Below are 72,089 nucleotides of genomic sequence, written 5' to 3'. Positions count from 1 at the left end.
GGGTGACCTGACTCATGAACTCCTGCCCCTGTCAGGCTTGTGGCAAGGGGACAAGCCTGGGCGGCTGCTGGCCTGCACTGCCCCTTTGGTGAATTAAACAAAGGCGCCCCTTTCTCTGGGTAAATGCAGTGCTGCTGGTGAGTGGCAGGTGGGCTGGATTCCATCTTCAGTCACCCTCCCATACCCCTGTGTGAAGGTCCGGCCAACTACATGGTAGGCCTGGGAGTATTTGTGAGGTCAAGGCCACACCATGCCTGCCCTCACCTGGGGGGCTGGCTCCTGGGGTGCTGGACAAGCAACCAGGGTGAGACCCCCGGCTCCATGGACTCTCTCCAATGCCCGGGCTCCAACAGTCCTTTAAATGAAACAGGCTGCGCTTGGGAGAAACTGGATGTTAAAGTGCGGCTCTGAGGACAGCCTGCCATGGGCTGGAGGAGACATCCCACCCTGAGCCAACTCTGGAGAAAATGAAACAGGCGTTTGATAGTTTCTCCAAGTGCAGGTCTCCCTAGAGCATCGTCCTCCTGCCAAAGACAAGTCAGCTGGACTCTGATGGAGAAATGGAACCAAGAACTGAGCATGGCTGAGAGAGTGCTCTCAGCCCCAGCGTGCCCTAGTCAGCACCCGGCCGGCCAGCCAGCCTTCTCCTCCCTCCCTCTTTTTCCCTCTCTCCCAGGGGACCCTCTCAGGCTGGCCTCCCCGAACACCTGGCCTCCCTCCCGTTCTCCTGGCCCAGGCTACCTTGGACTTGGCCGCCTCCAGAGTCCCTCTCTGGGGGCATTTGCTCACTCCCTTGCATTCCTGTTCTTAGGGGCTGATGTCCTCTCGCTTAACCCTGGAAGCCCTCCTGGGTTCTGGGCACCTGAAACACTACCTTTGTTATTCTTAGGGCTCTAAGGAGGCGATGTTCTCTCCTATATTCCTCTCTTTCTCTCTCAGAAGATGCCTTTCTGGAGGTAGGGGGCTACCTGGGTGTCCTCCACTTTTTTCCCCCTCAACCAGGAGCTTTTTTTTATAGCAAGGCTGGGTCTGTCTCTGCCTGTGAATGAGTTTTTCCATTCCAACATCTGCTGCCTTACATTCGGACAAAGTGGAGGGAGATGAGGCCCTCCCAAGCCCGGCTCTAGGGCCCTCTAGACCCGCCTCTCTGGCACCGTCTACAGCCCAGATGCTCCCCGCTGCGGAAGGCCACCCTGGGGCTGCTACTGGTCTCACAGCCCCGAACAATGGTTTGGGCCTCTTATTTCCTAATGTGTGCGAGTGGGTGCAGCCCCACATCCACACCTGTGTACACCCAGCATGGGCTGTCATGAAAACTCGTAGCTCTCCCTTCAAGGTCAGCTTCTAGAGGAAGTCCAAGGGGCAGCTGGACCAAGGGCCTCCACTCACATGCCCTTGGCAACTCGCTCTTTTTCCTGTTGGTTCCCTACCTCGGGTGTACAGTTCTCACCGTTTCTGGCCCAAGGTTGGATAAAGCCCCATCCCCAAGTCCTTTTTGGTATGAGCGAGGACAGAAATGCTAAAAAGACTGATAGGAAGCAATGGAGAAGCGGGGTTCCCAGGAGGAGGGAGTTTCTCATGCAGGCTGGGGATGGGGCTCTGGCTAGTTGTAATTAGGTTGGAAATTCATGCTTTTTAAGCCAGACCATTCTGTGTGATTCTTGTATTCGCTTTCACGTTCCACAGTGATCTGACATCTGCTCAGTGTGTCCCGCCTTTAACTTTCTCCAGAAAGGTCCTTCTCTGAAGTCACAACTATTTTCTGGCCCCTCAAGTCAGGTAAACCAGGTGCCTTCTTCTCTGCTCTCTGCGACCTCTGATGCCATGAGGTACCTCCTCCCCCTCGTTCTGCCTCCCCCTCTCCTTCTCCACCTTCGAGGGCTCTTGCTTGTCTTCCCCGTGGACATATCCCAAGAATCTGTGCTCCAGAAGCTCTCTCCCATTTCTCTTGATCCACTCAGATGCCCCCATCGCCTCTGTGCCTGACTCCCAGGTTCTGCTTCTTGCCTCCTAAAGGACCTTTAGAGAGCTCCGTGGCACTGCCCTTCAGTATACCCAGCTTTCTGGGAGCCGAACGTGGTTCCAGCCAGCAGCTTTAGCCCCACGTGCCTGAAGCTAAGCCCAGTGTCTTCCTTCTCACACCAGCTCTAGCTTCCCGCCGCACTTGTTCTGCTGAAATACTGATCTTTCTTCCTGGTTTCCAATTCCTCCTCTCCAGAAATCCGATTGGCAAACGACAGAATTTCCTCACCATGTCTGTTCCTCTCCCATTTGCCCCTTCTGTGGTCTTGGGCCTTGCCTAAACATTTCACTCACAGAGATCTTCTTCTCATTGATAGTTTTCCATTCCATTCATCCAACACATGTTGCCGAATTCATCTTTCCGTCATCCAGTCAGGACCACATATTCTGCTGCTTAACAGCTTTGCTAGCGTGGATTCCACTTCTCCCTGAATCTTTTCACGGGGTGTAGGATCATGGAGCCAGTCGGATCTGGGGGAGACTCTGACTCGCCCATGAAGTGAGCACATGGGAAAGGCAAGAGCCCTCAGTAAATATGATTTCCCTGATTCACTCAAGCACAGATAATTTTACTTTTTTGTATCTAGTTATTGGTATATATGTTTTCTCTTCCCCCTCTCTCTTTTGTTTTAATTTCAAAGCAGAACCAACTTGGACATTTTAAAGTAAAATAAAACTATTTAGAAAATTAGAACACATCAACATGTACGATCTCGGTGGCCGCAGGTGTGACCAGGTGTGAATTCATAGCTGACAGCGACTTCATTTCTACTCGGACAGGAGACAGCCTACTGACCATCGGAATCCACCCTCTCTTCCATCGTTATAGTCTATACAGTTGTTTCTAGGTCAATACCATACTGTTTAAAATGGGAGAAAATAAAGGATTAATAGCTCAAGTATAGGAAACCTTACAATCAATAGCCAAACAAACAAATGAACAAACAAACTAAAACACCCTAAAAATCCCGCCTTAAAAATGGGGCAACCCAAGTAGACTTGTTTTTCCAAAGAAGACATACAACTGCCAACAGGTAGGAAAGTTGCTTGGAATTACTAATTATGAAAAAAATGCAAATTAAAACCACAGTGAGACATCCTCTCACACCTGTTAGGATGGCTATTGTCAGAAAACTAAAGGACAACACGTGTTGGTGAGGATGGGGAGGAACTGGAGCCCTGGTACATGGTGGGAATGCAAAATGGTGCAGCCGCTCTGGGAAAAGCTACGGCAGTTCTTTAAGAAATTAGAAGTGGAAGGACCATATGATTCAGCAATTCTACTTCTGGGTATTTATCTAAAATAATTTAAAACAGGACCTCGAAGAGATATCTGCCCTCTCACGTTTATTACAACATTATTCACAGTAGCCAAGATAAGGAGACAACCTAAATGTCCATCAACAGATGAATAGATAAAGACAATGTGGTGTATTCATATAGCGGATTGTTACCCAGCTTTATAAAAGGAAAGGCTTTCTGACACATTGTACACCGCGGGTGAACTTCAAGGGCACCATGCTGAGTGAAATAAGCCAGCCACAGAAGGACAACTACTGCATGATCCCACTTACAGCAGGTGTTGAATATAGTGGGAATCACAGAAGTGGAGAGTACAATGGGGACTGCCAGGGGCTGGAAGGAGGAGAGAATGGGGAGTGGAAGTTCAATGGGTATAAAGTTTCTGCAAAATGAATAACTTCTAGAGATCTGTAGTTAACAATACTGTACTGTACGCTTAAAATGTCATTAAGAGTGTAGATCGCATGGTAAGTGTTCTCACCAAAATAGCAAACAAGAGAAAAGAAAAGAAAAGGAAAAAAAAAAAGAAAAATAAATGAAAAGAAAAGAACGACAGCTCGAGAGTCTCTGTCCTTCCAGAGCACAGGGCACTTCTTGATTTCTAGGGAAATGGATCCATATAAAATGTCTTGTGCCTTGCTCCCGTTCTGGTGAATTCTCCCATCCACTTGGCCTTCTTTCAGTGAGGCGGGCCTGGCCCTATCACCTGGCAGCAGGACCAGCCTGCCGCGCTCATGGGGTGGGAGGCGTGCTGAGCCGGTGGGTGTTCAGCTGAGCCCCCACCCCCGCCTCAAGCCTGAGCATCGAGCATCCAGCGTCCTTCCCCAGCCGGCCTCTGGCAGAGCTGGTACATTGCTTATGGGCCTGCCTGCCCATCCTTCATGAATTTTTATTAAACAAAACTGTAAGCAGATTGATTTTGTCCTCTTTTATTGCATTTTTATTTAATTCCCTTCCATGGTGGAGGCTCCATCATGTTACCGCAGAGTAAATTACTCCAGGGCATCAGGCCAGCGCCGTGGAGAAGGGCAGGGGCTGGCTTCCCAAGAGCACATTTACCGCATAAGAACCTTTATTAGCAGAGACTCATTGATTTCTTTTTCAGGTCACAGCCCCTTCGCCATCCTTTAAATAAGAGAGTCCCACAGAGTTACAGTGGAAGGGAGGCGCTGTGAGGCCAGGGTCACGGGGTGCCGGTTTGTCTCTGGGTCTGAAAGGCCCTGCACCACCCACAGCCTTGCCTCTGACCTACTGTGTGCTGGGTCTGTCATCTGAAAAGCACGGAGAAAGAGTGGTTTGGGTGGAATACGGGGTGATAGATAAGGATGAAATGAGAGATTAAGTCCAGGAACTGGAAATGAACTCTTCCCCTTCTTTGGAGCTTGTGTTTTTACCCTCCAGGAAAATGACTTTGGGATCTCATTTTTAAGGCCTGGAGAGTCGCGGAAGGTTTCGGGGTAAGGCAGTAACAGGATACTGTCTTTGCGGCAGGGGGATTAATCTGGCAGCAGGGTGTAAAATGAATTCGAGGAGAGTTCGGGAGTGGGGTTGGAAGGTAGAAACCAGGACATTTGTTACCAGGCTAGTGCTGCAGTCCAGGCACAAGGCCACACGCACCGAAGCGAGTGATGAGACAGCAGAAATGGCAGGGAGGGGGGTGGGGGGAAACGGATGAAACAAGGAGGGAGGCGAGGGAGGAGACTCAGGTTTTTTGTCCACTGCAGGAGGACGTTGGAGCAGAGAAGCAGGTCCTGGCAGAGAAAATGAAGAGCTGGGCTTTGCGCATGCTCATTTAAAAGGTAAAGAATACATGTGTACTTGTTATTGGAAAGTAAGGCAGACGAATTGCAGACAGGCAGAAACATTTGAAAAATAGAGACAGGCATAAAAAACCCCACGAAAACTATCTTCAATCCTGCTGCCATGGTTTGCCTTGTAACAGTTAGTACATTTCGGTATATTTTCTTCTAGATAGATAAATAAGTGACTTCGGTTACTAAAGGTTCTTCAAAAATGTGATTCTTAATGACTATACATTACCTTATCATCTGGGAGCACCAAAATTGATTTGACTGCTCACCTATTGTTGGACTTCCCCATGATTCATAGTTTCTCCACACTATAAATAATGGTGCGGTGAACATCTTCGTGGATACGTCTTTGTCTGCATCTCTGATAAATTTCTAAAAGAAAATTATTGAGTTAAAGGTTATCATCTTTTTAAAGGCTCTTAATTCACATTGTCAGGTGCTCGCTAGACGTGGACAGAGTGTGTGCGTGTCACAGAACATTCATCACCGCTGGGGTTAGTTTGGTCCTTTTAATCTCTGCCAGTTTCACAGCACAGAAGCAGAGGATACCGCTGTTCCTTAAATTTTTCACTTTTTGGATTACTACTGCTTTTACAATAATTTTGGGTGTGCCCATTGGTCATTTTTTTTATTTCTTCCCTTTTGAGAATTGTGGTTTTTGTTCCTATTTCTATGGGAGAGTTCTTTTTTTTTTTTTAACTTACAGATTTATAACAAGTTTCTATGTTGAGGCCATCAAAGCTTTGTCTGTCATACATGTTAAAGTTTTTTTTTTGTTCTGTCTCATTTCTTTCAAATTTTATATGGTGTTTTTGACAAGTAGGAAATTTGAAGTTTTAGGTAGTTATTGCTATCAATCTTCTCCCTTTTTTCATTTTTGTTACGTGTTGAAAATCGTGCTCAGGTTGAGATCAAGTAAACGTTTACCTAGAGCTCCTCCTAGTTCTTTGTGATTTTATTGATTTTATGTATTTGCTCAGTTGAGGTATCAGACTGTAGTGATCTTGAATGCAGGCTCTGGAGTCCGTTAGCTGGACTTGAATTTGGATCCTGGTTCCCTTACCTACTAGCTTTGTGACTTAACCTCTTTGAAGCTGATTTTTCAAATCTGAAATGGGGCTGATATTTATCTAATTAATTTGTTGGAAGAATTTCAGGAGGTGATGCATACAAATTGTCTGGTTCAGCACCTGACTGACAGCAGGCAGCCAAGGTTAAATGTTGTTACGTTAGATCTCAGTTAAGCACGTGCAATTTTGATCCTCATGAGGGCTGAGACCATGTGCTGTTTGTCTCTGTATTGCACGTTTCACCAAGGACTGGTCTTAAAATACGTTCTCAGTGAATATTTGATGAATGAATGCATGAAATGAAATTAACAGATTGCATTTATTAGCTGTAAAGGCAAATGGATGCCTGCTTCTGAGAATCTACTTTAAGATGTTTAACTCATTTAGAAAGGACCAGAATTATAATGTGTGTCCAGAATGCAGAAGATCACCCCCCAACCCCCTCCAGCAAACAAACATTGTTTTTTTCATAAGCCACAGCTCACCACTCAGAGCTGTGGGTCTGTTCAGTCACCTCTGACCCCTGACTTCTGACCCTGGTCCATGCATACAGGCTATTGCCCCACTTCTTTGAGTCATAGAGAATTTTAAGAGCTGGTAGGGTCCTTTGAGGTCATTTGGTTGTCTAGACTTCCAGCATTTATGTATTGGTTGCCAAACACTTTTTTTTCCTAAAGAATGTTATTTTGGAAGGCCGATGTGTAAAACAGACCAAATATAAATATCCTATGGTTGAAAGATTGGGTCAGAGGTCATACTTCTTCTATTGGGGCGTTTTGCACATGCTGATCCACCCTCCCCGTCCCAATTACCTAGTTATTACCTTTTTAGGGTTTCCTACCTCAACACCACCTCCAGGAAGCCTTCCCTGGTCTTCTTCTGACTAGATCAGTTTCCCATGTATATATTCACACCTCATGTACCTCTGTCTGCTTGGACATGCCTCAGTGGTAGATTTACATCTATTAATGTTCATTTTCTCCTACTAGACTTTGAGCCATAGGGGCAAGGCCATGATGGGTTTGTTCATCTTTCCTGAGCACTGACAGCAAGGCCTAGCACATAGTAGGTGTTCACTTAATGTTTGATGCCTTAATGAAACTGCATGATCCGATCCTTTCTTTTCCAGATGGAACAAATATTTGTCATGTCCACTATGTGCTAAGTGGTCTTCTGGGTAGCCGCAGCACACCTGTGAAAGAGACAGACACGCTCCCTGCCCTCCAGGAGGACACATGTAGTCAGGGTGACTGACAGGCACCTGAGGAAGATTCATTGATCTCACTGGTCAACAATGTGTCAGGCTTCCATGTAAAATTTCACCATGAGATAACTTTCTTTTATTGAAAAATAATTGGCAAATTTCTAGGTCAGCACATTTTGTTGGTGATAAACTTAGCTGTTGAGGGGTTCTTGCACCCGAGCTAATGTGGCTCAGTGGATTGAGTGCCGGCCTGCAAACCAAAGGGTCGCTGGTTTGATTCCCAGTCAGGGCACATGCCTGGGTTGTGGGTCAGGTCTCCAGTAGGGGGTGCATGAGAGGCAACCACACATTGATGCTTCTTGCCCTCCCTTCCTCCTTCCCTTCCCCTCTCTAATAATAAATAAAATAAAATCTTTTAAAAAAAGAGTGGTACTTGGAATCCTGTCTTGGTGGTTCATTCAGGGCAAGAGAGGGTCTCTGAGGCCCAACCTTCTTGTCAGGAACCTTCTTGTCAGGACGTCGCTGAGGTAGCCTCTGATGAATACTGGATGGTGAGCCAGTGCCTCCCGAAGTTGCCCCTGGTGTTACAGGGTGCAGCCAAGAGGGGGGACCCAAATAGGCATTTGAAATGGGGTCCAGAACTCAAGGTGTCCAGGAGATTTTAAGGTGTCTTCACCCCTTCCCCCACAGGTGTGAGTTGGGGGAAGGGGCACACAGAGCAAGAACATGCAGGGCAGCTTTGCAGCTAATCCATGGCATGGTCATTTAGCATACCTATAGCCTTTGGCTGGTCACTTAGATATGCTAAATAGCTATGGCCATGCTCAAGGCCAGGGGGATGGAAAGGGATCTCCCCCCAAGATGTGACTGGGGGGGCAGGTCCCCTGAGTTACAGCGCCTGCGTGGGAGCTGGGAGAAGATTGGCTCCGTGACATGGGGTGACACCTGCCCAGACCCACGATGGCGACCAGAAAAGCTGGAGAAGACAGCAGATTGAGGGCAAGTGTGCCCAAGTGGAGGAGGAGTTGGAAATGGGGCTGCAGAAGAAGATTGGCGGGGGGGATTTAAACCCAGACACGGCAGCCATTGAGGGAGAACCACGCGGCTTTGGACAGAGTGGGGACTCTCCCCTTCCCGCAGCCCTGAGGAAGGAGAACCACGCGGCCTTGACAGAGTGGAGACTCCCGTGGCTCTGGGAGAGAGGACCACATGCCTGTGCCAGAGTGGGGACCCCCACAGCTTTAGTAGGGGGAACCACCACCTGGTTTTAGCAGAGATCCTGACGACTCAGCCGAGGGTGCCGGGAACCCAGGGAGGTCTCCCAGTCGAGATGGAGGACTAACTAAGAACCAGAGGACTGCCTGAGCCATGGACTTCTATTTCCTTTCCTGAGATACAGTACTCTGGACTGGGCAAAGGAGGAAGGAAGGAAAGACTGTGTGTTTGTGGGTGTTTTTAGAGACTTTAGGATTTTTGATAAAGATATTAGGTCACTACTTTAAGTTAGTATAGCATTAAATAAACATTTCCTTTCCTTTTCACAAATCTCTGGCATTGAGAGACGTCTTTCCTAGGGCGGCGGACATAACGGACCCAGGGCCTTCTTTCAATAATAGTATATCGTCCCAGGCCCCCCTTGTTGTGTTCTGTAACACTGGGACCCCGACTGGGCCGGCTTTAATAAATGAATAAAAGCTCATGTTCTTTGTGAGTTCATCAGATCTATTTATGAAAATCAGCTGTCATGGGCCCCTTTTATCCTATGGTGATTTCCAGCAAAGCAGCTGGTCTAAAGAGAGACACTTTAGCGACTGCCCAGAGTACTTGAAAAAAAATCCAAACTCTTCACCATGTGACCTGTGAGGCCTGTGCAGGTCCGATCCCATTTCCATTTTGTTCCTTGCCATAGATGTCAATTTCAGGTCCTGTTGAAAGAGTACCTTGTTGCAAATCAGCAAGGCATTGATTGACCCATGGTACATAAGTGCTAGACCATTGAGGTAGCAGACATGGGTTTAGATGGTGCCCTCCCTGTTTGGATCCTTCCTCTTTCCCATCTCTTCTAGAAGTTGCTGGGCTGGTGTTTGTACCTTGGTGAGCTCTGTTGCCAGCTCTGGCTGGGCCACCTTGAGACTCCCTCTGGTAGGAGCACTGCTGAGGGCTTGAGAGCCCCAGCAGAGCGCTTCCAGCCCTACCTCCTCAGCTGCCAGGCTGCCGGTGCCAGCGAGGAGGCCCCTCCTGCCTCTGCTTGTTTCCCTTGATTGTTATGTAATGTTCGGCAGCAGGAGGTAAATTTCTCTCCAATTTCCAGGCCCGTTACAGCGCATGAACCCCACCATGGGGAGCCACAGTGATTGAGCTCAGCAGCCAGGTCCCATGCTGAGTGTCATAAATCAGGCCTATTACCCGCTCCTCCTGGCAGATGCCACCACCAAAACCTGCCCACTCCGCCCAGGAGACCCAGCCACCTCTGCACACAATAAACCAGGGCTGGCACATCCACTGGGAATTTGGGGTCTCTACATGACAGCCTGGCTGGGGATTATTGGACTCTTATTCTGAAGGGGTGAGGGCTATACAGCCCTAGCTAGTGCATCTGACCCGAGGCCCTCCCTGCAGCCTGAGGCTTGAGAAGCAAAATCAGGACATGCTCACTTGACACCTGGATTTCCTGTTGTGGCCTTTTGTGTGCTTCACTGTACACATAAGAACCTCTGGGGGACTTTTAAAAAGACACATTCCCCAGTTTCCCAGCCCCGTCTCAGAGATCCTGATGAAGTGGGTTCTCCTTGGAAGATGGGACCAGTATGCGTACAACTTTTCCAGCGATTCGGATGCAGGTGGATGATCCTCTGAGAAATGCTGCTTTAAGAACAACTGTCTCCCCAAAGCAATGCCTGTAAAATGAATGCCTATAAATTGAATCCTTCTTTTCCATTTCCTTCCATCATTTCGCTGAAGATGAGTTTCCCTGGGGAGGAAGATGTGGGCTTCAAAAATCAATGGCAATCACACTGAAGAATGAAGCAAATCTTTGACTATGACATATTTAATGGGCAATAATAATGCTAATCGTTGAGGGGAGAGTCCCCCAGTAGGATGTTCTGCAGGTGCGTAAGGTGTTGTGGGTGGAGGTGGGGGGGATCTTGAGTCCTGTTTCTCACTGGCTCTCTCCATATGACTAGGGTGACCTTGCGCTCTGGTTATATAACAGGGTGCAGCCAAGAGGGGGACCCCAAATAGGGATTTGGAATGGGGTCCAGAACTCAGGGTGTCCAGGAAATATTAGGATGTCCTCACTGCCCCCCCCCCCCCCAACCAGGTGTAGGGGGAAGGGGCAAATGGAACAGGGCCATAGAGAGCTATTTTGTTCAGCAACAGCTTTGCAGCTAACCTCTGGTGTGGTCATTTAACATATCTATAACCTTTAACTGGTTGCATAGATATGTTAAATAGCTGTGGCCATGCTCTGAGCCAGGGGAATAGAAGTAACTTCCCCTGCAAGACATAACTGGGGGGGGGCAGGTCCCCCAACTTACAGCGCCTGTGGGGGAGCTTGGAGAAGATTGGCTCCATGACATGGGGCCACACCTGCCCAGACTCACTATGGCAGCCCAGTAAAGCTGGAAGGCTTTGAGAGTACTGGCAGGTGTAACTGAGTGTGGGAGGAGTCGGAAATGGGACTGCAGAGGAGGATTGGTGCGGGGATTTAAACCGAGAGGTGGCAGCCATTTGGGGGGAGGACCACATGGCTGGGACCCTAGCAGCGGAGAGAACGACTCAGTTTTTAGCAGAGTGGGGACTCCCACAGCCCTGCGAGAGGGAAGCACCGTGCGGCTTCAGCAGAGAACCGCCGCTCCGCTTTGGCAGAGTGGCGACCCCCCTCCTTGCAGCCATTGAGTGGGGAGAACCACACGGTTTTGGCAGAGTGGAGGCTCCCGCAGCCATTGTGCAGAAGGACCATGTGGCTGGGGCAGTGGAGAGAGAACTTCAAGGCTTTGCCAGAGTGGGGACCCCTGCAGCTTTAGAAGGGGGAACCACCACCCAGCTTTAGTAGAGATCCTGGAGACACAGCTGATGGTGCTGGGAACCAAGGGAGGCCTACCAGCTGAGACGGATTGCTGGGAAGAACTGGGGGCTGCCTGAGCCATGGACTTCTATTTCTTTTCCTGACATACGGTACCCCAGGCTGGGCAAAGGGGGAAGGAAGGATTGTGTATGTTTGTGGGTGTTTTAAGGGACTTTGGGATTTTGATGAAGACATTAGGTCACTAGTTTAAGTCTGTACAGCATTAAATAAACATTTCCTTTCCTTTTCATGAATCTCTGGCATTGAGAGACATCTTTCCTATAGGTGGCGGACATAACCAACCTGGGGGTTCCTTTCGGTAATAGTATATCGTCCCAGGACACACCCCCACACCCCACACCCCCCTTTGTTCTGGAACAGTTAGACAGGCTCAGTGCCACTCTCTGCAGGTTGTCTATTGCAATTTTTAATAATTGCCTCTTGGACTCTCAGAAGTTCCAGTCGGGATGACAAAGTGATACCCTGTTGATAACCGTGGGGGAAATTCCCCTGGAGACCTTCCATTTTCTTCCAAAGGGGTCTGCCTCATGGGTGTCTCTGAAGGGTTTTGTCACACTGAGCCCGATTCTGGGTTTCACACGAAAGTTCTGACTCCGGGCAGGGATGAAAGGAGAAAGGACCCCTTTGGCCAGGTTCCTCTCCCCGTTTTGGGGATCAGGCGTGGGGGAGGAGGAGAGACTTCTCATCTGCTGGCTAGAATGCAAGGGGCAAGGGCAGCCTTCTTTGGGGGTCCAGTTCCCACTTTGGGTGTCTGACATAAGGCCACATTTTCCTGTCAGATGTTAAAACACTCACTAACGATGAACCTTAATCAGTGTTAGCCGGGGCTAGGTTCGATGCCCGCACTGCCGTGCAATGGCTGTGTGATGTCAAGCCGGTGAACCATCCCAAGCCCCGTTTTTCTCACCTGTAAAGTGGGAATAACAACCTTCCACCTGGCAGGGGCCTTGAGACGATGTCTGTAAAGAGTGAACACTTGCTAGGCAATCAATAAATGGAGACACTTAATATAATCATCATAATAACGTCAGTATCACAAAATAAGGTTAAATATTCTAAAAACTTTTCCAGCATATTTTTGGTAATGTTTTTGTCTTATTGACTTGTCCCTTTCTTCCCTGGGAACTTCTGCCGTGAAGGCTAACCCACGAGTCTTCCCCAGAAAACAAAGCGAAGATTCGGTTAGGAATAAGGATGTCCAGAGAGCAGGCCTAGGAAACCCAGGGCGTGTTAGACACAGCCATAGATTTCTAGGGAAACTCCAGAAACAGTGGGATTTGCTGTTCACCAATTTCAGTGTCACATGTGGATGGTCCAGGCTCCTCAGAGAAGGCCCAGATGCAGCAAGGCGTCTGAGGAAAGCGGCAGCACAAAGTAGGTAGATTAGAAATGGGAGAGGGAGGAATTCAGGGGGCATATGTCCAGGATAGCCACCTCCCCTCTGTGACTTCTGAGAGATCCTATAACGTGCCCCAATTGGGACCCACATGTCCTGAGAGCACATTTGGATGTGAAGAGTCTGGAATCTGAACAAGGAGTCTATGCTGTGCACGACCAGAGGCTGTGGCTGCATGCGGCAGAGTGGGTACCAATGGGAAGCCTTCAAAGAACCAGCTGGGACCAGCCACACCTTTCAGGATGCCAGCATGCCCAGGGGTTGGGCGAGAGCCCCATCACAGTGATGTTAGTCTCCAGCTGTCCTTCGGGAAGGAACATGGCTGTGGGGTGTGCAAAGCATGTTTCTATCTGGTGTAAACTTGACACTTTAACATTTGTCCTGCATGCATGTCCCAAATTTGCCTTGCTCTGCACAACCCGATGATATGCCTAAGCTACCTTACCTTGGCCCCCTACTTCCCTGGTCACCATCCACCACTCTTCCAGAAGGATCCTTTTCCGAGGGAAGTACTGTTCAAATACAAACCAACCAATCTGGGTCCACACCCCCATCCTTTTCCTTTATGGGTCTCTCACATTCCAGGCCACTATCCACCCTCCTTAGTGACCCCAGCACCAGCCACCAGGCATCTAGGGACAGCCCCTGTGCCCAGAGGCCTAAGAAATTATTTAAACTAGCCAATCCTAAACCTCCATGCCCTGCTTCACCCATTCCTTCCTGCACAAAACATAGCCCCTAGCTAGGGCCTGCTTTGCTTGGGGTTTTGCTACCATTTGACGTGGATTTGGGGGAGCCCCAAGGAATCTCTTCACACACTGACTGAAAGGTCCTGGGAGACTCCCCAGAATGATCTGAACCACTGTGTTGTAATAGCATCAAAGGCGTCGATGATGATGATAGTGCAAAAGGACAGCAATAATGACAAGTCAAAGTCGGACCTGCCATGTGCCAAGAACAGCCTTAAGGGTTTTACCTGTGTGTTATCTTGTGATTCTTACAACAACCCCGTGAGGTGAGAACTATTATTGTCCTCACATTGGAGACAAAGACTCCAAGACCAGAGAGATCAACAGGTTCTTTCAAGTTCATTTGGCCGGGAAGTACTAAAGTCAGAGTTCAAGGTTAGGCAGTCAGACTCAAGCAAATTCTGGCTGGTGATGGGGAACAGTGGATCCCTCTCCCTCATCCCCATGGCCAGTTTTAGCTCTATTTGCAAATTTCTTACAGGGTGAACTGAATCAACTATGAGAGTTTGGTCCTTTGAATCCACTGCAACATCTTAAATAAAGATGTTGTAAAATTTCAACACATCTTCATTTTATATTTAGGTAGGAGTCATTATTATATTATCTTTTCAAGTTTACTCTTTAATAATATGTTCTGTGTCCATAAAAAAATTCAAAACTGCATTTTCCCTGCCCCGTGTCAACCCTACTGAGTCCTCATCTCTAGCATCAGGGCTCCAGGAATCTGCATTTTAACGTTTTCTGGATGAATCTGATGTCACCTCTCATGGTCTGGCAACTGGGACTCTTTGCATTAGACAATTGCCAAGGCCCCTGGCAGCTTTAATTCTCCAGGATTTGAGGATGGACTTGAAGCCCCAAGGTTATCACTTTACACCATTCATCTTCCTGTTGGGATTTTCACTAACAAGGAGTTCCTGGGCAGGATTTGCAAAGGAAAAGTGAGGTCAAGCCCTTGCTAAGGGGTGTTTGAAAAACCTTTTAGCCAAGACTTTTCCTTCATTCTTCTCTAAAATCCCACAAAGGTGAGTGACACAGACCCAGATGGTGTGGGGCCCCAGCTCAGGCCCCTGTTAGACAGAGCTGAGGCAGCCCTCCACATACTCTGCACTTTCCTGTTAAGCTGCAGCCTCAGTTTTGCAATGGAATTATTATTTTTATCCTCCTTCTTTCAATTCCTAATGCAAACAGCAATCCTTAGAAAAGCAACATTTATTAAATCAAGAGGATTACAATATCAATGGGAAGTTATCATGCAATAACCTTCTATTGATTTGTGTATTGCTGGTAATGAAATCAACTGGAATATTATTTATTAAACATATTGATTAGCAAAAAATAATTTGCAGGGATGGAAGCCTGACTCTGCAGGGGATCCCACCGAGCTCTGTGTGAACATACAGTTTTTCTATTTCGTTGGGGAAAAGCCATAGTGAGTGTCTGATCTGACACAGAACCAGCTCCAAGATGCAGAGTCCTCACTAATATCCACTGTGCAGTGGCGAGGGTGGGCAGACCTGCAGCCTATGGACTGACTCTTGGCATTTGTACAATCTGCCAGGGAGGGTCCAGGACAAGCTACCATGGTTTCTCCACTGAAAGTCTGAAGAATTCATGTTTGGGTACCAATGATTCTCAGTCCCGCTTATCCCAAGGAGAGAGAGGTGGAGTGGGGAGCTGGGAGGAGTGGCTGGAGGGTAGAGAACAGCATTTTTGTTTAGATTCTCCCAAAAGCAGACCCCGAGACAAGGATTTAGGTGCATTAGTTTAGTTGGGATGTGATCCCAGGAAGCACAGTGAGTGACAAAGGAGAAAAGGAGACAGGGAAGGGAGCAAGCTTATCACTGATGGGTTATTGGTGGGATCTTGCTGCAGATGATTGGGGCTCAGTTCTCTGGAGACCCTCTGAGAGGTGTGTGTGTGTGTGTGTGTGTGTGTGTGTTTGTGCACGTGACAGTCCTTAGAATTGCTCACCAAAGGGCAAAGAAGCTGGCGTGTGTCCCCCTAGCTCCAGCCCTCACTGGCTGAGGGATGCTCCTTGTCTTTTTTATAATTTTTTTGTTTTGTTAATTTTGAGAGAGAGGGGGAGAGAGAGAGAGAGAGAGAGAGAGAGAGAGAGAGAGAGAGAGAGAGAGAGAGAGAGAGGGAAAGAGAGAGAGAGAAAGAGATTTGTTTTTCCACTTACTGCTTCTTGTATGTGGCCTGGCCGGAGACTGAACTCTCAACCTTAGCGTATTGGGACAATGCTCTAACCAACTGAGCTACCCTGTCAGAGCTACTCCTTGTTGGTCTCAGTTCTTTAGTATCTGTAGCATTTTCGGACCGTCCCACACACTGGCGGAGCATGTATCCCAGGCAGGGTGTGGCCTCAGGCAGAAAGACACAGTGCTTGGAGCAGGAGCCTTGCCCCATGCAACTGTAGGGTCTCTGGTAGTGCCAATCCAGGGCAGGCTCTCTGCAGCTGCCTTTGACTTTTAAGTCCCGTCTCCCAGTCTCCCAGGATCTCTGCAACCTGACTTTTCACTCTCCCTTGGAGAGAATCTGCAATTTTCATGGACTGAGCCAGGAAGAGCAGTCATGAAATTAACATGTTGCTGAGCTCTCACTAATTTCAGCTCTTTCATTGGTCCTTACAGTTCTTTGTCGGTGAAATAACTCTTATTCTTATTCTGTAGATGAGGAAACAGAGAACACAAGAACATGCAGAGGAGGAAATGAGAGGTCTGGAATTCAAGTCAGTTTGCTTGACTCCAAAGCACATAATTTTGTTCAGAACAGAGTAGCTCTGAGGATGTGACCTGGGGCTGGATTGCTGGGAATGGTATCTGGGCTTGATTCCTATTAGTTCTGTGGCCTTGAGTGAGGAACCTAAGCTCTCTGATCTTTAGTTTCTTCATTTACTATGGGGGTATCAATAGACCCTGCCTTGTGGGCAATTGGGCAGGTTAAATGACATGATGGAACTTGGTTATTACACAGTGATTGTAGTTAAAATTAACATAAATATCATCACCACTACCTACCCCTGGACTTTGTGGCCTTAAAATAATGGCTACTGTGCCGTGACTGACCTGTGTGTTCTGCTTCATCCCTTGTCCTTCCTCAGCTCTGCTCTGTTTCACAGGGGTCTGATGTGCATCAAATTGCCTCTGTCTGGATCTAGCCAATAGGAGGCACTGGTGGGCGGTAAGAAAGGAGAGGGCAGGGCACCTCTCTCCCTAGATTGCACAGTAGTGGCTGAGTTTCCTTGATGGCTCCTGTTCTCATGGGACACTTGCCACCAGATGACCTTGGTCCCGACTCTGGAAACCCCATCTCCTCCCTCTGTCCCTGAGGGCTGTGGCAGCTTCCTGCTGGGTCAGGCTCTGGGTTTCCTCACTTTTGTTTCTTAGTTCTTTCATCACCAGGATAGCCTGTTCCTGGAATGAATTCCTTCTGTTTTACATACTTAGGTGGCTTGTTTTCCTTTAACACCTTCAACACAATCCTGTCATTTCCATCTTTGACAGCAGTCTCCTGGCTCCACTGCTGAGGCCTTTGTGTTAGATGCTGAGGTTGGTGGGGAGAAATGGGATGCAGTTGATTGAAGAAAAAATATCCATAACAATGATCAATGACCTGCTACATACCCTCTCTCCTCTTTACATCTCATTTCCAGGTTGGCTCCTGACATCTTTACTATATGAAACAGCAGTTGGCATTGCTGTGCCCATTTTATAGATGAGCAAATCCTTCCTAGAAGTGGTGTAGAGGGGATTCCGAGAGACCTTTCCAAATTAAAGCCACTCTACTGCCTCTGAAGTTGGGAAAGGCCTCCCTCTTCACCATCATTCATAAATTTTTAACAACTGGCTCTCTCTTTGGTTCAAGTGTCATAGGTGGTGACCAATGAGATTGGCTGGCAACAAGTTGACACCTCCCAAATTGACCTGTGGGGACAGAGGGAGCAGTGCAGTTCCTGGGAGTGTTGACAGCCCTGGAAGGTCTTTAATGTCACATGTTGAGATATGAATGTTATTTTCCAGGCCACATATTTGTACATGTGGTAAATGCTCATCGATGGACACTGATGTCCTCAGACACCTATGCGACAGGTGGCCTAAGTGGTTAGTTACTGTACTAAGAATATTTGGGGGGCAATTGCTGACAGTGGGTTGTGGCATGGAGACAGAGGCTGCCCATTCCCAGGGCTGTGGTTTGAGAGTGCGGTGGTTGTAGGGCATGGGTCAGATCAGGAGGTGGAGTCTTTGTCCCTCCTCTTCAATTGTGCTGGTCTTGCAAAGAGCATCCTAGGGAAATGATGTTGTGTGACTTCTGAGGTTGGGTCATAAGAAATATACAGCTTCCTCCGGGCTCTCTCTCCCCTGGGGCATGTGTTTGTGTGGTTCTGAACCTCCATGTAAGAAGCCAACTATCCTGAAGTTGCTGTCTGGATAGACCACATAGGAACAGGGAGAGATGCCCAAGGAGCTCCAGCTGTCCCAGGTCCCAGGTGTTTGAGTCCTCCCAGTGCAGACACCTGGCACAATGAATGAGGCTTCAGACGTTCCTAACTCTAAAAGAGATGGTGAGGATTTTTGAAGACTTCTGGCCAAGATGGAGGCATAGTAGACATGCTGTGTCTCCTTGCACAACCAAAATAAGGGCAACAAAAATTTAGAAACAAAAAGACAGCCAGTACTGACAGAAAATTCAACTGTATGGAAGTCAAACAACCAAGGAGTCAAGAAGAAACATTCATCCAGACAGGTAGGAGGGGCGGAGATGGGTGGCCAGGAGGAGAGGGCTCCCAGCAAAGCAGCGGCTGGTGGACCCAGCAAGGTGGCAATTGTGGAGGGGTATGGTGCAGCCCACAAGGCGGCTGGCGGACCAGGTGGTCCCATGTTCGCACATGGATAACTGGAAGCAAGACAGACTGCACAACCCAGGGTCCCAGTGTGGGGAAATGAAGCCTCAAAACACCAATTGAAAACACTTCTGGGGGTTGAGGCGGCAGTGGGAGAAACTCCCAGCCTCACAGGTGAGTTTGTTGGAGAGACCCACAGGGTCCTAGAATGTACACAAACCCACCCACCTGGGAATTAGCACCAGAAGGGCTCAGTTTGCTTGGGGGAAGTGGCAGAAGTGACTGAAATCTGGCAGAGAGTGGAGCAAGTGCCATTGTTCCCTCTCAGGCCCCGCCCCCACATAGAGCGTCACAACCCAGTGACTTGGTTGCCCTGCCCTGGTGAACATCTAAGGCTCCACTCCTCACTATATAACAGGTGCGACAAGATGAAAAAAATGGCCCAAACAAAAGAACAGACCAAAGCTCCAGAAAAAATATAACTAAGCGATGAAGAGATAGCCAAACTATGAGATGCACAGTTCAAAGCACTGTTGATCAGGATGCTCACAGAATTGGTTGAAGTTGGTCACAAATTAGGTGGAAAACATGAAGTCTACACTAAGTGAAATAAAGGAAAATGTATAGGGAACCAATAGTGATGGGAAGGAAACCGGGACTCATATCAATGGTGTGGATCAGAAGGAAGAAAGAAACAACCAAACAGAAAAGAATGAAGAAATAAGAATTCAAAAACATGAGGAGAGGCTTAGGAACCTCCAGGACATCTTTAAACGTTCCAACGTCTGAATTGTAGGGGTACCAGAAGGAGAAGAGGAAGAACAACAAGTGGAAAAATTATTTGAACAAATAATAAAGGAGAACTTCTCCAATCTGGCAAAGGAAATAGACTTCCAGGAAGTCCAGGAAGCTCAGAGAGTCCCAAAGAAGTTGGACCCAAGGAGGAACACACCAAGGCACATAATAATTACATTAGCCAAGATTAAGATGAAGGAGAGACTCCTAGAAGCAACAAGAGAAAAGGAGACAGTTACCTACAAAGGAGTTCCCATCAGACTGTCAGCTGATTTCTCAAAAGAGACCTTGCAGGCAAGAAGGGGCTGGAAAGAAGTATTTCAAGTCATGAAAGGCAAGGACCTACATCCCAGATTGCTCTATCCAGCAAAGCTTTCATTTAGAATGGAAGGGCAGATAAAGTGCTTCTCAGATAAGGTCAAGTTAAAGGAGTTCATCATCACCAAGCCCTTATTTTATGAAATGTTAAGGGGACTTATCTAAGAAAAAGAAGATAAAAATATGTATAGTAAAATGACAGCAAACTCACAATTATTAACAACCACACCTAAAACAAAAACAAAAAAAAACACTAAGCAATCGACTAAAACAGGAACAGAACCACAGAAATGGAGATCACATGGAGGGTTAGCAACAGGGGAGTGGGAAGAGGAGAGGGGGGAAAAGGTACAGAGAATAAGTAGCATAGATGGTAGGTAGAAACTAGACAGGGGGAGGGTAAGAATAGTATGAGAAATGTAGAAGCTAAAGAACTTATGACACATGGACATAAACTAAAGGGGGGGGGACTGTGGGTTGGAGAGGGTATGCAGGGTGGAGGGGAGTGAAGGGGGGAAAATGAGACAACTGTAATAGCATAATCAATAAAATATATTAAAAAAATAAAAGAGATGGTAGGGACTAGCTGGAGTTTAGTGCTGAGCTGAGCCATACTGGAGACTGAGGCAAAATAAAAAAAATTGGTGATGCCAATCTTGTCTTTACTTAAAACTTTGATATTTTGGTCATCATGAAGTTTGTGCATTAATTTTGATTTTTTAAAAATATTGGCTAAAATATGACCTGTCTTCATGATTGAGTTTATTTGGCATCCTCCTTTAAAATTTGTGTCCAAGGTAAATGCCTTCTTCACCTCATCCTAGTTCTAACTTGTATGTAAGTGAAAGCTGCCTAGATGGTCCCAGTCAGCTCAGAAGAAATGTGAGATAATAGTATTGGGCTGATTTGTTCTGCAGCAGTAGCTAACTGATACAGGGAGCACTCAATTTCTATGGTCAGTTTGCCTGGATTTATTTATTTGCTTGCTTGTTTTGCTTATGTTTTTTAATTTATTGAGTCAGAATTAATTCAACCAAAATAACATCATAAGCTACAAATAAACAGAAAAAGAAAGAGGGCAGAGTCAACTGTGATGATGAAATTATGAAGACATGTACTAAAGTATGGGGCATAACATCAAATACCTGTGACCTTTGACCCCAGCTCTGCCATATCTAATATTTCCTTTTTGCCTATGATAACAGAATAAAAGATTAGTTTGTCTGGATTTAAGTACAAGCTTTACTGCCAGTTTTCTGGGTGTCATTAGGTATCACCTAATCTTGCTGATTTTCAGTTTTTCATCTGAACAATGGGCAGAAACTCCTTATGGGATTATTGAGAGAATGAAATAAAATAGTCTGCCTCACGTGTTCAATAAATGTTAGTTATCATTATTTCTGCTTTCGCTTTTGCTGTGGCTAGCTAGAACTCGAAGAGAGAACCTGGGAGTATTCTGCCTAGACAATTGCAGGAAGCAATAGCAGCTTTCCATTAGGATGCAATGCAGCATAGAGGAGGATTGTTCTTCTTGCTTCCTTTCCATTCCAACGTGGCGTATCACTGCTGTATTTTAAACCCAGACATTAAGCAGTTGAAAGTGTTGGATATAGAACTGTCTAAAAGATGAAACAAAGACAAACCAAGCTCTTGGTAAGCATAAGAGCCTTGAGCTGAGAGCCTCTGACTTAAAATAGAGCTGTGTTTTCAGAATTAAAACAGAGCTAGACAGTTGACTAGTTCTTTGTCTTCCCTCTGGCTGGTGTTGCATTTTCGTTGTGAATATGCAAGTGAGTGGGTGGATTTCTGAGTTTGTCAGGCACGTGTATGTGTGACTTGTCTGTGTGCTTGTGTGTGTGTCTGTGTGAGAATGGGTGTGCCTGAGCACATGTGTTTGTGTGTGTGAAGATGAACTCCGAGAAGGAAAGATCCATGTGCCTAACGGAGTCACTGGTGCAGATAAGGCACCCAATATTGTTGAATGAGGGTTTGTGTGTGTGCCTATGTGAGCGCAGATCTGAGCTGTCTTTCTGAGAGTGAGGGTACGAATGTTTGAGCAAGCATGGCGGGATGGGCTGGCCTACATCTGATTGTGTTTAGGGTTTTATAAGTGTAACCTGATTATGTGGGGACAATGGAATTCTCTTGCAGTCCGTGACCCCGAGTACGCTCCCATCCCCTTCTCTGGGGCTCTTCCTGCCTGCAGAGCCGTCCTTCCCAGCAGCCTGGAGCCCGGCCCCCATGTCGGTCGGACCTTTGCTTCAGTGTGTCTTCCGGAGGACACAGATGGCAGGAGCGGGGAATCGGAAGCACTTGGCAATGCAGCAGCAATTCACTCCGCAATCCCTTTGGTATTCATCGCAACAATGCTCGCTCTGATGGGCTCTGCGTGCTGAATGCCGCTGTCAATGTGCAATCCGGCAGGAATTACCGCGCTGTGCGGCCCTCATCACGTCCACTTATTGTCAAGTGTTGCTGAGAATTCTCCCACTCGGGATGAGGGAACCACTTGTTTTAGCAACTGATTTCCGAAACCTCCTCGGGTTGGGACTTCTGCGAAGCTCCCGGTAATGTGTTATTGTTCCTGGTTTGTGTTTTGGACACTAATGTACTCTGCTGAAGTATGTAAATTGCCATAATGTGAGGAAATGAGATATAAAAATAACTCTGGGGCAGCAAATGCCGGAGGAGCTCTGAGATCGGTGTAGCCTTTTCTGGTTCCGCTTTGGGGGCCAGGAGCATCTCTGGCAGACAGTGCTGGGAGACAAGACCTGAGATGCCCTGGGTGAGCAGCTCTCTGCCAGAACGGGCTGACTGCTGCCCAGCCCCCTGCAGCTGCCCAGCTGGACTGCAGAAAGGAAGGGAGGGGCTGATGTTGACTGTCACCTTCTTTCAATGTCATGCATCAGCTCGGTCAACTGAACCAGAGGCTTTGCTGTTGCTGGGGCAATCTGCTGCCCACTCTCAGAGGGCAAATTTACATCCTTCTTGGTCCATTAACTATTTACCTTGTCCCTTCCCCAATATGAGCTGTTGGCTGGGAGCTTACCCCTGCAGACTAGGCTCCCAGGTCAGCTGGTTCAATTGGGTTTGGCCAATAGGATGTACTGCTGGGGACTGGAAGGCAAAAGAAGGGAAGCAGGGCAAGGGGGGACACCTCTGCGACTCAGACAGTGTCTCCAGAAGCAGCTGGTTCCCTCCATGGGCCCAGGCTCCCATGGTCCCAGTTCCCAGCAGATGATCACTTTTTTTTAAGGGAAATTATATTTTATTTTATTTCTTCTTCTTCTTTTTTATTGTTGTTTAAATACAATTTTCTCCATTTCCTCCCTACCACTCCCCCACCCCAGGCATCCCTACCTCCCACCCTGATGCCTTGCCCAGTTCTTGGATTATTCTTGCCTATCCCATCAAGGTGGCCCTGGCCTTTACCGGCACTCTCCAGGGACTGAGCATCCTCCCTCCCAAGCCATGCAGGCTATTGTTGGAAGTCTTGGAGGCTGAAAGACATTCACTTCTCTGTAACTCCATGGACCCTATTCTGTTTCCCATGGGGCAGACCTTTGACTTGCAGAATGAATCCATTACATATACCTTCTGTTTTAACATTTCTCATCTTAGTTTGTTTCATTTCTTTGGTGGATTTGCTCACCATCTAGAGTGCCCTTCTTCCTGCAGGTTGGTGCTCAGAGCTGAACCCACCAAGTTGGGGTGTTCCAGCCACATGTGAAGATGAGAATAGATAGAACTTCTGCCTTTTGAACTTTATGTTTCTATTCATAATAATTAACATTAATATTATAAATGCTGTATTCCAGCCACCAGACAATGGTATGACATGAGATTGAGCCTAAGGTCAGCCCAGGCCCCAACATGTCCTACAAATATTTATTTTTAATTTTAAAGCAGCTGCTGCCAGGCAGCGAAGCCCCTGTCCTGTGCTTTAGCAGATGATTTTGGGGTCCTATTGCAGACTAGGCTAGTGCCTTTATCAAGTGTTACTTCATTAGTCTGACCCTGCATCCCTGTGTGTTGCTAACCCCTGCAGCCTCATTAACTCATTTCTATTCACGCCATCCAGTCTCCATTTTTCATCCAAATCACTGATAAAAAAAGTTGACTTGAAAAGACCAGCTGACGTAGGACTCACCAATAGGCACGGACATTTGTCTAATAGACAAAGATTGGTTATTAAGCTACATATTGTACTACACGATCAGCCATGTCTCCAGTCAAGATTTATCAACCTTCACTTCTCCAAATAGATAAAAATGTTTGGAGAGAAGTTGTCAAAAAGCCTTTTGAAACCAAGATCCTATGGTCCAACACTCACCCTATCTGCATTCTTTCTTTAGCTTGTTGTAACCATGCCCATGGCTATAATTTACCTATGTTGTCCAAATCCTCTTTCTTTCTAGAAAATCTCCCAATTCCTTCTAAGCATGTCAGTTCATCATTTCCAACATGGACTCTCAGTCCTTCCCCCGTAGACGCACTCTTCCTCCTCTGTCCCTAGCTCACAGAAGGGCAAAACTCTCAGTCTAGTGCCAAAGTCTTATCTGGATATTGGGAGGCATCCAATCAGTGGTTAGACCTGCAGATTCTCTCTCAGAATCCCTGCCTTCTCTCTCTTTCAGATACTGTCACTTGCGGCTGGGCTGCCATGCTCATTTGCTGAGGTGACATAAATAGTGTCCTTTTCCCCTCTTCTTCCAACTTTTGCTCTCCTATAAGCCATTCTACAGAGCAGGCAGAGAAGTCTCTCTAAAATACATATTTATTCTCTGGTTACTCTGTTGCTTAGGACTGTTCAATGGCCCCTTAGTGCTTTCTAGATAATGTACCTACTTCTAAGCTAAGGGGTTGTAGAAGAACTCTTATGACTTGGTCTCTGAGTTTTTCTGCAGTCTCATCTTTATCCATTTTACAATTGTATGGAGGCCAGAGAACAATGCAAATCAACCTTTTACTTTTCCAGCTGAGTCTATGATAAGTGTGTACCATAGCCTCCCCTGTATAGGAACGAGAGTCTGTTTTCTTTGTCTTCCCCTCTTTTTTTGCTCCTCTTCTATTATTTCCTCATTTTATTTATCTCTTGCCTCATTTTCACTTACTTCTAGTCATTAAGCCCATTCATTTTATTTGAATTAAAAGGAGTTTGGAGAAGGGTTGAGATGTTGACTTTGATTCTTCTAGGTTCTACTGGTATAAATGAAATGGCCCTTTCCATCTAGCTTTAGAGTGAAGCATTTGTAAGATGCATACTTTTTAAATTTTGCTTTTGTTGACTCTGGTAGTTATGCTAATTGATTCTGTCCTATTCCTTATCCTCAGCAATGACCTTTTATATTTTCTTACCTTAGGAAGGATCAGAGACTCCAAGGGAACTAGCAAATTCCTCGGACAGCAAGAGGATTAAAGGGTTTAAGAAATCCTATTCTCTGTCATACTAAGAAGAAGACAGTGACAATAACTACAGGAAAGCCAAAACATTTGCTGTTATTTTATATTGTATGTAAAGCCTTGTCTCCGATATTCCCACATCTCTACTTTCCAATGCTCAGACTGATGCTAGGGTATGTGGAATAAATTTCCTAAGGACATATGAAGAGAATGCTCTAGACACAAGACTGCTTCCTGAGGCCCACACTTAGTCCAAGAAAATTTGTCACTTCTCAATAGGAATGTGCTCTACCCTCCTACCAGGACCATTAGGAATATGTGGTCTGAAAATGTTTTGCAGGGTATGGGCAGAGCTCTCTCTCAGTGGTACCAGGATGGCCAGAAATGAGCAAGCCAGGTTGGCCCATGTAACAGGATGATGGGTGCTCCCAGCATCCTCATGTCCCTGCCTTTGCAGAGGTTGATGTTGTGGGCACTGTCCATCTGTGACCCCTTCACTGAAGCATTAACTGATTTTTATAGATGAACCTTCCTGAAGTTCCCTCCTGTTTCTGCTCAATTCAAAAGACAGAAGAACAGAGGGTCACAGGTCACACCAGCACAAGGAAGTTCCCATGAAGATCTCCTGAACTGCTCATCACCATATTAATGCTCAACTACCCTACTGAGAAGTGAGCAATATTAGGGCTCATTTAATCCAAAATATAAACAACAGCACCTGCCATAGCCTATATGGAATTTATACGTGTCTGTCTTGTTGAACTTGGAGGAAATGGGATGATTCATGATGGGACCACCTTGTCTCTGATTTACAACCCATGATTTACATGTTGGGTTACCATTGCCATGTGTGGAAGGTCATACTCAACTAGAATGATGCTCACTAAATATCTGGGCATGGGTCTTCTAGTCAGGTTGTGCCTGATCACAGGTTCTAGACTCCTATGACCCAGAGAGGTGACAGAGGTCTTGACAAAAGAGTTTCACCAAGCACAGTGGCCACCATGGAGCTCTGATCTTCTGATTGACTTCACATATTTGGGAGATGGAGACTCTGGGTCATTGTTAAGAGTGTGAGATCTGAAGTGAGAACATTCACTTCTTAGCCCTGTAGCCTTGGGGAAACCACCTAACTTTTCCTAGCTGTGGTTTCCTCATCTATAAAATAGGAATGACAATGGTACCAACATCATAGGGCTCTGAAAAAATTAAATGAGATGCATTAAACATTTAGAACAGGGCCTAGTGTGTGATGGTGCTTGGTTATATGACATTATAGCTTAGTAGTTAAGTGGTTCGTTTTTGGAATTAAGATTACTTATTGCCATAGACCATATGCTTGTGCCTCTCCACCCCTTATCCAAATTCATATGTTAAAATACTAACCCCCAATAAGGTGGCATTAGGAAGTGGGGACTTTGGGATGGGATTAGGTCATGAGGTGCAGCCCACAAAATGGGACTAGTGACCTTATAAGAAGAGGCAGGGGAGAGGTTGCTTTCTCTCTGTCTGCTCTCTGCCCTGTGAGGACACAGTGAGGAGGCAGCTGTCCACAAGCCAGGAAGAGGCCCCTCATCAGAATCTGATCCTGATCTCAGACATACCATTCAGAAACAAATTTCTGTTGCATAAACCACCTAGTCTATGCCGTCTTGTTATAGCACCTTGAACTGACGGAAACACTTGTGTTTAGATCCTGTTCCTGCTACTTAATAGCTGTAAGATTCAGAGAAATAAGCTTTCAGCCTCTTGAGTCTTGATGATTTCATAAATAATCTATAAAATAGTGGATACTAGTGCTCCTTATTCTCAGGGCCTTGGTGAACTTGCATTAAAGGCAGTAATCTAAGTGGAGCACTCAGCATTGCGTGTGGCCTGCTGAGTGGTCATTAAATGTTAGCTATGTGGAGAAGGTCATGACGAGTCTGGATCTGGACTTGGACCCAATCTGAGCCAATCTGGTTTCACAATGTGTCCTGCATCAACGATGAGCAGGCCTCTTGGCTCTCTCCACCTGCATTTTTGATAACAGTCACACTTCTCATCTACAGGATCAAAGATTCTCTTTTCTTTCTTGATGTACTTTTGTAAACATCTATACTCCTGCTCACTTCATTGGGCCTTCCCCATATTACCCCCTTCTGTTGACTGATGACCCTTGGCAGACCCGGGTGGCCACCTGCTCTGACTGCTGGGCAGCAGGACCGTGGCTGACTCAGCAGCCAGCTCCAGGCATGTACACGGTGGACCTGCTCAGGAAACTTGTGCTGAATAGAGGAAATGATGAATGGGGATGTGAAAATCAGAGAGTATTTTTCCTCCTTCCTTCTTTTTCTTAGAGAGTTAATAAGTGATGCCTTTTTAGAGGTATAACAGAATCAACATTTTTTCTTATCAAAGTGTTATTTTCAATGTTAAAAAAATCTCAGTGGGTTGATATATTTTGAAAAATTAGTTGACTTATTTCCTGTGGAGTTTTCTGATTTTCTTTAAAAATCCCTATAAATTACTTATAATGCATGTTATAATCAATTAGTAGTAATAGCTAATATTGAGTGCTTTCTATGTGCTAAGTTTCAGCCTTGGTGCCCTATATACCAATCTCCTTTCATTCTCCCAGTGACTCCAGGATGCAGGTATTACAGTAATTGTTCCAGCTGCCCCAACATACGGAGTCCAAATCTTGGTGGTTTAACACAGTAAAGTTTTATTTCTCACTCTTGCACAATTCCATAGGAGTTGGGTGTCCTTCCTCCATGTTGCAGTTTTACTGTCTGCAATATGTGGCCCCCAAGGTCACCATAGTAGAGGAAGGAACTAGAGACTTTAGTAGAATAGGCTAAGGAGCTAGGCTTCTAAGTGGCTGACATCACTTCTACCAATATTCCATTGATCAGCATTCACTCCATGGCCCAACCCAGATACAAAGGAGGCTAGGAGATGAAGAAGGCCATTGCAGGTTTGGTCACTAGCGCTCTCTGCCACACAACATTTCTATTTTATAAGCAAAGAAATTGAGGTTCTTAATGGAAATAAATTGGTTTTAGTCACACAGATGGTAAGAGGGAGAGCTAGCCATTGGAGTCAGCGCTCCTGACTTCAAAGCCTATGTGCTGTACCAGGGGTCAACAAACTAGGGCTCATGCCCCATCTGACCCACTGCCTGCTTTTGTAAATAAAGTTTTTTTGGAACACAACCACTCACACCCACTTATGGATTGTTTATGGCTGCTTTGGTGTTATAACAGAAGTGTTGAATAATTGAGACAGAGACTATATAGCCAATAAGGCCTAAAATATATACTATCTAGCCCTTTGCAGAAAAAACCTGCCAAACCCTATTCTATGCCATTAAGCCATATATCTCTATCTCTATCTTTATCATCTATATCTACATCTATAACATCTATCATCTATATCTATCTATGAGGTCTGTCCAGAAAAATACTCCAGCCATTGTTAATGTAATGAGAATGGTTTATATGACATTGATGTAACCCAGCAACCAAGGAGAGTGGACTGGAATCCACATGTGTGAACAATGACAACTTCACTGTACTAGTCAGTGGGGGCAGTAGACTCTGTTGAGTGAGCATATGTACTATGGGGCTGTCAAATTCAAAATGAGTGAGCAAGTAGAGCGATGAATGTGCATTAAGTTGTGTTAAGCCTCAACATTCCTCCATGGAAACTATTTGGATGATTCAGAAGGCCACAGCTATGGGCAACTGGTGATTGGCAGCTTCATCACAACAGCACACCTCCTCATGAATCATGTCTTGTGCAGAGTTTTTTAGTGAAACATCAAATCACCCGGGTAACTCAGGGCCCCTACAGCCCAGATTTGGTGCTCTGTGATTCCTGGCTTGTTCCCAAACTGAAATCACTTTTGAAAGGGAAGAGATTTCAAATCATTGATGAGATTCAGGAAAATACGATGGGGCAGCTGATGGCAAGTAGGAGAAGTGTGTAAGGTCCCCAGGTGCCTACTTTTAAGGGGACTGAGGCATCATTGTTCTGTGTACAGTGTTTCTGTATCTTTCTCAGTAAATGTCTCTAGTTTTCCTAGTACATGTCTGGATACTTTCTGGACACACCTCGTATACACACAAGGTTGGGCAAAAGTAAGTTTACAGTTATGAGTACATGCAACACAGAGTTTATTCTTGTATTATTTATAATTGTGTTATTTTCCATATGAACAACTGTAAACCTACTTTTGCTTCACCTTGTATTAGCTCAGTTGGCATCTCACTGACCCAATTGGTAGGAAACTGAGAAGTTGGAGGTTTTGACTTTAGTCTTCATTTGGGGTTGCCCAAAATGAAGGAAAATTTCTGCTTTTTCCTTACCTTGAAATTTTTCTTCTGGAAATAAGGAGTTTCTCAGACACAGGACATTCAGTGCCAAAGCCGAGATAATTCCAGGCAAACTGAATGCATTAGCCCCGAGTGAAGGTGAAGATAATGTGCTCCGAGCTTCCCTAAGATCCAGACACCAGGGACTCTGACTCTTGCCCCCTGGGCCAGCATTTTCTGCCACCTCAGCACCATTTGTACATTTTCAAAAGCACATCTGTGCCCGCAAAGGAGTGACTTCCTGTGTGCATGGGCGGCCCTGGGGAGGCTGGGTCTCCGAGAGCCAGTTTTGGATTATAAGCCTTTGAAGACATCTGCAGGGAGTGGGTAATTCATTCCAGAAAAACTGCTCCCTTTGCCATGTAAACCAGAGACCAAGAATGGAAATGAGATTTCTAATTACACGGGGCATTTTCAGAGCCACCTGCTGGTGCTGGCGGCTGGCTGAGTTTCTTCAATGTGGAGGTGCTGGGGAGGGGCCTGGCCTGGGCCAGGGCACGAGCTGCTACCTTCAAAGTCCTCTTGCAGCCGCATCCAGCTGGGCCTGCTGGGAACTGATGCTAAGAAGGTCTTCTCTGAACTGAGCAGCAGTGTCCTCCCGCTGTTCAGAAAGTCTTGGGTGGGACGAGTCTTACCTTTTGTCTCTTAGTGTTCCTGTGCTCCTGATCTGTGCAGGTCTCCTTGGTACAGGGCTGGCAGAGCCAACCAGGTGCTGAGGACTGGGAACAGAGGGGCTTCTCAAGAAGCACCTGCTCCTGCTCCTTCCTGGCAAATTCAATTATGCTGCACATTCAGACAGATCCAGGTTCAGATCTCAGCTTTCCAGTGTCTCAGGTGGGGTTCCCTAAGAGATGCTGAGATGCGGGTTGGGATACAAAATGTTTATATGGAATCAATGCTTGTGATCTTGAGACAGCAGGATTGGGTAGGAGAAAAAGTCAGCTCGGGTTGCAGGTCCAACATAGGCTGGGGTAACCCGAAGAGAGCATTGCCCATCAGAGTTGTCCCGGGGAAAGTTGAAATGGCTGAGCCTGTATAACTTTGCTTCACTCCATCCTGGGATATGGTATGGGCTTCCCTAGGAAGCCTACAGCCTTGGTGAGGTGGCCCTGTGCAGCTGAGACAGGCAAGGGTGGGCCTGACAGCTGGAGTCTGTCCCTTGACGGTACCCGCTGTGTATAGGCAGTGAGTAATTCACTCAAAGGGCCTCTGGGCAGCACCACATGGCATCTACCAGAGTCTGTATATTAACTCTTTGACCTTAAGAAAGTAATTAACCTTTCTGAGCTCCAGTTTTCCTGAACAGAAGTGGGGCTAATAGTGTATGTGTGTGTGAAATAACTTTGAACATGCATACATGTCTCCACAGTTCATACAACAATTTCATGTTAATTTCTTCATTCCTGCCTCACACAGGGTGATCAATTAGTTATCATCATTCTGACTTTACAGATGTGGAAACTGAGACCCAAAGGGGCTCACGATATTTTTTTTCTCTAATAAACATCTTAGACATGAGGTCAAAGTGCAGATTGAGAGTCTAGGCTCTGAATGACATTGATGCTTCATAGCCCTGGGTGTGCTTTATATTCATTAATATAAAATGAAGCTTTATATTAATGCCAGTTATCTAAAAGTCTGGGTGAATTTAGATGAAAGGGTATGATGTTCTGTCTACCATTAGTGTGTGGTAGGGGAGAAGGGAAGGTTGGCTTCTGGCATCCCTAGGACTTTAGGGAGCCTGATTAAAAAAAAAACCTTTTATACCAGTACACAGGGCATAATTTTACTACCTTTGGGTATAATTCCATTCTTGAAAGTTTTGATAGAATGTCTAGGGAATCATTAGTTATGGGATTCTGTATTTTTAAATCCACACTTTCTACCCTTTAGAAATGTGAGGCTTATTGCTTGCTGGGAGCAGCTGTCAGGGAGAATGTGGAGCTTCTGGGATCAGAGCTCAAGTTCTGGGATCAGAAAGTCTTCTGGGTCATGAAAGGCAAGGACCTACATCCCAGATTGCTCTATCCAGCAAAGCTTTCATTTAGCATGGAAGGGCAGATGAAGTGCTGCTCAGATAAGGTCAAGTTCAAGGAGTTCACCATCACCAAGCCCTTATTTTATGAAATGTTAAAGGGACTTATCTAAGAAAAGAAGATAAAAAAACCCATGTATAGTTAAAGGACAGCAAACTCACAATTACTAACAACCACACCTAAAACAAAACCAAAAGAAACTAAGCAAACAACTAGAACAGGAACAGAACCACAGAAACGGAGATCACATGGAGGGTTAGCAACAGGGGAGTGGGAGGAGGAGAGAATAGGAAAAGGTACAGAGAATAAGTAGCATAGATGGTAGGCACAAAATAGATAGGGGGAGGGCAAGAATAGTATGGGAAATGTAGAAGCTGAAGAACTTATGACACATGGACATGAACTAAAGGGGGAATGTGGGTGGGAGAGGGTGTACAGGGTGGAGGGGAGTGAAGGGGGGAAATGGAACAACTGTAATTGCATAATCAATAAAATATATTTTAAAAAAAGGGAAAGTCTTCTGGGATCAGAGCTCAACTTCTGGGATCAGAAAGTCTTCTGGGATCAGAGCTTCCAGGACTCTGCTGTCCTCGTCACGCCCGGCTTCAGCAAAGAGAGGAATGAGGAAAAGAAGACTCTGAGTCTGCATTCTGAGTGTTTTTCAGCTAGGGCCTTCACCCAAATAAGGCTGGTAATAATTGTAACGGTAACGAGGGTGGTTCTTGAATATGTGCTTTCTGTATGTTAAGCACCATGCCAAACAGACATACAATTTAATTCCCACAACACCTCAAGGCTGTATTTTTATTTTGACAAACGAGTAAGATGCCCAGGGCCCAATGGCAGGCAGGTGACTAAGCTGGGTTTTAAACCCAGGCCGCCTTTGCTCCAATTTTGCATTCACTCACTCATCCATCCTGACTCTTCCAGGCAATGCTTACCAGAGCCTTCCAGATGGGTATCCTTCCTTCCCTTTGCTCAAGGTCACCCAGGCAGGAAGGGAAACACCTGAAGGGGAAACACAGGTGCGCTGATTCCAAATCATGAGCTTCATGGGCTGTAGAGAGGGGGACAGTGTCATGAGTGGGACATGCTACCCCTGAGAAAGCCACCTTTCTGTGGGGCTCTGGTTTACTCCCTAAATGTTGGCAAGAAGAGTATCCTTCTAGAAGCAGAAATAACCTCTGTTTTCCCTTTTTGTTTGAGAAAACAATGTATGTGTGCAGGTAGGTATATACGTGTGTATGTAGGTATTTATGAAAAAACACACTAAAGTAAGAGGAAATTTTGTTTCTCTGTTTTTATAGACGAACAGTATGGATAGTCTTCTGGCAAGTTTGGGTAAGAAGATATGCTTAACAATATTAAAAATGAAAGGGACATAGAGCTATAACTAAAAGAGGATTATAAACAAAAAAAATAATAAGAACAACATTATGTCAATTAATTTGAAAACTTATCTAAAAAAATCTCCCCAGAAAACATGAGAAAGAGATGGTTTTATGGGCATATTTTGCCAAACTTTTAATGAACAGTTATTTCAGAGAATACAGAAAGGTAGAAAGTTCTCCAACTTATTAAATGATGCAAATTGACCTTGACATCAGAATGGAAAGACAGTTGAATAGAAGAGTTATAGGGCAATCTTGCCTATGAACAGAGATGAAAAAACTTAAATAAAACATTACCAAGTCAACCCAGCAAGACAAAAACAGCAGCAACAATGATAAGAATGACAAAGCTACAACATGACCAAGTGCAGTGGACCCCAGGAACTCAAGGATGGCTCAACATTGGAAGATCCATTCATGTAATTTATATAATTAGCAGACTAAAGAAGAAAAACCATAGGCTCATTGAAATAAATGTAGAAAAAGAAGAAAGATCTGGTTTCATACTACACTCCTCCCTTTGAAAACAGCCCCAAACATGCAGAGAACAATAAGGAAACACAAACCGCATCTTCGGTAAAACTAGGAGACATCTGTAATCTTGAGCCATACCAGGTTGACAGAATGTGGACTTGGTTACAGTGAATAACTTAACCAGTGTGGTGGAAAGCCAACCGCAGATACCTGTGAATGGATATACCTGCAGAAAGCCAGCAGGGTTACTATATGCTATTTATAGAAACATACACATGCAGTACATTTTTTCCTGATGAAAATACACACATACATAGTAAAGGCATGAAAACATGGATGAGAAGGCAACGTTCTGGCTTAAGGGAGCTGATGGGTTTGGGGGCATAGAGAGAGGAAATAGCTGTAGTGGTGGATTGGGGGAGTTTCTCATTTCTATCTGGAATGTTTTATTTCTGAAATAATTTTGAGGTGAATATGATAAAATAATATTTGTTAAATCTGAATGGGGGCATGTAGTTTTGTTGCATTATTTCTTGTACTTATTTAAATGTTTGAAACATTTCATAATTAAAAGGCCAACTTAATTCAAGTAACACATATTCACAGAACAAAATTCAATAAGAAAAACACAAAACAGAAGAAAAAGTTCCTGAATTTCCATGAATCACAGATAACTTATATAGCCATATATAGTATGTATACTATTTAACAGAAATACTATATTTTGTGATATGTACATTCAGTGATAAGAAATCAACATATAATTATATATAACTTAGTGGTTAAGAGCTTAGATTCCAGAATCAAATGGTTCAAAATGCATCTCTGTCATTTATTTGATTTGATTCCTCTCTGATCCTCACATTCCCATCTTCAAAGTAGGAGCAATGATAACATTTATTTTTGTAAAATTTTAATATTCCAATGAAACACAGAGTCTGATACATAGTAGTAAGAACTCAGTGTAAGATAGTTATTGTTATATCCATGCCAGCTCATGTCATCTTAGCTACAAAGCATAGTGCAGATATTCTGGAAGAAAGTGCAGCTCTTACCAGTGCCTGGGCAGGGGAGGCTAGATTGAAGGGGTCCTTAATACGGAGAAGCCACAGTTCTGATTAGACTTTGCCAACAGCTTTCAGTGGGGTTCAAGTGCTGAGGCTCGATAAACAAGGTACCTGCTGGTGACCGGCATGGGACACCCACCCACCGTGCCACGATTGATACTGCTCGGAGCAAGCTTGTGTGACCCACTAAGGGAGGCTGCCTTTTCTAGAAGGTGAGAGACAGGCTGGGGATGATCTGAGTCAAACCAACGTCACTCATCTGTCACTCACAGGGTAACATTCTTGAAGGCATTAACACTGCTGCTGGCTTTGCTGGCATGGAAAACCGCCCTGCTTTCCTCAACTGGTGATGTGCTGTAGACTGACCGAGAGTGAGGAGGGGGAAGGGGACCTGGTGTGTGTCCCCTGGAGGTCTCCAGTGCTTTTTTTTCCTGGTAACATTATCGGAATCACTGTTTAGTAGAGACGCTTTTTCTTCTTCTGGCCTTCAGCGCATCGCTGTGTCTATAGTACTTGGAGGCAGTGGCAAATATCATCTTGGGTCCTTGTGCTGTGTCTGGAATGAAGGCAGCTCTTTGGCAAACTCCAGACCTGGCTGTTCAGGTGGGTGAGGAAGGGACGTCACAGGTCATAAAAGAGTCAAGAATTTCACTCTAGAAAGAAGTGCAATCCCTTCTGTTTCAGATACTGCCTGCCCTGGGCATGCTAGGAATACTTCAAAATTTTCTAAACAAAGAAATCATCAATTCATTATTTTAAAATGTGATCATGTTTTTAATTCATATGCTTCATTCATTTTATGTGTATGATTTCAATATACATACCTTCTGAGGCAGCACAAGAAGGCATTCGTAGGTCTGTTTTACTCATGGGAAATGGACACACAGAGCAAGTCCATCATTTGTCCGGCACAGACAACTGGTGGCCAGATTTGAGCCAGAGGCCCGCGTTTGGCCTGGAAACCTTCTCTGGTGTGAACTACCTGACTGCCTCTCTTATTAGGGCACACCTAATAATTTATGAGAATTTTAGTAGCTGAGGACACTACATACATATAGTTCCTTTTAGGAGATACCTTTATTAGGGGCCCACTAACTCTTACTCTACAAACAGTTCAAATGGTTTCTTATTTCCCATCTAAAGATGAGAAGCCCAGTTATGAAAAGGAAGGCTATCTGAATCTCTCTTCTGCCTCACAGCGGCAAAAAATGTGCTATGTCACAAGGTTCGCAGGAGGTACACGCAAGGCATCTTAGTCCAGGTTTCACCAGATCTGTCCAGTTTCTCCTACATCTCCTGCTCCTTCTCGATGTTGTGAAGTGGGAAGAGTCAGGTATGCCTGGGTTGGAATCCCAGCCCTGCCATACCCTTATTTACCACCTCAAACTGGTTATTTATTCTCTTGAGATATCAGTTTACTTCTCTATAAAATGCAGAGAGTGATCTCTTGCTCAGGGATGATGTGAGAATTCAAGATAATAGGTAGATAGAAAGACAAATCCTTCTCTTTCTCACTGTTCCTTAGGTCTTCTCCATATCTTTTGAAAATCTTATATTCTCAGCACAGAATCTTTTCCCTGCTTCTCCTTCTGCTTCCCCCATGAGGACTTCTTAGTTTGATGAATTCTTGGGGAATTCATCCATAAGCAACGAAACTCTCTGATTAGCAACTTGACATTGAGAAAGGACACAGAAAGGACTCCCCTGGGCACATGCTTCTGGAACAGCAGAGTTCTGTTCCGGTCCCTGCTGGGATGAGTGGGGTCCACAAGATGAAGGCCAGAAGGAGATTTCATGGGGTGTGAGAGTGGTTTTGGAAAGGCCTTGGTCGTGCTCAGGTAGAGGGTGAAGAGAGTTGAGGCAGTAGGCAGGAGAAAGGGGCATGGGGTGTGGGGAGATCAGGTAATTTATTTAGGTTTCTCTGGTATGGTGAGTGATATGAAGCTCTCCCTTCCATCTCCTTAGGAAATAAATCTTCAGTTAGATATAAGTTTCTCATGAATATATTGTGCATCTGGATCTTTGACAGGGGACACCTGTTAAAGTGCTAAGTAAGTACGGCCTCAGGGTGTGGAGGGGGTGAAAACCCAGGGCACCCAAAGAAGGCCCACCATGTCTGGCTTTCATCTAAGTGCATGGCACACAGCAAGGGCTCAGTCAGCAGTGGTGTTAGCAGTAGCTGTAGTTACAGTTTCATCCTGGCTTCACTTTCTCTTCTACACTAAGATCTCCAAAAGCTCAGGGGAATGTACCTCCTTTATTCATTCCTGGATTTGTACCATTGGCAGAATGCCTGGTCTGTAGCTGGGTTCCAAAAATATTCATTTGTATGATTAATGAATTCATGTAATCTCTGTGACTGATAGAATTCTCTTCTAGGCTCTATTCTCTTCTTATTCCATATCCTTCCATCTTCAGAAAGCTGATCCATTTTGGGGCGTTAGCTTTTGCTTCACCTAGTGGGTTTCCAATCTGTAACTCCATTCCTGGCTTCTTTGACTTCCAGTCTTACGTTTCTCATGTTAGGTTAAGTGATTTGGAATTGATAATATTTGGCTACTTTTGACTTACAAAAAGAGCAATTTTATGAGCTGCAAGCTAATACTCTGAATTTTCACTCCATGTTGTCACCTTTAACACCATTCACCAACCCTGAGCTTCCTGTCACCATCGCTCTGCCCACTGGGTGCTGTCCTTCTTGACCTTGATTCACAGAGAAAGCATCACTCTATCCAACAGCCTATTTTACCCATGGGATCCAGGAAGGGTAAGTGACTTGCCAAAGGCCACACAGCAGCATGGCAGCAAAGGCAAAATGTAACCTCTGTCTTTAGTCTCCTGTTCGGGTGTTGGGATTCTTCAGGTTCCTGAGCCTTAAATCCCAGAGTCCTTTTCCTCTCACTTTGGGCCAAACTTAATAAGCCACTAGGTGCAGGAATGTCTTCCTTTCAAGTATTTTCTGTATTTATACACAGACTGCCCAATCTGTGGGTGCTATGTTAGTTCACGTCAACCTCGACTCTCTTGTATTACTACGAAACAATTTCATTGGCAAAGTTCCTTCCTGAAGGCATATATGAAATTTTAAAAAGTCAGCCAATAGATTTATACATTTAAGTGGTATTGAGTCCCACAGATAAAAATACTTTCTGAAAGTTAAAATAGTATTACATCATTTGTTTAATAATTTCAGACTTACAGAAAAATGCAAAAATAGTGCAATAAATTCCTATATACTTTCCTTCATATTTCCTCAAATGTTAGCATTTTCATGTTTGCTTAGTTATTTTTTCTCTATACATTTTTATTATTTTTATGAACCATTTTCAGAGTAAAATGTGGATATGATGCTCCTTAAGCTCTAAATACATTAGTTTGCATTAGTTTCCTAAAAACAAGGACAATTTCTTACATTATCACAGAAACATTATAAAAATAAAGAAATTAGGTAGCATTAATACAGTATGATTCAGTAGTTTACACATCCTATTCAAATTTTGCCAACGATCACTCTAATGTCCATAGCAGAAAAAAAATTCTGATCCAGGATCCCAGTGAAGGTACTTATTGAATTTTGCTGTCTTGTCAATTAGCCTCCTTTAGTCTAGAATAGCTCCTCATTCTTCCTTTGCCGTTGGTTGACCTTGATGTTTTTGAAGGGAGGGCATTTATTTTGTAGACTGTCCCTCAATTTATGTTTGTCTAATGTATTCTTGTGGTTCTCATTAGTTTCTTTAACTTTTAAATAAGTTAATATATGTAAATTGCTTAAAGCAGCACCTGGCACATCATCAGCTGTAAAAGAATATTTGTTAAATACATTGTGATCCTTTATTTTCCAGCTGAATGTACACTTGACCAATTCAAGAACGCCAAGTACTTGAAATGGAAGATGTGCCATTTTGGCAATGCCTAAATATTTCCATCTTTGTTTCAATTGCTTCACCTTTCTGAAACCCGTGTTTCTTATAATCAATACCAGCATTTACACTTTCTCCCTTTCGGCACTCACTGTAATGTAATAAAAACAAAGCAAAACACACCATGAACTCATCACAAGGATCTGGCATACGGATGAAGAGGCTAATGCTGCCAAGGCTGAAAGGTTGGACGTAGGCAGGGCCTCCTTACTCCTGGTGCTCAGGGGTTCAAAAGTGGTGTCTGAAAGGGGGTAGCCCTCTCCCCCTCCCCACCTCTACCTGCCTTCCTGCCCAGGTGTTCTTATAGTCCCGAATAGCCCCACCTCTCCTGAATCATTCTCCCTGCCAAATTTGTCTCTTCCCCTTCAGACATTTGCAACATATCCACTCTGTATCACCTGGCCTGGCACTACACAGGAGAAGGACTTTATTCTGAATTAGCTGTTCTCTTCCTCAAGTCCTATCCCCCCAAATGGGCTGGGACTGACTCTTCCCAGGAGGTATAACTGGAGGTAGGTTTAAATTTTGTAATTTGAATTTCCTAGACAGTTTTAATTTCAGGATATTATATTTAAGGATGGGGCATAAATAAAGTTGTTTTCTTCTCATTTTATTAAATATATGCCCCATAGAAAAATCTAGTAGTTATTGAATAATTATTTCCAACTACTTGCCAATTATGACATGAAGTAATTTACATGCATTATTTCATTATTTTTTTCATTATTTTATTTTATTACTTTATTTTATTTCATTATTTCATAATCTTTACAAAACTCTATGTATGCAGTGACTACTGGGTACTGTTATAGTTTCATTTCATGGAGGACAAAGCTGAGGCTCAGAGAGTTAAGAAACTTGACCAGGGCCACACAGCACTGAAGTGTTAGAGTGGAATTTGATTCTAATCAGGATAACTTCAGAGCTTGTGCTGTAGCAACTATGTTATTCTGTCTTGATCATAAAAATTTTTTTGATGAAATTTTTTTTGATGAAAGCAGACGGAAATTGTAGGTTTATTTAGAATGAACATTTGTTAATTACCTGCTGGGTGCTGGGCACTGTTCGACACTTTGATGTGTATTACTTCATAACCTTCAGCACAACCATGGAAGGTAAGCAGGTGCTATCATCTCCATTTCATGAATGAAGAAACTGAGAAACAGAGAGGTCAAGTGACTTACTCAAGGGTACACAACTCAGAGGTGGTAGATGTTTCTGGTACATCAAATTGAGTCCAGTAACACAAAGCTCCTCTTTCGTTGTCTTACAACAATGTTTTTACTCTCAAATCGACTTTAACTCCCCAGTATAATTACTCTTGCATTGAATCCCCATTGCCTCACAGTATCTTTTAGCTTCAGTGTCTCCTAGCAGACCCTCCCGGGACAGGCTTCTGGGAAAGTCAGGGAGTGAAGTAGGAGGCATGTGCCTGCCCTTTCCTCCGTCTGGCCCTTCCCGATGGAAGCCCATGGTTAAGACCACCCACCGGGGCTGCCTGTGGTCTTCCTGGGGAGTAATGGTCTGCTCAGAGGTGATAGAGAGCTCTGTGGCCTGCCCAGTTGAGGTATCGAAGAAAGATCCATCACCCCTGAGTGATGGGTGACCCACAGGTACTGTGCGTGGAACCTAATGACCAGTCACTCAATTACTGGCTCAGTGACATGTTTATAAGGGTGAACTTTAGAGTGCTATTAGGGAGCAGACAGATGAACTATCGCTGTGCCTGCAGGGCAGAGCTCACCCAGCCCAAATGCCTCCGTGGACCCATTACCCAGTAATTAGGGGATTTTTAAGTAGGAAGCAAGGAGTTAAATTATTGCTTAGATTATTGCTTCACTTGTCACAGTGGAAAGTGATGCTTTGGGGAAAGAAGGAAAAAAGGAAGGATGGAAAAATAACACAAAGGGAGAGAAGGAGTAAGAGAGAAAGGGAAGGAGTTGGAAGAGGGGAGGCTCTGGAAAATCAAGGTTTGAGATGAATGCTCCATTCGCTTTTCCAATTGGTGGCTATAACAGAAAGGTGCCAAGGATGACCAACGAGAGATGCAGATGGGTCTGGTGTCTGGGCCACCAGCTGTGGTTCTTCTGAGTCACTGTGTCTGCAGCACCTGCTTGGGCAATGGTAGCTCACAGCAAAGATGGAGAGATTAATACAAGAATAGTTACTGATTATTAATAGTGTACGAGGACTCACCTTTGACTGGAACCTAATCAACAAAACAAACAAGCAAGCAAAATATAACCAGAGACATTGAAATTAAGAACAATCTGACAGTAACCAGGGGGGAAGTGGGAGGGGAAAAAAGGGGGAAGGGTGTTCAGGAGCAATTATAAAGGACACATTGACAAAACCAAGGGGAAGTGGAAGCAAGGGAGGGAGATGAGGATGGCTGGGGTCAGGGGGAAGTGGTAGGGGTGGTAGGGGGTAAATTCAGACAACTGTAATTGAACAATAAAATAATTTAAAAAAAATAGTGTACTAGGAGCTTTGCTAAGCATCATCTATGCATCAACTCATCTAAACCTTTCCTCCATGGACAAAGTGGCTACCACTGTGATCCTCACCCATCAGATGAGGTGATTGGAGCACCTCTAAGTTACTAAGTGATGGAGCCAGGTGACCTACCTAACGCCAAGGCCCAGGCTTTGGAGCTGCTCACTGTGCAGCTCTGTGAGGTCCTCATGATCCTGGATGGCACCAGACCTGCCTCATCTGCACAGGGAGACCGTACTCTGGACTGACCCTGCTTGCTCTAGACTTGCTTCTGCCTACCTCAGTTCCACTTCTTACTTCCTCTCTGGAGCAAAATTGGCCATTGCTATTAATTTTTAAGGGGTGCATGTGTCTGCATGTGCACATGTTAATTACAAAACATATTAAGCGGAGATCAGGTAGACAGGATTGTATAACTGACCTCCGTGCCCCCATCACTCAGCTTAAAAAGCTATTAACTACTGACCAACCGTGTTTCTGCATCTTCCACATACTTCCTCTTCCCTCCTGTGCTCTTTTGAAGCAAACCTCAAGTATTAGATCATTTCACTTCTAAATGCTTCCGTATGTGTCTCCGTAATATAGAAGTTATTTTAAAAAACAATCAAAATGCTTTGATCATATCCCAAATATTAATAATAATTATTTATTATCCAATCTTTCACGTTTCCCAAAATTATTATGTAATTTAAAAAATTCTTTGAATCAGGATACAACTATGCTCTGTGTATTGCAAATGGTTCATGGGTCTTTTAAGTCTCATTTGACTTAATTTTTCCTTGAGAATTGTTGAAAAAACTGGGTTGTTTGTCTTAAAGAATTCTCTACTGTCTACATTTCGTCGATGGTGTTTTAGTGGTATGGTGAAATATGTTTCTTTGCCTTGGTATTTCCTGTAAATTAGTAGTTAAATCTAGAGTTTTGAACAGATTTAAGTTTAGTTTTTTTTGGCAAGAGTGGTTCATATTTCATGGTACTATGTACTTCTATTAAGGGGTCTGGTTGACTGTGTTCTGATGGTAGCAACCACTGATGATCATTGTAATCAATCATAATTTTAATCCCATCATACCTTTTCCATTCATTATCTGAACCACTTTTTAAAGAAAACCTTCTTCTCATCAACTACTTGTCATATATTGTATAAATGAAAGACAAGTGAATGCTTGATCCTTTCCCTTTCCCCCCTAATTTTCAAAATGAGTCAGTTCTCTTGTATTCATTGTAGGACACCCATGAGTCCATTTTTATTTTTACTATCATTTCACATTCATGGATTTTAAAGTATTTGATGGGTTTCAATCCTTTGCAGTTGTTCTCTTATTGAGGTCCAAATTCTCCTGTGTCAGGCCAGTGGGAGCCTCTTTTAAGTTGATTCCTGGGTCCTTATGACATGACCACATGGTCTTCTGCCATCTGGTTTGGCAATATGTTTCAGGCTCGTCTTGTTTATTTTCTCCTTCAAACCTAGACTCAGTGACTCAGCCCTTGTTTTTTCAAGGCCATTGGACACATGTGTTCTATAAGATGTAAAGATTCTTTGAATGGAAAGGCACAGCACAGGGACACTTGGACAGATGAAAAGCAGAACTCTCTGTTACTTATGGCTCTAAATGAGACAGGATGAGAAGCTTGCCATGCAGGGACATGCAGAGGGTGGCACCAGGGACAGGGGCACAGCAAGTGGGAGCTGTAGAAGGTGGCTTATGGACGGCATCTGGGTAGGTTTTGAAGGCTCCTTAGAGAATGACAAATGTGAATAGTTACATGGGCTCCTGGCCTTAGGGGCTGTCACTAGCTAGTTGTTTGGTAACTAGCTTTGGATTCCTCGTTAAGGGAGGTGGTTGGTGTAAAGACTTAGCAAACTACCCATGAAGGGGAATGGAGAGTGTTTAGCCACGATTTCATGACTGAGTCCAAGCAGTACTTGTGAAATATATTACAACATGTGAATTGGATTCAGGGCAGACCCTCAACCTCTGGAGAAATTCAAGTTAGAGTTGAGCTAAAACCCAAGCATACCTCTTGGACCAAATGTGCGGAATTAGAACAGGGCCACCAACTATGTGTCACGTATGTCATGACCATTGTTCCCTTGATTATAGCTGACGTTACTAATCAAACACGGTTTTGTCCTTGCTGAGCCTGGACTTAACACGGAACTTTTCTCAGCTAGCATCCCCGACAAAAAACAAGGTTGGGTTTTATTGTTACTATCTATGTAATCTGAAACCCACCAACCATCCTTCATTAGAAGAGGGAACTCATTAGGGGATGTGTGGGTATCTGGTCTCCTGCACTTTGAATGTATGGGTAACCTACATGATTCCAGATCCCACTCACCGGTGGGGTTAGAGTCCCTTGTCTTGTCAGCATTTCTCAGAGGTGCAAAGGGGCTAAGTCTAAAAGGGCTGGGTCCCCATGCAGGGACTTCCATGGAGCTGGAGAAGGCCATGTTCACAATGTACAAGTAGAAGACCTAATCAGAAGAAATGTACCTCTCATGGTGGAAACATGCACTAATAGACCAGAGGGGGAGAGCTTTTCAGAAGCCAAGGTTTTCCCCATATGGAGAGGCCAAGATGCCTCCACAAGGCATGCTCTGGTGTGGAGCGTGGGCCAGCATCTCAAGGTGGGACAAGGGTTATTTGATCTTTTTGGAAAACACAGCTGCCCAACCTCAACTTCTCCCCACAGCTAGACTACATCTGTGCGTCCTTTCCTGAAGTATTTTATTAATCATTTCATCCATATTTCTTTTTACCTCAGACTTCAAATTTTGATTTCCTCTGGTATTTATGGCAACACCTGTGGTTTCTCAAAGTGCAAGAGGCATGTTTTAGGATGAAGGCATTTTCATAGAGGCTGGCGAGATATCTGAGATCCACCAACAGAGTTGACACACGTGAAATGGAGCCAAAGGGAAACCACACTTTGTGTTCTTGATTTTTTTCTTTCTTGCAGGGAGAGGGAGACTGCCCATCAATTTCAGTTTGTGTCTCTTCTTTTTTTTTTGTCACCCAGACTCAGTCAGTGAATATTTACTGAGCCTCTACCATGGGTCAGACTGTGTACGAGGCGCTGGGGACACTCTGAGGGAACAAAACCAGATGGGGGCCTCACGCTCCTGGAACTCTCTTAGGAGAGAAAGGGATTAACGACAGTATCCTATAACAATGTAAAAGCTTAGAATGTGGGATCTGACACAGTGAGGGAAGACATTCAGAAGTGGATGATGACTGAGTCCAGAGGAGAATCTGAAAGAGTTATGAAACAGAAGGAGTTATGTAGTAGGCAGGGAACTCCAGGCAGGGGGCACACCCTGTGCAAAGGTCAGGCAATGGGAAGAAAGTGATGATCAGCTGAAAATAAGAAAGGTAGAGTGGCCAGAGCCCTGACAGGTAATGAGTTGGAAGGGGTGCCTGAGGACCATCAAGGCAGGACCTTGTGAGCCAATCAGATGTAGATTTACTGAGAAACAAATTTCAGGGCCTCTTGCTTGCGTATCAAGCCAAACAGTACTGAAGTTTACTTACTGCACAAGGAAACTTTTGAAGTCTCCTAAAATTTCACATCTCCTTTATGAAGTAAACTTGATAGAAGATTTCTCAAATTCATCAATAATCCTAACAATTTAGGAGGTATTTCTAATAATGAATCTCTGAAGCTGAAAACAGACAAACAACAAAAAACTCAACCCAGTTCACTCTACCATTCTAAAGTGTAAAAAATTCAGAGTGTCTAAATTCTCTTTGTTTTCTCTGTGTATAAAGAAAATATTATAATCTCATTGTCATCTGAAGAGGAGCCCGCATGGTCTGTAGCCACAAAAAGTTAGGAAGAATTATTATAGAGTTGTATCAGCATGCTAGTTAATAAAAATGTTGTTTTCCAGGATTTTGTGATGTTAGCATTATCTGTCACTTTAAAAAAGTACTTTGTATCCCTGGCTGGCGTAGCTCAGTGGATTGAGTGCGGGCTGCAAACCAAAGCATAGCAGGTTCAATTCCCAGCCAGGACACATGCCTGGGTTGCAGGCCATGGCCCCCAGCAACCACACATTGATGTTTCTCTCTCTTTCTCTTTCTCCCTCCCTTCCCTCTCTAAAAAAATAAATAAATAAATCTTTAAAAAAATAAAAGAAAAAAATGCCACACATATCCATTTAAAAAATGTACTTTGTTGTGATTTATTTTCTTTCTCTAAATAAATATTCAAGTTTGTGCCTAATTTTGAATCCAGAAGTTTCTATTCTTAGCTGACCTGCCCACTATTATTTTTTGATCATTATTATCAACCTTCCACCCAATTGCCAGGATTAATTTGAAGTGTATTTCTTTCCCAGGCCTCTCTACCTCTTAAAATCCTTCTCTGATGTGAGCAGGCTGAATCGGGATCCCTCTCAGGGCAGGGGTAGGGGTTCAGTCATTTGGAAGTAGAGAGATGTGGTGAAGATGGAGGCTGGGATGCGGGGTCCCCTGACCCACCCATTCCTTTTACAGGACCTTCCCCCTGTGTTTGGCAGAGGCCAATAACAGAGATTCCGGGTGGTGTCCAGGAGAGGACCCTGGGTTGCACATCGCAGTTTGAAGGCTGGCTCTCTCACTCACCATGCGGTCAAGTTTCTGAATGTGCAAATCAGACTAAGAGATTCTGTGAGGGGTCTGCGTGAAGAGAGTGATTGACAGAAAGACAGCAGCAGACTGCATTAAAGATAAAAGGTTTCCTTAGGAGCAAGTGAAGTGGAAGTGTCTGTATTGAGGCAAGAAACACACAACAGGAGGCGGTCTGCAAGGTCCTCGTTGGGGCACGCACTTCTACTCCTAGGTCCCCTATTACTCTTACTAAACAGGAACACCATGGTGGAGAGAGCTCGGCTTGTACCCGCAAGTGAGGGGAATGTATTTCTACATAGTCCAAGAGACTCCCCTATCTTGCAAGGTGAGAACATCAGAAAGGTCCTTGCTGTTCTCCCAAATGCCGAGCACAGTCTCACCTCAGGGCACCTGCTTCTGCTCCTCCCTCTGCCAACAACAATGTCTGAGACTTCCACATAGACTACTTCTTCACCTCCTTAGGCCTTTGCTCAGAAACCCCCAGGATGCCCTCCCAGACCACCCCATAGAGGACAGAAGCCTCACTGCACTCCAGAATCCCTCCCTACCCCCTGACCTGCTTTGTCTTTATCATTCTCACGATCATCTGACGCCGTAAGTGGACTTGCTTATTTCTTTGTGCCCATCTTTACCTACGTACACGAACATGAACAAAAGGGCAGAGGCTTCGTTCTTCTCTCTGCTGGACCCCCAGGGTCTGGAACAGTGCCTGCCACACGGCAGGGACTGATAAGTAGCCATGGGATGAATGAGAAATGGAAGACCACTGATCATTCTGACTTCGTGGCAGGACTTTCACTTAATAGGATTTCATGTAATCTTAACAACTTTGAGAAAAAAGTGTTCTTCCCATTTTGTAGATGAGGAAACTATGGCACTAAGAGGGGAGGTGATTTGTACCAAACTGGACAACCAGTAGGTAGCGGAACCCGGCTCCTAACCTAAGTTGCCAGAATCTGTATCTTAAGCTCCTTCCTCAATGCTATGTGTTTTCCCTCCTTTTGGCCAAGATGTTCTTATGAAAACCCAATGAAGGCATTTTCACATGCAGGTATCCCACCAGACATGTACACAGTCACACATATGTGCACACATTTATACACTCACACACATTCACACACACATTCATACACATTGCATGTAATTCCAGAACTTGTGACCACTGATGCCCAATGTTAGCTCCCTCTCCCTGAACCACGAGCAAGAAAGCCTGGTTCTTGCAGACTTGTGATCTGGGCCTTTTCTTCAACTCCTTTGGGTTATTAACTAATTACTGCTTGTGAAGTCCTCGGGAAATACCAAGCGCTTGTTCAATGTTAAATATGGTTACGAGTGAAGCTTTGATTTCAGAGAACAGCTAGGGAGCCCTGAAACAAGCAAATAACAGTTGTGTGGGGAGGCTGGCCGCCGGCGGGCACGCCGCGGTGCGTAATCAAACTCTGCGTGCCTCTCAAAGGTGCTCCAGCCTGCTGCTCGCTGCATCTGTCCTCGCGGTGTGGGGGGAGGGGAGTTTGTACGTTTTGAGAGAAAATGATTTGTTCCTAATTGATTGCTTTTCTGAAACTCCCTGTGTTTCATCTTTCAGTGTCTATTTACCTTTGTTTGGTCCCCTCTCCAACCGAGACTCTGTATTTATAGCAGGTAAGTCTACCTAGTCTCCATCTCAATTTCATTGCTGCCACCCCTAAATGTTTCTGTCACATGACATCTCCCCATCCTGACCTCCCATCTCATTGGAAGGATGTCCCCTGCAAGCTGGCTCTATGGGCAAGCGAGCTGTGTAGTCTCCCAGGGTCACACGCCCAGCTTTCTCCCCTTGATTGATTTAACGCTGTGTTGTTACCATCTTGAAATTCTTAATAATTTTCAAAAGAGACCCCCACTTTCTTTTTGTACTGAGCCCCACTAATTATGTATCCAGCCCTGACCCCCTCCAACTAAATGTTCACTGTGAATTCCTCTGGTTGTATCTGCTGTGGGTGTTGCTCCAAGGCCTCTGACACCTGTTCCTTCAGTCTTTCTCACTCTCCTGACATCTTTCAGTCTGCAATGTGCTCATCCAAAGGAACTGAGCCACATCCCTTCCATCAGTGTAATGACCCTCAGCCATACGTTGGCATTTTTGGGGTTGCAAGGGATAGAAATCCAACCCAAAATAGTGGAGGAAAAAGAAGGAAACTTACCACGTTACATAAATAAATGGGGGAAGAGGCAGAAGAGGAGCTGGAGCTGGCTCCCGGGGCAACTGGACTCGGAGACAAGACTGACGTGTTGAGGTGACCGCTGTTTCATCTTCATCTCCACTCCTGTCCTTGTTAGCATCCTGCTTTCAGGTCAGTTTTTGGGTGTGATGAGAACTTTTCTGTGGGTCCAAAGCCTGCAGCTTATGATCAAAGAGGAAAGGGGCCACTGTTATTGAGTTTGAGTAAATTAAAAATGAGGGCGGTGAAACAGCCTTTTTTGTTTTTCCTTCTCATACATGTCTCCCAAGAACTTGGACTCTTCATGGGGGAGATGGGGTGCTAAACTGAGATTTAATACCTTATGTGTTCTTTGATCGATCTATCCATTCTTCTTCCTCTTCCTCTTTCTCACCAGAGTTAATGTTTACTAGGCATGTGCCCTGTGCCAGGCTCTTTACTAAGTGCTTTGTCTCTCTGAGGCTGGTGCCAGTATTGTCTCTATTGTAGCGGTGACAGCACTCAGGGTCAGAGAGGTTTAGTGATTTGCCTGTGATCACACTGCTCAGAAGGAATGAAAATGAGATGCCAACTCAGAGCAGTCTGACACATTCCCACTTCCTGGCAATGTACAACCCCAGGAGGTAACCCCTTCAGGTGAAAAAATAAAAAAAGAGAGTTTTGTAAAAATGAATGATAGTGCTACTACTTGGAGATCCAACTACTAGCAGTCTTATGTTTCCAGTGTACTATATGTGTACATAAAAATGTAATGTATATAACACTTATAGCATATATTTATATGTACTATACATAGATACTATATATGCTGCATATATGTATGCATATATATTTTTAGTTAATAGATTGTATTTTTGATCTGCCTTTTCCCTCCCTACGTAATTGATCACAGATTCATTTTCAAATCATCCCAGAGTCTCCTAGTCATCATTCTTATGGCTGCTTACATTCCATTTGGTGGGGAAAATTCCATCTGGATTTAGATTGAAATAACCTTGAATGCACAGATTGCTTTGAAGACGATCTCTGTCCTCCTTGTCAGAAAGCTGGAAAAGACCTGAACATCTTTGAAATCAAGATCCAGCTTGGAGAGGGCAGGAGAAAGGGCCTTTCAAAAGCAGGCGTGGCTTGGCGTTTACCCAAGGCTACAGGGCTCCTTTCCCCGTGAAAGTGAGGAAGAGCCAGGTGAGGGGCCCATCTGCATCCCCGGATGCAGCACCTCTAGTCTTCACATGTGATGGAAGCTGGAGGATCCCTGATTGTTAGCGGGAACTTTATGAGTAATAAGACTGCAAGACCTGGTGGGAAAGATACTCCTCTTGTACGGTGGTAGGCTGGTAAGTATTTAACAGTGGGCTTTTCAAATATCCAAGCTCTGATTTATAGTGTTTAGCACGTTCATGATGCAAACACTTTCACTGTGGTAAATTTCAAGCTACTAATTTGATATCATTGAACAAGGAGTTGGGGAGAGGTGACCAGTAGCACACTGTTACATGGTATTCCATCACACAGATACAACAAATGTAAATAACCTGAAAAGCATAGACAATAGACAACAATAACACACAATAAAATAATTAGAAAGTGATGACTTTTAGGTTATCTTTTATGAATATAGTTTATTTGATTGGAAGTTTATATAATTTAGTGTTTAATAATCGCCACGCTTAAAATATAGTTTGCAAAATTCCTGAAAATTTAACAATTTAACTTAATTGTGAAATTATCTAACAGACCCCACTTGGGATGTTCCAGCCTCATAAGCTTCCAAAATGCACCAGCAGCACCCTGCCTTGGGCCTTTGCACATGCTATTTCTCCTACCTGGAACACTCTTGCTTAGCACCTCATCTGGGCGGGGCCTTGTCATGCCTCAGGTCCCAGCTTAGATTTCACCTCCTCTAAAAATCTTCTCCTTCCGTATTCTCTAATAAAAAGCCTCAATTCCCTTCCTGTTGCCTTCTTCTTTGTTCTCATCTCATTATCACATGTTGACACTCACATGCTTAGTTATTTAATCTTTTACTCTTTTTGCAGAATTTTAAGTTCTATATGGTAGGTCCACAACTGTGTTGTCTCCCCAGATCTGGTACAGAGCCTGTTACATAGGAGTCACTTAGACAATATTTGCTGAAAAAATTTTTTTTGAATGAAGACCTGTTATGTGAACCAGAATGCAAATTCAATGCCAATCTTAGCAAGGTATTGGCTGGTGGAGAAGGACTGGGGCAGGGGGTGGGTGGAGGGACTAGCAGCTCCCAGGGAGGGGGTGGAAGGGCACAGAGGCTGGGGCAGCAAGCAGGGCCCAGCCTGCGCCTGGCAGGGGACACTTAGCTCTGCCTGATCCCAGGCAGTGACTTCAAAGCCCTTCACAGGAAGTGAGTCAAGACTTGTTGGTCCCTGGAGGTGTCGCTGGCTCTGGGAAGGCCTCAGCCAGGGTTTGATGAAGCACCTCCTGTGGCAGGTCTGGTGATTAACTGTGGCCAGGCAGTGTGTTCCTGCACATGTAAATCATCGGCAATACTTTGGGGCTTATCTGCTAATGAAAACTCCTTGGCATTTCTGTAAGCATATTATGGTCAATTACAATTAATTCAGTTTGCATCGACTGCCTCTTTCCTTATGCAAAGATTGTGCAAATCGAGTGTGTGAGCCCAGGGCTCTGAGGCCTGTAAAATCCATAATAGTTAGCTTTCAGGGCTGGTGAGGAGAGAATAAAACTGTGGGCTGTTTGAAATTTAAATCAGAGCAAGGCTGGTCAATAGGGGCAGGTTTGCTGCACTCCGATGAGCTGGGCTGGGCATGGGAGGGGACAGGGGGCACTTTCCTGCTGCCCAAGGTTACAGGGTCACAGACTGTCCGCTCTCCCTAGCCATTTCTCCTTCGGGCGTCACCTCTGCATTCCTGGCCGCAGCCTCTCAAAGCCCCAAGGGACCTGATTTCCTGTCTGAAGACTCAGAACCGCGTGATTCATGAGGACATGCTCCTGCTGCTTGAACAGAGCTGAGGTTTTTCTCTGGGTTTCTTTCCCACAGCTCCAAGAGCAAAGTTCAGAAGACAGCAGGTGTGAAATCCAGTCTTGAGAATTCAGTTTCTGGGCCAGCCGATATTGGTTGAATATTAATGATGTGCCAAGGATTGTGCTCCGTGCTTTACGTGTCCTTTCTAAGAATGTCTGTGCATGTCACACGAGCCTAGGAGGTAAATGTTCCCATTTCATACATTTCACGGATGAAGCTTAGGAGGAACAGTGGGGGACTGTCCCTGTTATGCAACTAGGAAAAGTTTGGTTTGAGTGTAGGTTTTTAACCACCTTCTCTGTCACTTGGATGGCTGGGTCCTATAGAAAGTCGCACTTAGGATTTATTGGTTTTGTTATCAAATTGTTCTGCACCCAATGCCCGAAGGACAAAGGGCTGTTATGCCTGTGTCTTTTCTCATTTCCTACAAGGGAAGCTGAGATGCGGGGCTTCCGATGAAAGTCAGGGAGGTTGGCTGGCTGGGTTTTCAGAGAGAGAGAGAGATCACCCTTGTGGAGTTCTACCCATGAGGAGGGTTGGGAACCGCCCTCAGAGGGGCCACTGTCCCTGACGGCCAGCTCAGGTACCTAGAGAACCCCAGAGGCTGCCGGAACAGAGCTGAGTTGCAGTGGGATGTGGCTATGGCTCGTGCCACTGTTGTGGTGTCTTGTTCAAATCTCATTCTCACCACTCAAGTGCATGGCCGCCCAGCTTCCAAATGCCAGTCACTTCATTTCTTTCCCTAAAGGTTTCTCTGGCTGTCAGAGACCACTTGACCCAGCTGTGTGGCAGGCCAGACGTGCCAGGGAGTGAATGCTCCTTAGGCGCAGGCTTCGACCATGAGTGATGGAGTTGGGTGCATCATGCTCCAGTTCCCTGCCCCTCAGGGGAGGTGATTGCGGGGGATGTGTTTCTCAGCAGGTTACACCCAATTGCCCACACAATGACTTGCTTGATAACACACAGTTTAGCGACTACTTTCCGCTCTCTGTCTCCTTCTCCAACTCTTTGGTGGTATTTCCTGGGACCACTTCCTATACAACACAACTGCACTTGAATCCTCACCAGAGTCCGCTTCTGGTGAAACCAAATGGGGATAGTTCTCAGTTTTAGGTGTAAGTCTGTTGCAAAAAATGTGTTACGATTTTTAAATTATTTTTTTAATTATACAAGGAAACTTGAATATATTACAGTTACTAACAAAGTCTTCCCCTAGACTCTCCTCCCCCATTCCTTCCTTACCGAGAAATGTCCAGTCCTTATTTTAGTGTTTTTTTCTTCCAGACACTTTCTATACATTTACATACACATACACTCCACACTCCACATTGACCTGAAATGTACTTTATTTTTTTTACTTCGCAAGAGGTTTCCGAGTTTTTTACCTGCAAGTACACATGGCCCCATTCACCTCTTTTAAATGCTGTATAACATTACACTGTGGAATGCAGCTTAGTTTAGTTAACTCCTCCCCTGTCGGTGGACATTTAGGTTATTCCCATTTCTATGATGGCTTCAACTTCGGGGCTTCCTCCTGAGAGCATGAACTGTCCTCATGAGGGTCAGTTCTCTCCAACCAATGGCTCTGCTCTGCAATCACTCTCCTGTGAATCCCAAAATAGCCACAATGCTGGTTATAAGATGAAGATATTATGAAAACCAGAAAAAATCCTGGGGAATTCCAGACAATGCAGCGTGACTCCTCCAGGTCCCCAGAGGACACAAACCAGACTCTGAAGAGGTGAACTGGGATAGGACGCCGGAGAGGGGAGAAGGAGAAAGCAGACAGAGTGGTGGGGGTGACTGAGGAAGAGGAGTCTTTTTTGGTCCCTGACTCTGGAGGTCCCGTTTGCTAATTTATCACAAGACCACAGAAAAATTGATCCCTCCTGCTCCAACCAGATGTTGCCTTCTTGAGTTCTGGCCTTGCCCCCATAGTTCTTACCACATCAAGGAGGTGAATAGCAATAAAAAAAATCTTTTGCTTTAATAAGATTGAAATCCTCGCTGTTGGATTTTCCTGTATCATCTCAGTCATGAAATCTGGGAAGCATAAATTATTAGGTTGAACCATATGAAAGTGACATTTTTGCAGGCCAGAATTTTTCAGTTTCATGTGGTTCAACTGAATATTTTTAGGATCAATTCAAATTCATCTTTTAGGTGATGGAGTTGGGGGTGACAGTGTGACTGCAACCTCATAACAGACCCTGAGCCAGAGCTACCTCGCTAAGCAAGTTCTTTTATTTCTCTGTGCCTCAGTTTTCTCATCTCTAGCATAAATATAATAATGCAAGTTCACAGGGTTTCTATAGAGAATGCTGACATAATATATGTCAAAGGCTTAAAATCCTGCCTCTCTCACAGTAAAAGCTCACTCAAGTGTAACTACCATTGCCATCAGCATTATTGTGCAGTAAGATGCCAGTACTAAAAGGTAAAGAGACTTACTATTGACTGAGTGGCTGGTGGCTAACAAGCGCTGGATGAACACTTCACATAAGCTTTATTGAAAAAAACACATGCACAATGCTGTGAGGCTATTAATATCCTTCTTTCCAAGCGCTGAAAATGAATCTCAGAATTGTTAAGTAATTTACCAAAGATGGAAAATATGGAGAAGTGTGAGAGTTATTGTATGAGACATGGTGCATGCATATGTTTAATTGGAATTCCAGAAGATGAGAGGAAAGAAAAAGGAGCAGAAGCAACATTCAAAGAGATTAATAGTTAAACACTTTCCAAATATGATGCAAGACACCATCTGTAATTGACCAAGAAGATGAACCCAGAGAAAAACCACACTTGGTTCATCACAGTAAAACTGGTGAAAATAAAAACTAAAGATAAAATAATCTTGTACACAACCAAAAAAAAAAGGGATATTAACTTCAAAGGTGTAAAAATATTTAGAACAGACTAATCAACAGAAATTATGCAAGTCAGAATGCAACGCAACAAGGATTTAAAATATTCAGAAAATAACGGCCAACCTAGAATTCTACACCCAGAAAAATGTCCTGTAAGAGTTAAAGTGAAATAAATACATTGTCACATAAATAAAATCAGAGACAATTTGTACTGGTAGACTTGTACTAGAGGAAAAATGATGAAGGGTATTCTTTAGGCAGAAGGGAATTAATCACTGATGAAACTTATAAAAGAATCAGAGCCGCAGGAGAGGTAAACATGAGTGTACATCTCAATTCATATTGACTGCACAGGAGATGCTAATGATGCTTTGTCACTATAATACTAAAACAAAAGGAGACCAGAGATATCCTTAACACTGAAGTTCCCTTAGAGTCTCCTCCCATCTGGGAAGTGGTAAAAGTATGAACTTTTATACAACTAATAATTCAAGGATGTGTAATCTCTAGGGTAACTGGTAAAAGGAGAAGGAAGGAGTGTGTAGCTAAAAATGTAATTGAGAAAAAATGAAATAATAGAAACATGGTTGATTAACCCCGAAGAAGGCAAGGAAGGAAAAATAAATGAACGTGGGACAAATATGAAAATTGATGACAAATAGTAAAATGTTGGATTTAAGCCAATATCTATCAGTATTATTATTAAATGTATATGGTAAATTCTGCATGTAAAGGTACATTTATTTTTCATAAAACATATACTGTTTATACAGTATTTACTTTAAATATAAAGGCACATAAAATTTGAAAGCAAAAAGGTGCAATTACTAACCAAAAGATAGCAGAAATAATTATCCATAAAGGAGACAAAGCATACTTTAAGAAAAGCATTACCAAAGATAAAGATAGACAGTTTCTAATGATGAAAGGATCAATTTACCAAGTATAACAACTCTAAATTTATACTTAACTAATTAACATAGTTTCAAAACATTTCAAATAGATGAATACACAATCACAATGGGTAACTTGAGTGTAATTTTCTCAGAGGTGAGAGAACAAACATAAAAAAAAATCAGTACGGACAAAGAAAATTTGGTTAATATACTTGACCCAATTTACATAAATTAGCCTAATTTACTTAAGTGATGAAACTTAGCTGACTTAATTGAATACTAATTAAAAATGAACAAAATACTTTCTAACATCACACTTGGACTATTAAGTAAAATTGATTACATTTTCAGATAGAAATCATGTTTCATCAAATTTGAGGCATTGAAATTATTTAGCACATGTCCTCTGACCAGAGTGGAATTGAACCAGAAATAAGCAATGGAAGGAAAATTTGAAATGCTCAAATATTTGGAAAATTAAACAACTAGCTTCTAAATAATCTGAGTCAAGGAATAAATTACAGTGAAAATTAGATATTACTTTGGAATGAATGATAATAAAAATAAGACAGAAAAGTATTTGGAATTTAGCTAAAATTGTTGTAGCAGAAAATTTACAGTCTTTTACCCATAGATAAGAAAAGAAGAAAAGCTAGAAATTCATGATTCTAGTATTTATCTCAATAAATTAGGAAAAAACAAATTAAACCTAAAGAGTATGCAATAGAGAAAATAACAACTATACAGTAGACAGAATTTTAAAAAGTTGACTCTCTAAAAGACAAATAAAATAGACATATTTCTCAGACATGAGTTGCAGAAGGTATGAATTACAATTCCATAGTAGAAAGGAGATACTATTATATAGCATATGAATATAGAGAATATAATGATAACTTTATGCTAATACATTTTAAAAAGTAGATGTATTTTAAAAAGTCAAATTCATTTCAAAAAGTAAAATGTATTTTTAAATACATTTAAAAAATAGAATTATGAAAATTCCAGGAAAAGCATAATTTATCAAACTGACTTAATAAGAAAGGGGCTACCTGAATAGTTACGTGTTGCTAAAGATATTTAAACTGCAAATTTATAATCTTCCAATACATACACATACACATACACACACACACAAAATCTTCAAGTGATAATCAGTGTACCTGTAAAATTTTAAAAACATTTATGGAAGAAATAATACCAATATTATACAAACACTTCCAAAAACATAGATAGAAGAGTAAGGATACTGTGAGATGAGGAACTCTGATAAGAACAGTATGCAAAAGGGAAACTTTGGACCGATTTTTCTATTCAGGTAAAAAATTCTAAAAAGAATATGAGCATATCAAACCAAGTCATGTTGAAAGAGAATAATGCACCTATAATGCACCTAGACAAAGTTGTATTTATTCCAGGAATGCAAGGTTGGTTTAATATTTTAAAAAGTCATATTACTTATCATGTTGATGGCATAAAAGAGAAAATATATTTAATTATCTGAAGATGCAGTAAAAGCATCTGAAAAGGTCAACTCCTAATTCTTTAAAAACTCCCAGCAATGTAAGATAAAAGGGAATTTACAGATCTTATAAACAATAATACAAAAATCCAATGGCAAACATCACATAATATTTAGTAGCAATATGTTGAGAGTTTTCTCCCTGAGTTTTTGTAATGAGCTGAGGATGGCCCCTCTTCTGTGTCTAGTTAAGATTGTATTGGAGGTTCTATCTAATGCAATAAGTCAAATAAAAGAGATGAAAGACATAAAGATTGGGTAGAAAGAAATAAAACTACCACAATTTGTTGATGATGTGAATGCATATGTAGAAAATTCAAAACAATGCACAGGTACATGAAAACAAGTGAATTTTACATGATCACTGAATTAAAAGTGAACATTAAAAAACATTTATATTTCTATTACTATGAGCAAACAAAAAGAAAATAAAAAGAAATAAAGTGCTATAGTTTACAATGATATCAAAACAGTCATATATCTGAAAATGAGAAAAAGTTGTCCAAGATCTGTGCACAAGAAACTGTAAAACAACTTGAGAAGAATGTAAAAAGAAGCAAACAAATTGAGGGGTATGACATGTGTATACGTAGGAAGATTCAATTCTTTTCAAATTACCCATGAGTCTAGTTCGACCCCATTAGAAACACCAGGTTTTGTTTGCACATCTACAGGGTGTGTGTATGTGCAGGTATGCATGCAGAAAGGACTGATTATATTATTTGTTTGGGAATATAAAAGGCCCAGAATTGCCAAGATAATTTTAGAAAGGAGCAAGGTTATAAAACTTATACTCTAGATATCAAGATTTATTTTAAAACTATGGTAACTAAGACAGTGTGGTATTGGCACACAACAAAATGGGTATGGAACAAATTGATATCCAGAAATTGATCCAAATGTCTATGTCCACTTGATTGATGACAGTCGTGACACTGCATTGCAGGGCAGAAAGGATGCCCCTTTAATAGATCAGGCTGGGCCAACTGGATATTTATATGGAAAAAATGGATCTGGAGTTGTATCACACGTACTACACACAAATCAGTTCCAGATGTGCTGTAGTTCTCTACATGTACAAGGTAAAAACAATGAAACTTTGAAAAGATGAACTTGAGAATGTTTTTATGACCTTAGGGCAAGCCAATATTTCCTAAGGAAGATACAACAGGACCCATAATAGGAAAGATTGTTAAACTGATCTTCATTAAACTTAAGAACTTGTGTTTCTCAAAATGGACCATCAAGAGTGTGAAAATGCAAGCAACAAGGTGGAAAGTATTTAAAGTACACATATTCTACAGGGACTCTTAGCCAGAGTATTGAGAGCACTCTACAAATCAGTGAGGGGAAAAAAAACAGCCACAACCAGAAGACCCAATAGGAAATCAGCATTAAACTGATCAAGTCTTCCACAAGGTGAGGATATCCACGTAGCCAATAAGCATATTAAAAGATGTTTAACCTCACTATGCATTAATGAAATACAAGTTAAAATTGCTGTAAGATATCTACAGACTCCCAGCAGAAGGGCTAAAATGAGAAAGATAGACAATATCAAGTGCTGACGAAGATGTGGAATATTTAAAACCCTCGTACTCCTGCTATTTTCAAATAATTTCTCAGTTACAAAGCTGTGTGAGAGAATGCAGACACTAAGGATACATACTGAGTGCTTTCTGTCCTATAAAGTATTAAAACAGGCCAAACTAATTGTTGCTGCAAGATATAAAATGGTTGTTAATTACTATAGAAGCTACATTCTGTTTCTTTATCTGCATAGTGATTACATGGGTTTATGAAAAGTTATTATAATAAGCACATACAAAGGTGCTTGTTATTCTGTATCAAATGTTTATTTAAAATAAAGTTATCTCTAAGTCAAGAACTTCGGACTGTCGAGAGGAGGGAACTCCTCTGCCTTAAAAAGTTGAGATCTTTGCCTGGTAAATGCAGCCCAGGGAACACTCAACAGTGTGTCTGGGAAGGGAGAGCTCTTATCCCCAGACCCTTTGCCAACACTTTTTCTATTATAATAAAACCCATCTGACTCATAAAATTTTGAATGCAACATCCTTGGAAGTTTGACAACTCCTGATTGCCTGGTTCTCCCAAGGCAGCAGCACGGCTTGGGAGTGTGACAGAGAAATGAGGAGGCGAGAGGAGGAGGATTCTGCCTGCGAATCTAGGGCAGCGTTTCTACACCTTGACTGTGCAAGATGCTCCCCTCGAGGGTTTGCTCCAACACAGGTGTGCGGGCCCCACTCCCAAAGTTTCTGATTCAGTAGGTGTTACGGACTGAATGTTTGCATCCCTCCACAATTCGTTTGCTGAAATCCCAAAGTGATGACATTCGGAAATGGGACCTTTGGATGATAATTAGGTCACGAGAGGGGAACCCTCATGAATGGGATGTGTGCTCTTAGAACAAGAGACAGGAGAGCTTTCCCTCCCTCCCTTCTCTCTCTCTGCTCTTCACCATGTCAGGGCACAAGGAGGAGATGGCCATTTGCAAACCAGGAAGAGAGCCCTCATCAGACACCAGATCTGTGGATGCCTTCATCTTGGACTTCCAAGCCTCCAGAACTGTAAGGACTAAATTTCTGTTATTTGAGCCAGCCACTTGACACTATTCTGTTATAGCAGCCAGAACTGACTAAGGTAGTAGATATGGGGTGGTCCCCCCAGTTTTGCATTTGTGATGCTGATTTGAATGCTGTTGGTCTAGACACCTCACTGGGAGAACCGCTGACTTAGCGCACCTATTGGTGAGAGTTTTATAGGGATATCAAGGTGTTTCTGGTGGTAGAAGCTGGAGCACAGTGCTCAGATATCCAGCCACGAGGCCAAATTTTATTGTTTACAGGTTCTCCCAAAAGACTCTCCTTGCCCCAGAGCTAGATTTCATGAGTTAATTAAGGGAGCTTTTATAAAGGAATTCAATTATAGTACGTCAATGCCTTGTTCTTGCACGCGACAAGTCCAAATAGGCAGGGCAGCCTTTCTTAAGTGAACTGCCCTCCCCACACATGATCTCACTGGGGATTTGGCATTTGAATAGTTGAGCTTGTAAACCCAGGACCATCTGAGTATGTGACATCGTCTTTGTCTCTGGTGATGACTGGCACCCGTAGTAAAATGATTGTGACCTGATTTCTATTTGCTTTAGAAAAACTGACTTTAGACTTGGCATCACACCAGGCTTGGGGACAAGGGGCGTGCAGTGGAAATGGCCCCGGGAACAAAGGGGCAGCAGAGACAGCTGCCTGCTCCCTGTTTACTGTGAAGCACATCATGTGTCTCAAGGAGACCAGCTGAACTGTTACATTTTCCATCCCCGAGTGACTCTTGCTTTGCACATGTATTTCCAAGGCTGAGAGTCGTCCCAACCACAGGATTTCCCATCCTGCAGCTGGAGAGTTTTGTATTCAAAAGGGTCTGGGACTTTCCAAGTGTGAGGTGTTATATCTCTGGTAGCACTCATCTCCCCTCTCTTGAAATTGATTTGCTGTGAGCCATCGCTAGCCGAAAAAGACCAGCCACAGTGGCCTCATCTATTTGGCCTGGTCACTGCCAAGACCTTGGGCATCTTGGGTCTGTTTATTTTGGGCAGTGTAGCCACCTAAAGAATTAACTGCTTTTGCCGGGTTCCTACTTCCAACCATAGTCACCAACAGGGGCCCCTTTCCCATAGGCTTGTGCTCTGCTGGCTCTCACTAGTCAAGATCATCCACCTTGGAGGCTGATAGCGGAGCTCTTGGCGCCCTGCCCCATCGGCCTGTCAGTGCACTCTCACTGACTGGCTCCAAACCGCTGGTGCCTGCATCTCTGTGCCCAAGGTCCCTCCCCCCGGAGCCCTGAGAAGTTGCTCTGCCTTTTTTGCACAGCAGATGAGGTGCTCCAGGAAAGAAGAGCCACGATCAAGGACTGTCAGGCATTGGCACATACAGGGAGGGACAACAAACCCCAGAATGTATTTATTAAAAATTGTGTGTTTATTCTTACACGTCTAAATTTCGGTCCATATGAGTACTTAAAGTGCTCTCCATTTGATGCAATACACCTGTCGAGACTTTTTTCCCACTTCTCAGAACAGTTTTTGTACTTCCCTATTTGGATGCCTTTAAGTGCTCCCGCCGTTTTTTGTTTCGCCTCTTCCACATCAGCAAAACTTTTTTCTTTGAGGATTTTTTTCATCCAGGGAAACAACAACAACAAAAAGTTGCTCGGGGTGAGATCAGGTGAACAGGGAAGGTGAGGCATGGAGGTCGAACTGATGAACACTCAGCGAGGTGTGGGCAAGTGTGCTCGTAAGTCACCTACCATGAAATGGGCAAACTCATTCAACGTCTTCAAAAAAAAATCCCCTGAAGTTGAACGCAGCCTCTCACAACAATGCCAGCTAGTGCACTGATACAGATGGGCTCCCAGGACACTCACCTAGCAGGGGGAAGCTTGTACTACATGGGACCCACCCACCAGAAGATAATTCTAGTTTTTTGGGGGGTCCCCCTTTGTAAATGTCCCAGATCATTTGCTCTTAGGGTGGAATAATGTACTCTGTTTCCCAGAATCTTCCATGGTAACTGACTTAAAAACACATTTCTCAGTTTCTTTCCAAGCAATTGTATATTCAACAGCTAAACTTAATGAGTGCGGACTGTTTGCCAGGCACTGTGTTAGACTCAGGATATGAATAATGAGCGAAACTGACATGGCTCCTGTAGTCTAGTGGGAGAAACAGATAATAAATAATCCCAGGTAATTATAATACTATATACTATTTTGTAATATTATATACAAAATATATATAATTCCAAAATTTCTCCAAGTGCTATGAAGACCCAAAGAAGTGTATGATGGCGTCATGGAGGGCCTGCCTACATAATGCAGCGGTGGGGAAGGCCCCGCTGAGGAGGTGACATTGAACTAGAAGCCAGAAGGATGAGAAAGGTCAGTGTATAATGAGCTGGAGAACAGAATGTGCCAAGGCACTGGAGAGGAGAGACCCTCGGCATGGAAGGAGAGCTGACAGAAGAGGGGAGAGCAGTACCCAATTCACTTGGAAAGACCAGTAGGGAGCAGGGATCAGTCATGGGCTTGCAGAGTGCCCACATGTGTGGGCATGTATGTGCGTGTGTGTTTGCACGCAAGTGAGCACCCGCAGTACGTGTGTGTCTTCTGTGTTCACCCCATGGTATGTTAGCAAAGGGAATGTGTTTGATCTTCTCTGTGTATTCATCCTTGGGACTGTGCCTCTTGTATTCATGTTTTCAAATACCGTTTTCTGTATTCATATATTTTTACCATGGTGATGTCTGGGGAGGTGGGTCTGATTATTTACAAGTGTGTTTGTGAAAACACAGGGATGAATGTATCATCGTGCAAGGAAGCCTGAGTGCCAATGTGGATATCTGCGTGTGCATATATTTTGTCTGGTGTTACTGTGTATGTGAACTTGTAACTGCCTGTGTGTGTTTTATGAGTGTGTGCTTGCGTGGGTGTCTGTGTCTCTACATGAAGCTCTGGAAGTAGTCTTGCCTTCAGACCACAAAATCTTGGAATTTTTATAGCCGACATTTGTTAGCAAGATGCAAACTTTCTCTGCAGTTAGTTATGGCTGGTTTTATTTTATATTTTCCATATTCCTGGCCTTTCAAAATCTGAATTCTAAATCCTTTGTGTGAATACGTGTGTGAGTTTAAATATTTCTCTTGGTTTAAGTCAGCTTCAGTAAGGCCAAAATCATTCCCCTGTCTTCGTGAAGTTAATATCTTTATTTAGAAATGAGTTTCAGGCCTGGAGTACAGTGGTTCCCGTAGGCAGCTTTTTGTCTCAGTTAATTTCCAAGCTGTAAGGTGATCCAGCAGCTTGAGTGTCGATGAATCCAACGCTGTGAGCCCCGTGAATATTCTCACAGACTGACGCTGTCAGAGAAACGGAGAGAGTCGCTTCCAAGGAAAGAGACGGGAGCGGCCAGGGTCTGGACTGCCACTTCCTCAGGGAGCAGCCAGGCCGAGTTCTCTGAGTGGACATTCCTTCAGCTCCCCGATCCTGGGAACACACCAGGAAAGATTCCAGCGCCGTCGTGGGACGCAGGCTCTGATGTGCTTCTCGCCTGTGCCGCTTCTGCTGGTGCCCCGCTCGCTTTCCAACTAGAGTTGCAGAATGGACAACGCTTTATAGGGACCATCCACTCTCTTCTGCACTGCAGATTTTTGTCTCATACATGGTCATTTAGCTTCTCTTTCAACACATCTGGAGGAGATTGATTGTATTGGTGGCCCTAATCAATGGCCTCCCTATATCAATGCCCTTTTGCTCTCCACCTTTGCGGTTTCCGGTTTCCTCCCGTTCTGCCCCCGGGCTCGGCCGTGAGACTTGCTTTGGACAACAAGGTGCTAGCAAACCTGATGCGAGCAGGAGAGTGCGAGAGCACGTGTGAATTTTACTTCTGTGTTGTTTTTCTGTGATCACCGTAAGAATAAGCCCGGAAACCAATACAAAAACAATGTTGAGAGAAAGCTGTAGTTGAAAAATAAAAATAAAAAGCACAAAAGAAAATAAATTTAAAAAACACTAAAAGTTTCTCAACCCCTGGTGGTCAGAGAAATGCAGACTAAGATAACAATGAACTACCATTTCACATGTAACAGATTGGGAAGACTCTTTGTCTCCCATATTATATCCTTGTAGACACTTTGGTAAACAATTTGGAAACTTAAGTAAAATTCAATGAGGGCATACCTTATGCAATTCTGGTGTCACACGGTAAAACTCTTCTCAGTGGGAATAAGAGGACATGAACAAGAATGTTCATTGTAGCAGTTTGTACTAATGAATGGAAAAACTGTGATTTATTTATAAAATGAATGCTGAAAGCAATTAAAATGAGTGATCCAGGAAAAAAATAGTAAGCCCACACTGACCTGCTGGAGGATACGAGACCACACGGAGCAGGGAGAGATGAGTCGCCCCAACCAAAGCCATCTTAGACCAGCCATTCTTCGGCAAAGCTGCAGGCTGGGGATAGACCCATGGAGGGAGTGGGCCCAGGAAAGACCAACCCAGCGTGGCCCAGACGAGCAGCACCACCCAGCCAGCCCACAGACTCATGAGAAAAAATACATCCTGGCTGTTTTAAGCCACTCGGTTTAGAGATGGTTTATTACACAGCAATAGCTAACTGATGCAACCTCCAATGGCAGGGTGCTTATTTCCACTGGAGGAAGTCCATTCCTTGTTGTTACATAACGTATTTGATGATAACAGTTACAACCATATGATGGCAGCAGCCTCAAGCCTAGGTTCCCCACTTCCTCTCTTGTCCACCTCTAACCCATTTGCTACATAGCAGAAATGGTCCTCTTTAAAGAAATTTAACTATTCATACTTATGAAAAACGTTCCATAGTTTTTCATTACACTTGGATTAAAATCCAGACTCCTTTCTTCACTGTTCAGTACCTGTTCATCTCTCAACCTCGTCCTGACCCACTCTTGCCTTTACTCATTATACCCGTGTCTTTACTCACTATATATACTCCTGTCATATCAGCTCTAAGTTTCTTGATAGTACTAAGATTTCTCTCACTTAATGGTTCTGAAAAGAAACAGAACCAATAAGATATATATATATTAGGAACTGAGTCATGCAATTATGGAGGCCAAGAAGCCTCACAATCAACCATCTGCAAGCTGGAGAACCAGGGAAGCCAGTGGTGTATTTAGTCCAAGTCTGAAGGCCTGAGAACCAGCAGCACCAAGGTCTGAGGGCGGAGGATGGATGTCCCACTTTAAGCAGAGAACAAATCCGTTATTTTTGTTCCATCCAGGCCTTGACGGATTGGGTGATGCCCATCTGCACTGGTGAAGATGACCTTCTTCAATTCTAATCTTTTATGGAAACACTGTCACAGACTCACCCAAGGATTAATGTTTTACCAGCCGTTTGGGCATCCCGTAGCTTAGTCAAGTTGACACACACAATTCACCATTTCATTCTCGCCTGCCTAGGAATGGATGTGTGCTGACATTCCTAAACCCTCTGTTCTCTGGGCCCAAACATCACTAGCATCTTCCATTATGTCCTTGACGGACATGGATTTAGGGTTTCTTGCTATTCTGGCTGCCTGCTCTAGTTTCTTGCTGCTTTACTTCTAATGTGATGCCCAGATTTGACCTTACTTCTTCGGCAGGACTACAGAAGGAAAGTTATCTTGCTCTTTCTGGAAGACGCCTATACACACTCAAGGGATAGTGCTCACCAGGACAGGAAGGGACAAGCCCATTCACACCGGATGAGCTGGCTGTGTAGGTAGGATGATAAATACTTGTGCCACAGACTATCTGGTTCCCACAGGTCAATGACAAAGGCCTCCTGGTGTACAAGAGGCTGATGTAGACACAGATTGACAAGGCAGCAGGAAGAATGACCAGGGATTTGTCAGTAGTTGCACTTGAGCTTGGCCTCAGAGGCCAGCTCTGATCTGGAGATGAGTGAGGGAGACTATTATACGCTCATCAGAAGAGCCGAAGCTCTTCCCAGCTTACGGTAAACCTTTTCCCTTCAACCTTATCCTAAATTGATTATCTTCAGGTCATAGCTACAGCCAAAATGTCCAGTAATCACCAAATAAGAGTCAAGTGATAGTAATGTATAGCTCTGGAGCATGTTCTCTGAAACAGGCTGTTTCATAGCATCTAGAAAATTAAGAAGTGAAACCAATATACTGATGAGTTTACTATGTGACCATAGTTAATGAATGACCAGTGGTTCTTCGATGCTATGCTGGTCTGTGTGTGACTTTAGGTACAGATGTAGCTCTGTACTTTGCTTATATAAACCCCTTATTAGTCATTTTTGAATTTTTAGTAGCAGGTTTCTTTTTTTCAAATGAAATCTCTCAGCACTGAATTCCCCAGGCCATTCTATCCCAAGTTTTCCCCCAGCCGCAGCTCCTGAAACCCAGTCTAGGGAAAATCCCAGCTGTTGCTCATCTTGGACAAAGAAATGGGGGCAAGGGCCAGGAAGCATTGATGCAACTTTGCCATACAAACTGCCCTTGACTGTCAATCGGCATTCTATGGCCATAATCACAGGGTTGCATTTCAGACATTAAAAGTCAAACAAAGATAAGCTAATGAAGAGATAGGAATTGGGGTTGGGAGTGAAATGACTCCTCTCTTTCCAGCAGTAACTTATCTCAACCTCTTTGCATCTTAGTCATGTATTTCTAGCTTTGCTTTTATCAGCTGCAGGATTGTCTCAACTTTGTTAATCTCAGTATGGCTTCATCTATAAGTAGAGATTGTTCTGACAGCCAGCCAATCAGGTTGCTGTGGGTCTTAAATGAGATATGTTTGTGATGATCTTAGCCCAGGGCCTGGCATGTGGAAAGTGGTTGGTAAGTGCTGGTTCTTATCATCTCAAAAGTCATTTCAGCATTCAAGATAAATGCACATTAATTGTTCAACATCCAGTGAATAGAGTTTAAAAAGTAAAACATCATTGATTATCTATTTCATGTGTTGCTTTGAGTGTTTCATTTTGGGGAACATACAAATTATACAAGACTTTCAATGAGTTTGATGATATTCTTACCTTCCTAACCTTATTATTTTTCCCCTCACAAGGCATTAAATTCTTTTATCCTGAATTCTCTAACCACACAGGGTTTTGGGGAAGCCAGTCCTAGCATGTAGGGGAAGCTTCCTATAAACTTTCTCACATTTATCGAGCACTTTGTAGTTCTCCCATAAAACTCTCTCACTACTTTATTTCATTTGAGTGAGACAATATTCTTGTGAGTATTCAAACCTTATCATTCCCATTTGAGAAATGATTACACTGAATAAGCTTGGGACCATATCCTCTGGACACAAAATGAACTCACCATGCGCCAAGCACATTGAGAAAACTGAGAAGAAAATTGAGACAAATTAACACTTTGCCTCAGTTCCCTGTACCTTTCCAGTTAAATTACCTGGTCTCCTTTTGCTGCTGCAAACTTGGCTTTGCCAGTGCAGACCTGACCTGGATCTGTCCACGTTTTTGCATAGAGGGATGACCTGAATGGGTTTGCAGAATCTACAGGCTGTACACTAAAGGCCATCCAGCAAATGTAAATTTGGTGCATGGAAAACGCATTTCAGGTGCAGATCAAAACAGTCCCAGCAAGATAAATAACTGTGGTGACAGAGACATTGGCTGTCCCAATACATGCTGAAAGTCTCTGGATTAAAAGCAGAGTATTTGACGATTTCATGTCTTTCCATCTGAAAATTTAATCTTCCAGGGGGCGGAGGAAGTGATCTGGGTCACTGACTTGCTCAGCCAGATTCTCACCAACAAAAGGGCATCATCGTGTGGCTGAATGGTCAGTGATGGGAACCTGGGCAGAGGTGACAGAGTGAGGAGTTAAAAATGGGGCACAGTCAGCTGACAGGAAGGTGGATTTCAAACAACTGGCAAAAAAAAGTCATTTGGAATCTGTGGGGTGAGGCTTCAAACAGCAGGGTGCCAATGGCTGGAAAATCTCTCCCAAGTGCAGTCCTGCCCAGGCAAATTTTTCCAGCGATGGAGATCATGAAGATGTAACCCGAGAAACCAGTGTGGTTAGCTAGGGAGCTCTCTGATTAGCGCCAGTGCCAAAGAGGCCCCCAGAAAGATGGAAAGAAGAACTCAGGATTGAGAACAAAACAGAAAAGGTGGCAGGGATGCATGGAGGATGTGTCATGGAGGACGAAGCTCACCAGGAGCTGAGGGGTAAACTCTGTCAAGAAAATGTAAGTCATCTCGTAAAAGTAGTTCTAAAAGTTATCTTTCAAAGGGGCAGTAGATCTATGAAAGGGTCAGCTGGGTTAATGGTGCTCAGGGGGGACTTGGAAGGAGAGAAATGAAGCCTGAAAAACATGGAAGGGACGCTAATGAGGGGACAGGGGCACAAACCTCAAAACAGGAGAAGGAACTGGAGGAGAGGGTCCCTCTTGTCTTCATGACCTCACCTCGCCTGGTCTCCTCAGGTTCCAAGAGGACTTAGGATGAGATTCTCGAACATGGCTGATGAACTTGGAGAGACTTCACAGAAAAGGGTAACAGTGGTGGATGGAGTTCTGAAGGGAAATAAGCACCACCCCAAATTTCAGTGGAGGATTGTGGCTTTCACGAACCTCTAGGTGATGAGTTTGTAGTTGAGCCAAAAAGATTCTAGACTAAATTATTAAAGGAGTTGGTTTGTGACAGCATGGAAGAGGAAAGGATGTTCAGCTCGTGTTCACCAGGAGTTACGTCAGGTGCGTCTCAGTACTTCTTTCACACCGCTGCACACTGACAGACCAAGGAGGTGAGTTTGGTGCTGGAATCTGGGACATCAGCTGGACACGTGACAAACAGTCACAAGGAACCTCTTTGGACAAGATGGATACATATGGGTTAGAAGACAAATACTGATACCGATAGTAATATTTGTAGTTCATATTTATTGAGTGTTTGCTATATGTCAGACACAGTCAGGTCTTATAACTAGTCTGGCATTGTTTTGTGTTAGGGTTTTCCAGAGAAACAGAACTAATAGGGTATACGTATCACCAGTTATAGGAATTGGCTTATGTGAGGTTAGGCAGGCTGAGACATCCCAGAATACTCTGCCTGCAAAATGAATAGCTAGGAAAGCTGGTGGTATAATTCAGCCTGAGCCTGAAGGCCCTGGAATCTGGGGGCTGATGGTGGGAGTCCAAGCCAGCATCCAAAAGCCCCGGAACCAGGAGGGCCAGTGTCTGAGGGCAGGGGAAGATGGCTGTCTCAGCTGGAGCAGTGAGAGCAAATTGGGCTGTTCTCCTCCTTTTTTGTTCTATTCAGGCCCTCAGTGGATTGGATGATGTTCATCTACTTGGGTGAGTAAGATCTACTTTACTCAGCTACTGATTGAAATGCTAATCGCTTCTAGAAACACCCTCACAGACACACCCGGAAACAATGTGTAACCAGCTGTCTGAGCATCCCTTAGCCTAGTCAAGTTGATGCACAGCATTCAGCATCACAGGTCACCTGGGAGAGAGGTTTCCAGTGGTGAGTCCTGGCATTGTGTCCTTGACCTTAATCCAGTCAGCACCTTGATTCCTCCATTAAATGATTTTACCCATGAATGGCACACAGCTCGATGGGAGGGAGAACAAACGCACTGGATGGAATGGACAAGGAACTCCACAGGCAGGAATAGGGGACTGAACCTCAGAGGACAGAAAATACCAGGAATAAACATTCAGCTAAAAAATCTCCCTGTTCCAGTGTCAAATAGGGGTGATGTGGTTAAGCAGTTACTCAAATGAAAAGAGTTGTGACTTCAAAAGGTACACAGGTAGAGTCAAAAAGGGAGATCCCCTTGGCAAAATCATTATGTCCACATCAGGCCACATTAATAGAAATACAGTGTCTGTGATGTGGGAGGTGAAAGTGTTCGGCTCAGCACTAATCACTGCTTACCCCGAGTACCTCGTTTGTGTTTTAGTGACATTACAGAGAGAAGTGGGGTCACACTTGTTAATATCACTTGTCTAGTTTCTTTAATGGTTTTGTTACCACCCTTAAAATCACATCCAAATTCCTTTCTGTGACATTTCATAATCTCTTCCCTCCCTACCCTGCATCTCCTACCTCATTTTCTATTACTGTAATCACTTTCTACTTCTCTCCATCATTAACTCCTGCTGCTGATCTCAGACAGGCTAAGCATGTTCTCATCTTAGGGTTTGTCACTAATTGTCTTCCCTACCTACTTATACTTTCCCCAGAAATTTCCTTGGTCAAAATCTGCACTTAGTTCAGGTCTCTGCTTAATGTTACCTTCTCAAAAAAAAAGTGCGCCTTTCCTGAACACTTTATTGGATGAAAGACTTTGTCATCTGTCCCTTTCCATTCTGTTTCATTTTTCACCAAAACTCACAGCGCTACCTGCCGTTATTCTACATAGTCTCGCATTTATTACTGTCTGGCTCCCTCACTGGAACACAGGCTATGGGAAGGCATGGACAAAACCATTCTGATCATTCCTAACACAGTGCCTACTCTAGTGAAGGTTCATAGTAGGTGTTCAATAAAAAAAAACTCTTGAACAACAAATGAATAATGAGATGAATGAGTGAAGGAGTGAACGAATGTTCTACATCCTGCAGAACTCATGTAGAACTTTGTTTTTTCATGGTCTAAAATGGAAAGAAACCCAAGGAAAGAGTATTGCGGAATCTTTCTCCACCATCAAAATCCATATGATTTGCTTTCTTGTACCCTGTGTGTCTGTGTAGAGGAGGAGTCTTTTTCCAAGTGATCCAGAAAGCTCATTGGTTCCATGTGACACGGACACACTGGAAAGCAAGCCTCAAGGACTGAGAGGAATTCCTACCTATTCAGTAATTCATTTGTCCGTCTCTTCCTTCCTTCTTCCCCTGTCATTATGTCGTTCTTGATTAATGATGATAACTTGGTGGCAGGCTGGACTCCCCTCCTCAGGCTCCCAGGTGTGAACATGTAGTTCACAGGCCATCTAACACGTGACACGTGGGACTGCTGCCTTCATGTCCCCTGCCATCACTCTTGCTCAGGACCCCAGCCCTCCCCAACGTGCAACCCTACTGTGAGCTTTATCCGATGGGCAAGAAGAACCACGTTAGATTTTAAGCGGAGCAGTGATTCCGAAGGATTACACTGACAAGGAAATGGGATTGAAAGGGGAGGTGGGAAGACAGCTTCAAATCCTGGCCTCAAATCCTGGTCCTTTCTCTTCACCATGTGTAGCCTGGGAGAAGTCCTTTAGTCTTCCTGCCTCTCGGTTTCCTCACCTTTAAAATGGGCAAGGGGGTGAACATCACTACCCCACACAACCATATCCTGAATTCAGTGACATAGCGCACCAGATGGTGCATGTAATGCCTGGCACAGATGATGTGTCCATCGACGATTTCCCAGCCTCTCCTTGATATTTTACTTAGGGCGAGAGATGAGAATTGGGCCTCACTCCAGTTCAGATAAGAGCAGAGTGGCTTTATTGCAGACAATATTCCAAAGAGACAGGACCAATGATTATTTTCTAGGAGTCTATGATCTTTGCTTTTTTCTTTTTTCTTTTTTTTTGGTCAAGGGAGGACTTTGTTTGTTCATTTTGCATTTGAAAAGTACCCCAGAAGGGTGCTGCTAGCCCTGGGGGAGGGGCCAAGAGAGCAGCTAAGACACAAGGAGAAGCTGCGTCCTCTGAGCCCAGCAATTCCAAGGCCGCAAATTCCAGCCCAAGCCCTGTTCTTGGCCTGGCCCCACCTGCCCATCTATAATTAAAGTCGTGTCTACAGTTAGACAGATTATAGGAAAGAGAAGAAGAATGTCAGCAAGTCATAATTTCCAGAATCAAAGCTCCTTTCTCTCCCATCACTTTTCCCTCCCACTTTTGGGTTTGGCAGCTGGTTTCCTAAAAAGTAGGCCATGGTGTCCTTTCCTTCAGTTCACTGCGAGCGGGCAAGAGGGGCCCCTCGCGCTGCCAAGGCCTGGATTCTGGTTTTCGCAGGCAGAGGCAGCGAGCCCTTCCTGGAGGCACACCTCTGGCCAGGGAGGCAAACATTTGTCATGGAAGACTTTCTATTTTTTTTTTTCTTTCTAAACAAGGGGTTGTAATAAATAAGGAATTATTTGCAAATGTCGGCAGAGCCAGCCCAACCTTATTTTTAATTTTGCAGTGCGTGTGTGCTGATGCATTTTTGATGTAGGAAATTGTTACAGATGTCAAGTTGGAAAGAGCTTTCCTTTTGGGGTCTTGGGATTTGAAAGTTGCTTTGGAACTGTCAGCCTCAGCCCTTGGGTTGTAGAGTTCATGAAAGGAGAACTTTTCAGAGACGGCATAGATCAACGCTATTCAATCTAGGCTGTGACTCAGTCGTGAGCATTACAGTCACCCCCCCCACACACACCTTATCCACGGGAGGTCTGTTTCGAGATGCCCTGCGAATGCCTGAAACTGCAGAAACCATATATGTTCAGTGTTTGTTCCTATACACACATACCTAGGATAAAGTTTAATGTATAAATTAGGCACGGTAAGAGATCAACAATAACTCACAATAAAATAGAATGACTATGGCAATATACTGTAGTAAAAGTAATGTGAATGGCTTTGGGGCCATTATGGAGCAAAGTAAAGCAAAACAAGGGTGACTTGAATGCAAATCTGTGATACCTGGACAAAGGGATGATTCAGTTCCAGGGCAGGATGGGGCGGGACAGGGAGAGATTTCATCATGCTGCTCAGAGCAGTGCACAAGTTAAGCCTTATGAGTTTGTTTATTTCTGGAATTTTCCATTTAATATTTTCAGACTGTGGTTGACTGCGGATAACTGAAACCACAGAAAGCAAAACCGCAGATAAGGGGAGACGACCGTATGTTCATCAAAATATCCGCAGACCTGACGTGGCACTGTGTGGACACAAAGTTATTTCCTTGAGAGAGGCTGCCACAGCCCAGGAGAAGCTGCCTGCAAGACCCCAGACGGTGGGTCAGAAAGTGGGAAACAGGCGCCACAGGGGGTGTGTGCTGAGCTGACACCTCGCGGATGGGTTGTTACTTCTTCTCATTCGGACACTGTGCATGCCTGCTACGTGCTTCTGACATCGTCTGGAAAAAGACGGAAGCATAAAGCTTATAAAGCGAGTTTTGAGGGAAATTTGACAATGAGTCCACATTTGTTTCCTTTGGTAAATTAGAAGCCTAGCCCAAGAATCGTATGTTGGCGTTTTCTTCTGTGTTCACTCTGATCGATCATTTAGGACTGTGTGCTTTGGAGACGGGAGAGGGCAGGAACGGCTCATGCGCGGTGCTTGCTGCTCTGACCTGAGAGGGCCCCACAGTGCTTCCTGACGTGTGTGGGGTCCTGGCTCCAACCAGGGATGGCCTTCTTATTGGTGTCTGCTTGCCGTCCTTCTCTTCTTCCTCCTCCACTTTCTCCTCCTCTTCCTCCTCCTCCATCTTCTCTTGTTCCACCTTCTCCTTCCCTGTCCTGGAAAGTTAACTCACTTTGTGTTAAACACTCACTAAGTCTTTTTACGTACTTAATCCTCAAACCATCTTTATGATTACAACCTCATTTTTAGAGATCACGGAGAAGAAACTTAAAGGGACCTGTCAAGGCGACATAGTGTCAGAGCCAGAAAGGAGACCCAAGACTCTCTGAAGCCA

The sequence above is a fragment of the Phyllostomus hastatus genome, unplaced genomic scaffold, assembly GCF_019186645.2.
Source record: "Phyllostomus hastatus isolate PE091 unplaced genomic scaffold, TTU_PhHast_1.1 phas_contig_17, whole genome shotgun sequence".
NCBI lineage: Eukaryota > Metazoa > Chordata > Mammalia > Chiroptera > Phyllostomidae > Phyllostomus > Phyllostomus hastatus.
This window is presented reverse-complemented; position numbering follows the sequence as displayed.